This window comes from Prunus dulcis, chromosome 1, assembly GCF_902201215.1.
Source record: "Prunus dulcis chromosome 1, ALMONDv2, whole genome shotgun sequence".
Taxonomy (NCBI): Eukaryota; Viridiplantae; Streptophyta; class Magnoliopsida; order Rosales; family Rosaceae; genus Prunus; species Prunus dulcis.
Genome location: NC_047650.1, coordinates 8,148,436 through 8,199,102, shown reverse-complemented (window position 1 = coordinate 8,199,102; position 50,667 = coordinate 8,148,436). Strand labels below are relative to the sequence as shown.

At 37.0% G+C, this 50,667-nt stretch overlaps 7 protein-coding genes across 9 annotated transcripts; all 7 read right to left on the bottom strand.

Annotated features, from left to right (window-relative positions):
- Positions 1–3,231: 3,231 nt before the first annotated feature.
- LOC117614121 (cell division cycle protein 123 homolog) lies at positions 3,232–4,858 on the bottom strand. The gene has a single exon (XM_034342819.1). It carries the CDS (start codon positions 4,466–4,468, stop codon positions 3,425–3,427), a length of 1,044 nt encoding a protein of 347 aa, XP_034198710.1. The 5' UTR covers positions 4,469–4,858; the 3' UTR covers positions 3,232–3,424.
- A 1,375-nt stretch (positions 4,859–6,233) lies between these two features.
- Positions 6,234–8,231, bottom strand: LOC117614438 (cinnamoyl-CoA reductase-like SNL6). Of its 2 annotated transcripts, none has more exons than XM_034343250.1 (6): positions 7,940–8,231; positions 7,712–7,881; positions 7,434–7,622; positions 6,853–7,006; positions 6,541–6,733; positions 6,234–6,442 (listed from the first exon to the last, which is right to left on the bottom strand). In XM_034343250.1, the coding sequence occupies exons 1-6, from the start codon at positions 8,106–8,108 to the stop codon at positions 6,358–6,360; spliced, it is 960 nt and encodes a 319-aa protein (XP_034199141.1). In that variant the 5' UTR covers positions 8,109–8,231; the 3' UTR covers positions 6,234–6,357. The 2 variants fall into 2 exon arrangements, with proteins under 2 accessions (XP_034199141.1, XP_034199142.1); XM_034343251.1 differs by having other exon boundaries at positions 7,712–7,869; positions 7,940–8,230.
- Positions 8,232–11,404: 3,173 nt separating this feature from the next.
- LOC117614124 (5'-nucleotidase domain-containing protein DDB_G0275467) lies at positions 11,405–19,705 on the bottom strand. The gene is made up of 14 exons (XM_034342822.1): positions 19,459–19,705; positions 19,325–19,364; positions 18,859–19,056; positions 18,637–18,773; positions 18,385–18,534; positions 16,883–16,984; positions 15,813–15,977; positions 15,561–15,671; positions 15,229–15,326; positions 14,875–14,998; positions 14,694–14,783; positions 14,562–14,606; positions 13,838–14,158; positions 11,405–12,307 (listed from the first exon to the last, which is right to left on the bottom strand). Exons 1-14 carry the CDS (start codon positions 19,501–19,503, stop codon positions 12,278–12,280), a joined length of 1,656 nt encoding a protein of 551 aa, XP_034198713.1. The 5' UTR covers positions 19,504–19,705; the 3' UTR covers positions 11,405–12,277.
- A 2,195-nt stretch (positions 19,706–21,900) lies between these two features.
- On the bottom strand, positions 21,901–24,934 carry LOC117637391 (5'-deoxynucleotidase HDDC2). Of its 2 annotated transcripts, XM_034372273.1 has the most exons (8): positions 24,480–24,934; positions 24,255–24,379; positions 24,137–24,174; positions 23,686–23,796; positions 23,501–23,580; positions 22,825–22,861; positions 22,378–22,419; positions 21,920–22,109 (listed from the first exon to the last, which is right to left on the bottom strand). In XM_034372273.1, the coding sequence occupies exons 1-8, from the start codon at positions 24,711–24,713 to the stop codon at positions 22,039–22,041; spliced, it is 738 nt and encodes a 245-aa protein (XP_034228164.1). In that variant the 5' UTR covers positions 24,714–24,934; the 3' UTR covers positions 21,920–22,038. The 2 variants fall into 2 exon arrangements, with proteins under 2 accessions (XP_034228171.1, XP_034228164.1); XM_034372280.1 differs by lacking the exon at positions 22,825–22,861 and having other exon boundaries at positions 21,901–22,109; positions 24,480–24,844.
- A 1,169-nt stretch (positions 24,935–26,103) lies between these two features.
- On the bottom strand, positions 26,104–29,633 carry LOC117615357 (cell division cycle 20.2, cofactor of APC complex-like). Its single transcript, XM_034344427.1, has 8 exons — positions 29,509–29,633; positions 29,272–29,378; positions 28,452–28,724; positions 28,069–28,338; positions 27,369–27,950; positions 27,070–27,284; positions 26,723–26,982; positions 26,104–26,500 (listed from the first exon to the last, which is right to left on the bottom strand). Exons 2-6 carry the CDS (start codon positions 29,368–29,370, stop codon positions 27,144–27,146), a joined length of 1,365 nt encoding a protein of 454 aa, XP_034200318.1. The 5' UTR covers positions 29,371–29,378; positions 29,509–29,633; the 3' UTR covers positions 26,104–26,500; positions 26,723–26,982; positions 27,070–27,143.
- Positions 29,634–34,529: 4,896 nt separating this feature from the next.
- LOC117635705 (UDP-glucuronate 4-epimerase 1) lies at positions 34,530–36,373 on the bottom strand. Its single transcript, XM_034370063.1, has one exon. The coding sequence runs from the start codon at positions 36,171–36,173 to the stop codon at positions 34,875–34,877; it is 1,299 nt and encodes a 432-aa protein (XP_034225954.1). The 5' UTR covers positions 36,174–36,373; the 3' UTR covers positions 34,530–34,874.
- A 9,445-nt stretch (positions 36,374–45,818) lies between these two features.
- On the bottom strand, positions 45,819–46,501 carry LOC117614865 (P17/29C-like protein DDB_G0287399). Its single transcript, XM_034343787.1, has one exon. The coding sequence runs from the start codon at positions 46,418–46,420 to the stop codon at positions 46,079–46,081; it is 342 nt and encodes a 113-aa protein (XP_034199678.1). The 5' UTR covers positions 46,421–46,501; the 3' UTR covers positions 45,819–46,078.
- Positions 46,502–50,667: the final 4,166 nt, after the last annotated feature.

Here is a 50,667-nt window from a genome sequence, read left to right as displayed (position 1 = left end):
AAAAACGAAAGCCCCCAGCCCAAGAAAACCCAAAAAAAAGAAAGCTGTCATCTGGGCTTCGAAAGGATCAAACCCACGAATATTGTTTGGACTCAAACCCAAAAAAGAACTCAAAGCCCAAAAAGAAACTGAAAATACTCTCACGTGGCTACCTCAGCTTTGAAAAGTCAGCGTTTTCAACTAGAATTCTTTATATAGGAAGAGACGTCTCTGGAAAACTGCCAAAACAGAAGATCAAAGAGCCCATCTATATTCAAGAGATTTTTTCTCCAAAGCAACACACCATCTTCCAAAAGATTCACAGCGCACGTTCTTTCTCAGTTGGAGCGGGAAACAGGGAATTATTCAAAAATACAGAAGAAAACCAAACCGCCATAAAAAGCCCAACAAACGGTGGCGTTGGTTAAAACAAAAGCAGCCGCCCAGGAAACCAGGGAAGGGATTGCTATGGAAATGACTACTGGGAGCCTATCTGCCATAATTGATAAAATCTTTCCTGCTTTACGTTTTGGGAGATCTTTTGCCGCCCATTATTAAAAATCAAAATCTTATAAAAACAGAAGTAGGCAAAGAGAAGAGGACACATTTTTTTCAACACAAAAAAAAAAAGACAACAACAAGAAAAGCCAAGAGCTCACTTAAATCCCAAGAAAAGCTAGCCTTAGATTAAAATCCCAAAGTTCAGACTTAGAAAATAAGTCTTTCAAAACGAGATTTCTCGTTACAAATTTGGTTCAGCAAAAGCCAAGACAAGCAGAGTTTTGAGCTTTCACAGACGTGGAGACTTCAGCAAAAATTAATGAAGAGTTCTGTCCAAGCAGAACAACTCTCTCGTAGCGCGATCCCTAGCTTACCGGATCATCAAGAATAGCCAATTCTGCCCCTTTCAAACTGAGGAAGCTGCAGTTCTGCCTACTCAGAAGGCCTCACGGAGAGTGAAGCAAAGATAAAGCTCTGCCAAAATCCAACTTTGGTATCGATTTATAGGCCAGCCTAGCATTTGAAGCCACAAAGCAGTACGGACCGACCCAGAGACGTCCAGTCCGGCCCAGATTGGAACCTTCCATCCAAGCAGAAGTGGAGTTCCAGCCATCTTTTAGTCTCCTCAGAGTCAATATGTATATTTATTGTTTTGTAAAAGGCAGTTCTGCTTGAAACAGTCTCACTTCTATTAAACACTTCTGGCCAGAACAGCCGTTTGATACTGAGATAAATTGTGAAAGTCCTCACCAGTCTGAGGCAAGAAAAGAACTTACTTGGGAGATATTCCTCACCCAAATTCACAATCGTTTGATTTTTAGAAGTCAGTAACTTGGGGCGCAAGTTATCTATTCTAAAAGAAATCTGCTAGGATTCACGTCGCTAGCAGTGGCACGCTCGCACACCAAAGAAAGCTGACTTGTTGACCAACACATGGTCTCCAAGCCAGTGGGGAACTTCGCCCTTCCATCACAGGAGCAAACATAAAACGGGTGAACACGTACGCACTTATTTTTCATGTTTAATATACTTTATTTTTACAAATTTTCAATAATACACACAAAAATCACGTATTATACACATGTCATCATTCATATTATACAAAATTCGCAAAGAACATTCATGTATAGCCTTAGAGATAAACACACAAATTTCGCTATAAATCAAAGCCCTAGTACTAGGACTTTGATTTAGATAGTTGTATCTTGGTGGAGCAAATGCCTGCATAACTACAAGCAATGAGTATGGGTGAAATTATGTTTCAAGGACAATGCAATTTTGCAAGCCTCTATCTGCAAGAGTAGTCAGTTTTTAATTTACTGCCATATTTAATTTCATTATTCTATTTGTTGTTTAATTAAATTATTCAAATAATATTGATTGTTGTTCCTCCAACAAGTTTCACTTGAGAGAACGAGTTAGACCAAAGACAAACATTCCCACACAAAAAGAAGAAGAAAAAATTGAACTCTCACATTGATTTATTGTGAAATTTCTCTCTTTTCAATATCCACTTTGGATATGTTGAAACTAGCCAATTAATATCAATCGCACGTTCATGCAATAATCAGCTTACTCAATGGTTTAAGTTTACAACAGTTTCACAAAAGTGATTCGCCTAATTTATAATTTAGATTCAAAGTTTAACAAGAATAAACAACCATAACTCATGCGGATTGATCATTGATGATGGTATGAACAATGTAAGTATTCGATCAGCTTTGATGGTTGACATTTAGGGCTCGTTTAGGACTACTTCTCTAGGAAGCACTTTTGCTCATAAGTGCTTTTATTATAAATACGTTGAAGGTGCTTCCTATTTCTCTATAAAACACTTCTATGACCCAAAAGCACTTATAAGCTTTTCTGCCAAACGCAATCAGAAGCGCTTTTAACCGTTGTATTCTAAGCATACACACCGAATCTTCTTATATTCTGTAGGGCCTCCTCCGGCCATAGCCAGCCATAACCAAGTGGCTTGAAGGAACCTAGCCGAAAGCAAACAAATTTAGATATCTTCATTAACAATTTATCAAAGCAAACAAACTTAGATATTTGCATTAACAAGTTGATCAAGACTTGCTAATTATGATAAATATATAAAAAGGGGTAGTTAGATGAACAGTTTGAAGAATCTTTGGATATGTTCCATATTGTTGTGTCGGTGCGTAATACCAATCCTTGTGTTTAAATTACTGTTAAAACAAGGATTAAAAATGTCTTAGTTAGCGGAAAGCAAAGGACTCAGAGGATCATAATCTGCGAATGATTAAAAAACCATTGCTTTCACATTTTAATTTTACAAAAGGGAAGATAGAGATTAGAGAGGAATTGTTGACTGTGATGAGTCACAACGGATGGGAAGGGAAGCATGAACATATGCAAATTACTGTTGGGAAGCATGAACATATGCAAATCCTACCATTCCTTATTTTATGAACATTTCCAATCCAACTGCTGAAAATTTGTCCAAGCTCATCTAGTATGGCTGGTCTAATATCCATCTCAACATCTGCATTGCTGCCACAATCATTTAGGAGCATGTTCTTTCCTAACTGCTCAGCTCAGCATTTCAAACAGTAAGATTTGGCTAGATTAAAGAAAGTGAGGCCAGATAAAGGATCAAAGTTATTTGAAACTAATAAGAATCTGGGCTAACATGAGCAGGCGTTGCAGATCAGGAGAAGGCAGAGGAAGTAAGGAGCCATCAAAATACAATCGAAATTCAAAAGAAATTGACAGAATCCAGAGTGAAATTCAATTCTAGCTGTCGGCTTTTCTTTTTAACAAATCATAATCAGATATTGAAATGCAAAACTTTGTTTCTTCCTAGACATGGCCAAAGATGGAATATCCATGCTCCATTTCAACCTAACAAGTACAAGTGATAGGTGAAACAGTTACTTTCAAATTTCACCTCAAAATTTTTGAAACAATGATGACCTTAAGCACCTGCTTGAGCATTTCTAGTTTGATGCTGTAGCTCTTCATCGGCATTTCTCATAAACTGGTCCCAGCCGCTCCCGGGGCTAGTGTCCAAATAATCATATGGCACTGCAGTCTTCAGACCTGGCCTAACAGCACACTGACCCTCCACAATTCTTAAGTCCACACCATTATCTCCTAGTTCACTGCAATTCTGATCCAATTCCTCCCATGAAAACATGAGAGGCAGGGTAAATGCACCCCACGGGTTAAAATCCAAAACCTTAACCCGATTATCCTCTGTCACATAGACATCAAAGGTGTAGTTTTCCAATTCAAATCTCGACATCAAATTTTCCATGAAAAAATCTTCGATCAACACAGGAAGACTGTCTTTCTTTTCAAGCAGAGCAGGGTAAAAAGTAGTGACCTCACGTTGGGAAATTCCAACCAAATTCTGATTTCGTATGAAGCAACGCAACTCCATCTCTGGCTTAAGGGACTGGTACCATTTACGAAGTGCAAGGAAGAAACTCTTAGGTCTCGATGAGGTTTTGTCACAGCACGAATCATAGGCATGACACAAGTCATGGATCAATGAATCAGATGAGCGTAGCAAGAGGGCAATCTCACTGAACGAAGAGCATTTGAGTGTCCCAGTTGTGCTGATCCAAGCAGAGTCTTTTGGTGCACTCCAGTTGAGCTTAGGGAACACAGAACCTCCAAGTGATTCAATTGATTCCTTGACCTGCAACTCAAGCTCAGGGAAAGAAGGTGGCAATGGAGGCTGCTCTGACTCGTCATCATCAGACCCTTCTGATACTTGATAGTCATCTGCCTCCTCGGGATTATGAATTCTATTGGGAAAAGCATCTTCATTTGAGATTGAAACAGGGAGGACGAAGGGCCCCGAATCATCTAGCAGGTATTGGACAAAGGATTCTGGAAGTTCATGAATCCGAGTTTTGATGGACAAAGATTTGAATTTAGGATACCATTCCTGTATCTGGCATCGATTCACTTCTTCTTCCTTCATTTTGTTGCTCAGCGTATAATGCATCATAAATTCTCAAACACTTACATAATACTACGATTACCCAAACCAAGAAAAAGCCCTAATTCGCATTCAATCTCACAAAAACCCTAATTACTCAAAATTGAAGCGATTCATTACCAAATCAGCTTTAAAATAATTCAATTTTGAACCTCTGATGATCAAGAAAAACTCACGGATGTGTATATGTATGTTTTGTACCGTCTCTTCGGGTTTCACTTCTTTCTCCAAGTTAGTGCCCTTCAAAGTCTTGACAAAAACCTTCTTCTTCTTTGTTCATCTTACCCGATTCTCCGGCGAGTCTCCGATCTCCGGTAGCCCCCGGTCACCCTTTTCAGATGGAGAGAGAGCACGACGTAACTGTGATAACGGACGAAAAGCGGGAGCCTTTGCTCTCGTGTTTCTTGTCCAATCGTTTTATGCCACTTGTACAAATTGTGTTATATAAGGAAAATATTTGGGCAAGAGTTGTTTTTGAATATATTTGGGCTTCTTCATTTAGTAAACTCTTATTTTTAATTCGATTTTGCATTGGGCTAAAACCTTTGCCTTGATTGACAATCAATTATTATGTAACCGGGTAGCCCATGACCTATTTACGTGAATTAATTTTCCATTATTTTTTTAGAAACCGATACGAGGAATACTTTAATCAAAATCAAAATGGGGGACATATAGCCGAACCCTGATTATAAGCATTACTAATCATAAAATCGATTGCTTCTGCTCGGCAATCTCTATACACTACTAAGTTTGTAAGCATTTTCTAACACTTTCTAACTTTGGGTAATTAAACCATTTCAAGGCTCATTCTCTTTCAACGTAATTAATTAACTTTTTAATTAATTTTTTTCTTTAACCAATTAATCTAACTAATTGACTTAATCGTTGATTTCATCATCTTCCATTATTATTCAAATTACGAACTTATGGGTGTGCGATCTATTGGGTTCTAATTAGTGAGGCCGTGGGCGATCTTGAATTCTTTCTTATCGATTGTGAATTAAAATTTTCTTTTAATTATCGCTTTAATGAGGACTCAGTTACGAAATGTCCTTAAGGCTTCCACAAACCGTAAGTGATGTCTAATAACATGTCATAGCTACCCAAGCTAATATATAATATATTAGGAGAATCCATTTAGTTGGAATTACGTTATTGCAACTGAATAAATTTTGCTTGGCATGTAAGTAAAACTTCCATACAAGATTTCTAGTTTCATGGCGTTTAGTGAACTCAAAGGAGCACCTATGCACTTATCTCAGTGTCCATACACAAATGACTCTATACTAGTCATTCTCCTAGTCGAGCAGATATAGTGCGTACTGGTCTTTGCGATTCATCAATGCTCAGTTGAACGATCATATGACCAAGAACATTTTGGGTATGAGTTATAGGGAAAGGTCTCTTCGCATCTAACCTATTTAGACCACTTTCCTTATCTCATGAATCCATGGACTTGTCAAATAGGTTAACAATCACGTTTGAGCCGTTACCTAAGTCGACATACTTGCCCTTAAGTGTTAACCTAAATGGTTGGTTTAAACGAAGTTTTCTATGAAAGATTTCATCTAACAATTGGCTTTCAAGGCATACTTCCAACATCGAGTCCTAGCATCTATGTTGTGTGTGTGAATTTAGTGCATTATCGTCTCTCTTAATAAGAAATGTCTATAAAAAACAAAAAACAAAACAGAAAGAGAAAAAGAATTAGTTGCTATTTTGCCGTTAGGTTATGTCACGTGATAAAACAAACTTATGTTGGGTCTTATTGAAAAAAACACGTAATTTTAGACCCTTAATTTATTTTCAAATACTGTACACATCATAACATTCTGGCACAATTGTTGATCTTAAAAAGAAAATTACAAAGTTATGAAAGAATCTCTCATGTTGTACTAATAGGCAGCGCCCTCAGCCAACTTGCTCAACTTTTTGGCCCTCAATCGCTCGGTATGCACCTCACTCCCATGGTATTCGTACCTGCATGCAACAAAGGACACCAATCAACCTCAAAACGTTGTCATTTTGCCTCCATCAAAATTACTTATGTTCCTACTCCTACATGATAGTATTCATACCTTGGTGGCAATGATATCAAAGGGCTTAAGCTCTCGGCAAGCTTAACAGCTTCATCCTCAGTATTCACAATTCTATTAAAGCAGAAGTACCTCCCGCATGTGGACTGATCCTCCAGCGCTCGAATATGAATATCGGCTAGAAAGTTCACGTCGACGAATGCAAGCACCCCGTTTTCGTACATTTGAGCCGCTCCTATAACATTAAATCATGGTTCAAGAGAATTAAGAGGTTAAGATAAGCGTTGGTGCCTCTAGCATTATTGTGTTACAAAGTTACGAATACAACGGATGTGTTAATTATTAATTAATTACCATTAAGATAAGACATAGTTGTCCGAGGGTTCTGTTGAGCGACACTGGGCCCAAGGACAAGTCCAGAGTTTATGGAAACCATCTTCAGCATCCGGTCCATGGATAAAGCCCAAGCAGCCTGTTCAGAGAGTGTCTTTGCCAGGGCATGCCACAACTACAAACAAAAAGAAAATACACAATGTCAGTAAAATATAATTCTGAGAAAACTTGTATAATTTGCTAATTAATTGTTTTTTTCGTTAGAGGGAGAAATGTTGTTCACCCAATCTACATAATTTTAGCACTCATTTAATAATAATAATAATAATAATAATAACATATTGGTCATAACAATCCTTCAAATATTTCAAAAATACCAAAAATCCTAACCTATTGTATATATAATTATAGCCACCCAGTCATTTTCCTTACAAAAATTAAAAGGTGACCGAACTGGCTATTATTCAGTGATATTTCTCTTTTCAATATTAAAAGAAATCCATATTCGAATTCCTCTCCCATTAATATAAATAAATAAACAATCAAAATCAAAGTGATGTCTAGCCAGACAAAGAAATAAATGTGAAGATAGAGGCCAAAACCTTCAATTTCCTGCAAAATTCCTGATCACTCCATGATTTCTCATCCACATCCTTCTCAGAACAAATATCCTCTCTCCAAATTGCTGCTGTCAAAGAAGAAGTGAACACAATCTTCTCCAGAGTCTCTGTCTGAGCACATGCTTCCACAACATTAATTGCTCCTCTCACCTCCAAATCCACCATTTTTTCCTAACCAGTCCATAAAAATGGAGTTAGTATAATCAAAGTAAATTTAAAAAATACTTATAAATATGAGTTTCACCAAAATTACAACTCACATCATATCCATCTGAACTATCTAAACAGCAGAACATAGCAGAGCAACCCTTCAGAGCCAAAAGAATGCTATGGTAGTCCAAAACATCCACAACAAACACTTCCAATCTCTCTTCTACTTTCTCCATCTCCCTGATTCTCTTCTGAATTTCTGTTTCCCCTGCATCAAACCCTATATCAAAAAACTCAGATTCTCATATAACCTAAACCTCAAGAAAGAAAAAGCTTACCATTATTCTGGATGGCTGCGTGGACTGTGAAACCTCTACCGAGCAATCCTTTGAGAATCCAGAAGCCCACGTAGGTTGAAGCATCAAGAACACAAACGATGGGTTTTTCGTTGTCCATTCGCGCTCTTTCGGTTTTTGTTTTCGTTTCAAGTTGTGGCTTCCCTACCATCTCTGCTCTTATATAAGTTGTGAGAGGGATTCAAGGTGAGATAGGCATCAATGGAGGAAGAGGTTGGTGAACTATTTGTTACACGTTCCCATCTACTCACCATCTTATGTTGTCAAGACCCCTTTAGCTTTACCGCATGCTCCTTATTTTTATATTTTTCTTCCTTTGCTGCCTCATACCAATTCAATTCGAGTGAATTCAAATACCAATTATAATAATAGGGTAAATTACTCAAATGGTCCTCAAATTTATATCTGATTTACATTTTGTTCCCTCAATTAAATTATTCGTTCAAGTGGTCCATCAACTCTATATTAATTGCTCCGTTGATCCTACTGTTACATTATGTTAATGTTGCCGTCAAATGTAAGGGTAAAACCGTCCATAACTGTCCTAGGTTCCCCAAATAGGTGATAAAGTGGTGATACATAGGTGATACAATGGTGATACATAGGTGCTACAGTGGTGATACATAGGTGATACAGTGGTGATAAAAGGGTGATACCGTGATGATAAAAAGGTGATACATAGGTCAAAAGTCTTATTTACCCCCATAAATGTAGCATGTGCTGCTCATATGACTAAATTTAACAGAAAATGTAACGGTATGACCAAAGCGCCGATTAATAAAAAGTTGGTGGACCATTTGAACGAATAATTTAGTTTATTGACTAAAATGTAAATCGGATACAAATTTGAGGACCATTTGAGTAATTTACCCTTACAAATAATGTCATACGGACCAAAAAAAATTTATACAAACGATAACTTACTTTAATATAATCTAATTCATTGCATAATTTTGACCCAAAAAATAAAACTCATCGTCTAACTCATTGTATTAATTAACAACTTACCGTAATATTGATTGACTTTGTACCATATTAATTGATATAATAAGTACACATCATATGTTACCCAGGTGGTTAGTTAGTATGATTAATGATGTGTTTTGTTTACGAACAAGCTCTTTCTTCTCAATATTAGAAGAGATCCAAAGTTTAATTGTCCCCTCCTACAGTGATTAGAGAAGAGTAATTTGTATAGAAACCCTTTTTTGGGTTAGTCTAGGTGGTGAAAGATGGTAGAAAGATGGATTGATTTATGATAGGTTAAGGGTTTCATCAATTCTGATGTAATTATAAAAAAAACAGTCAACCACAATAGTTGGAGTGTATGAAGCGTGATTACTCTCTTTTAAAAATTGTTAAAAACAATCATAAAATTACAAATGTTACACCATAGTCCAACTATTTGTCTAACCTTTTCAAGTCAATTGTTCCCCTTTAACATAGCATTTGGAGGGCCGGCCAAATTTCCACTGATACGCATGAATTAACATGAGCCCTACCATATGAACAATATATAATTTATAGGAATCCTAAATTTCTAGCTATAAGGAGAGATGAAAAATCACCTATATAGTATCGTTTTGACATCCATAATCAGGGACAGACCTAGCATCCTTACCATGGACTATAACTCTAAGTGATTTTTTTTATTCGGCCCAAAATAACATACCCAACTCACCTGAGTTTCCCCGTTCATACCTCCCCCTTCGCGCATCACCCGGATACACATAACCCTTCTTTATAGTAGATTTGTACGTAAAGTAATTAGACGGACGAATGAGCCAATAATACAACTATTTGTAACTCTATAATTGCTTTTGCCAAATTTCTAAAGATAGGGACCACCGTTATAGGCCTCAAGCACCAGGATGCCAAAACATAACGGGAAAAAAAACAGTAATTCGCACCGTTTCCGTAATAAGGAAGACGGGTAGGTTTCACAAGTACCCAAAATCTCTCGCATGGGTGTGTTTAGTTGTTGTACAACTCCAATTCCTAACGCTACATATGCTTGCTTGTGTAATCCGATAATTAAGGGATGTGTTGGATCCCCAAAACTATCCAATGTAGGTGGACCACGTGGCATGCACAAAATTCGTTGGAGTTTTTTAGCTTGCTTCCGTTTTATCACCAACCAACCAAGGCAGGGCACGTCATATATGAGCACAAGGCTTAGGCAGGCATTGTGGGATTCGTAGGTTGAATTGAATGGCAAAGGTGCCATTTTTATTATTGAACAGCAGATTTGGCAGCTGCCAGTCAGTAGCAATTAGCTAGGGTAACCAAGGAAAAATACTCTTAAAAAAAGAGGAGAAAGAAAGACAAATGAAATATAATTCTTAAGAAGAATTTCCCCGAAAGAGCGACAAAGGTGGACAAGATTCATAATCATAATTAAATGTTTAATGGCCGAAAAACAACGTGATTGGATTATTTATAATCCTGCTAGGGCATGTAACGGCATAAGTTAAACCAGTCCTTTAATCACATATAAGAAGAAAAAAAATGCATAGAAAAATTAGTGTTATTCTTTCCAATCCAATTACCTAATAATTTAATTCAATCTCAATCATCAAACATGACATAATTATCGAAAGAGTCATTCTTACTTACGTGCAAATTACAGTTTGATACGTTAAAAAACTTAAATTTGTCTTAAAAGGAGAAATGACTCTTACTGGAAGGATCCAGCTATTATCCTGAAGCAGCCGTATTGACATTTACATTGAGGTATTGACCAATTAGTAAATTAATTATACATGCAAAGACTCTAATAAGAATTTTTTATGAATGACCTTTCAAACTGTCATGAATTCTCACATCACCAAAATTAACTGCTTGCAACAACAGGACTGATTCTATTCTATGTTTTCAAAGGGAACACGTACCAAAAGACTAGTTGTGTTATAAAATAGGGCACGTAACTCAACATTTTGGAAAGACAGTTGTGTAGTCGTTCAAGTTATCTAGAACCATGTAGAATAAAAAAAATAATAATAATAATATTAACAACAATAAGAAATAAATTGGTGAAAGGAATGTTAAGTTGGAGAAAAATAGTGCTATCCTCAAAAGTGTTAACACACATGTTATATCGTTATTGGCCGAGTATAGCACAACAGTGCTATTTCCGTTTCATAAAAGTCCTCATCAAGAAGAGCCTTCATGGAGCCATCAATTTCAAGCCAAGCAAACATGTGTGGAAACTTTCCTCACTAGGCAATATCTAGAAATCTGATTGATTAAGAAACCCAAAAATGGACAATAATGGTTTTACTTAAACAGAACAAGCATTTCGTCTTTTAAGTTTTGGTCACCGACAATCAACCAGTAAAAAAAAGGTCGTTTGTGCTGCTATTTGTTCATGTTATTAATAAAGCTGGATTTTAATTCTCGCCCCAACAACTCATTACCAACATATTACCAGACTTAATATGAGGTAAATTAAGGAAACCTGAAAGAAGCATACTATAATTTCAGAATTTGAATCATACTATAATTCCATGAAATTAAAAAGGTTAATTACAATTTTGGTCACTGGGATTTGGCTCGAAATCAATTTTAGTCACCGTGACTTCAATTTTCCCGATTTCGTTACTGTACTTGCAGTCGTTAACAAATCAAGTCCAAGCCTTCATTTCCGTCAGTTTGACAGGAGCTTTATTGTCCTTTTGTCCCAACCCACCATCAGAAGCTGTGTAAAAGCTCATTTCCTAGTCTAAAAGCTTAGAATCTGAGAGCAACAGTATGAGAGCAAATGCACAAAAAGGAACGTGTTCCATGTAAAATTTTATAAAAGCAATGCAAACAATTAGTCAAAAACCATTCCAGTAGCAGAATCACCAGAGGTAGGTTAATTGTATATAGAACAAAATTCATGCACTCCATTATAAACCTTACACAGCCCATTTGACAAAAATCGCAGCCAACAAAACCAAGCACATGACCAAAAGAGGGCTCCACCGGCCCCTCAAACCCCTCCGCTGGTCTGCAATCGCCATGATCATCCCTCAACTTCACATAAGCAGAATATATATTTTTTTTTTTTCTGCGTGGTTATTTTTATTAAATTTCTTTTATCTTTTACTAGTGACTAATTTTTTGGTTTCAGTATGCAGTTAAAAGAATGAACTTGCAGCTTGATATGCTTACAAGTTTCAAAGAATGTTCCTAAAAACTGTCTGAATTATAGTACCAGAGCATACTATGTTGACTTCTGATGAACATGAAACCTGCACTGGCCATGTTGGGAGATGAACACAGCAGAAACTGCACAATAAGTGATGACCCATCCATGACGATGTTGAGAGATAATATTTATTCATTTTTGAACAAGCTCGAAGAAACCTGAAAAAAGGAGGGTGCTGTCAGAACACACAGGATACAGTGGGCAGATATATCACAAGGTTTTAATCTAATAGCTTAGCACAATGGTGGCTTTAGAAACAATGATGGAATCATATCACATTTCATCGTCAAGTACATAACAAAACCTTGAAATTCACTACTCCATTGACCAGACTGGTTAAGAAAGCAAAATCGAAAAACTCAACCCACGCTCTTCGTCTTTTTCTGCTTCGTCTCCAGAAAAAAAATGTACGGACAAACTTCGAATTGGTGCATGATCTTCAAAAGGTGGACAAACAGGTACCCAAACTCAAATAAAACCTACACCCTTTCTTCATCCAGACCGTCAGTGTACAAAGAAACACATAAATACCAACAACCCACTACCAGTAATGAAACCCAAACAGCTTACAGAAATCAAACACTCAAACTCACCTAAGTCACTCCAACCAAACCCACCAAATCAAACACTCGTTTCCAGAACCAGAAATCGAATGCAAATCCTTTGAAGAAATCAAACCCAAATCACCCTTCCTACAAATTTCGCCTACTTCATTGCAGGATCAGAACCCTAAGCCTTCATACAAACTTGTTTGTCCATCTTCCGAAGATCACATACCAGTTTAAAATGTAGTGACCATCCCACTTTAATCTCAGACCAGCCCACTTTATATAACTGGAAGTATTGCCAGATATCTTAAGTTTAGGTGTCTTATGTGAGAACATACTTAGGATATGGAAACTGAAAAGTTCTATCACAGTATCCGTGACTACATCACAAGGAAATTGAGATTCTCAAGAGCTCCAACAGCAGGAGCTTCAAAAAGCATAGCCAGAGCAGCACATTATTTCCTACAATTGGAAATTGAAAAAGGGAAAAAAAACAGAATAGACATTGCAAACATAGGCAATGGGAAACAGGATGGTGGGTAATAAAATTTGAAAGAGGCATGCCTTTGAAAGTTCAGCAAGCATGTGTCATGCAAAGAGATTGCTATCTCTGGCACTTTATCAATATAAGCAAAGGTTCAACAAGAAACGAAGACAGATTCCCTCCCATCAGTCTTGAAACCACAATATTCAAATTTCCAATTGCTGTGGGTCCTACCACGAACAAATGTCAAAAATCTCATGTGCCAACAAAGGGGCATCATAACGATATACAAGTTCCATGATTAGCACAGATTGAATTGGCTTTGGTTGTTTTAAATGAATATAACTAAAAGGAAAACAAACACAAATGCTTGTACAGTGACTTTAAATTTTATCAATCCAACATAATATGGAATCAGTGGGTCCTTGGCCGATTTTTCTTTCTTTCCTTTCCTTTGATATTAAATCAATATGAGAAAAAATAAATAAAAACATTTGTTACGTGACTAAGGTACAAGAGCAATGACATAGGAAATTTTCAAGAATCAGATCTACTCAATTCTTACTACAGGCATCTCACACCAAGGAGCATGATTTTATAACAAATGCTGTAGTTTATTATCCACATATTATTTAAATAAGCAGAGTGAGACATACCTTCACATGATGTGGCATAATCTTAATATCAAAGGGAACATGAAGCCATGCTTCAGAAGGATAGAGCAAAAAATTCTCTGGCTTACTGGTATAGACATCTGCATATTGATGAATATGATACGCGAAAGCAGATTCTTGACCTCTGTCAGTAAGGAAGGTGGCTCCAAAAGACTTATTAAACATTCTCTTCATCTTATGACTTGACTTGTGCCTCCAGTCATTTAACTCCTCCAACAGTGATGTGTAGGCTTCACTTTTCTGGCTATTAGCTACAGTAGCATGCAATCTACCAAGCAATTCTTGTACTATATTAAATTTCGCCTGTGCCCAGAGAGAAGTTTCAGAATCATGAAAAAGACATCACAAATTTGAATAGTAGGAATTCAGTTATGCGCATGGAGAATTTTAACCATTGTGCTACGTAGGTTGAACCCATCACCTGAATCCACATTGTAATCCATGGTTAAAATCCACTATCCTCACAGGAGAATTCTCCTTTGAATTGATGTGTGAGAGAGACAGAGAGACTTCCAAGAAAGTTCTTATGTAAAAATTAACATAATTAAGAACTCTAGGCAAAAGTACTCTAAAGATGATAAGATAATGTATACAGTCATTAAGTAGTTTATGCATGCCAACATCAAGAAGAAATGAATTATAACAAAACCAACCAACAGAAAAAAATAAAAATAAAAATTAATATGATAACTTTGCATAATAATACCTGTTCCAATCGGTAAGCATCCTCATTTTGTATAAGTATTTCATCCTGCAAAACACAAAGGGCCTTTGAAGTAACCAAAAAGAAATACTCTGGAAGTATAATGCAACACTCAAAAGTATAACAAAGACATACTTCTAGTTCGTGGATTATAGCAGCAGTGCGCCAACCAGCTTTTGCAGGCCCCCTAAGGTCGCTAAATAGGTGATCTCCAAAGTATATCACCTATCAAAGGGGTGTAGGTGATCAATGACATGCAAAAGTGTATGAGCTATATGAAATAAATTTGAAAACAAATCATATGAAATTAAAGCACCTCTGGTCCCTTCCATTTGGTAATTTGAAGGAAGGATTTAAGGCATCCATGGTAATATATTTTATTAGGAAGAAATGCATCCACCTTCGTGAAAGCTAAAGTGTCCTTCTCTGCGTCATAGCAACTGCATGGAAGTTCCAGAAATCAAGGTGCAGGCCAAGATACCATACAAGATATTAGCCTATCTTTTTTCTTGGGTGATTAAGAGAATGAAACTTATTTAGGCAAAAAACAAAGACACCATTGAAAACAGTTTGAAGACAAGGAAACAACACAGAGCATCATGTCCATTGTTATCGCACATGTGAAAAATTAAGGAAAAGAAGAATAATTTTGCAAGTTGAAGATACAAACCGGAAGGGATGCTCAGATGTGTAGAAATCTGGCTTATTAGCTTTAGCAATCACAACATCAAAAAGTTCCCTCCAGGAGTCTCTGAAATCCGTGGAATCCTAAGAAAGTGTCACAATCAACTCAGGAAACTTAAAACCCAAACCATAAACTTAAGTCTAGATGAAAACAATAGCAAGTTAGCCAAAACATTCATGGACAGAAAACATCTCTTAATTTAGCATCCACTTTTTCACAAATAACAAAACCATTCCAATTGGTCTGAAAGGGGCTTCAGTTGTGAGACCAAAGCTGTTAAATGTAGTGATGGTAGAATTCACAGTTAGTTGGCCTACCTCCAACATAAACCTCATTCCTCCATCCACAAAGTAATATGGAGAGTTAGTCAACAGGAATAGTTTCTTTCCCTTCTCCCTGAGCATCTTGAGAAAGTGCAACAGCTGACCCTAATAAATATTAACCCAAATAAGGATGAGCCATCACCTCAAGAATAATAATGAGATCAAACTAGACAATTGGACTAGATGTACAGCCAGAAATATCAGTATAAGTTATAGAACATACTCAAAAAATGTGGCAGGACTTACATTTTTTACAAGATATTTATGGGGGTCAGAAAGAATTCCTCTATGAGCCACACCACTACGGTGAACATGCTGAATTGCACGATTTACATCTTGATAGATGTAGCAAGCATCAAATTCCAACTTAGCATCAACAAAATATTGCACGATATCTGCAATGAGGCATGCCTACATAGTAACAATTGAAACAAAACATTGATGGGTTAGAAGGGACAAACATATTCCTACAACTTCTGACAAAAGAATTGTTCTGAACTAAATTATGTGTAAAACGGAAGCTGAAAGTATAGACGGCTAGTTTCTTCACTGGCCTGTCACCTTAAAACTTAGGCACAAACTTCTCAGGAAGCTAATGTGTTGAAGGTAATTCCAAAGTTGTGCATTTCTTTCTTGTGGAAAAAAGTATTTAGCATTTTTGGAGGGGGGGAAAGAGCAAAACTGTTGTAGAACTGTTGTTTGATGGCCACTGCCTGGGTGGAAAGAAACAAAAGGATTTTCGAAAATTATGGGGAGTGAGGAAGTGCAGGGTTTGTAGGACAGAGTACAATTTTAGGACATCATTGTGGGGTTCAATTTCATCGGTATTTATGGTTAAGCCATTCTCTCTATCATACAAATAGAATGTGGTGGTATCTAAATTTTCATTCGCAATTGACTCAACTTCTATGTAATGTATTTCAGTTTTATGGGCAGGTTTTGTTGTCCTAGATGCGGTTTGGTTTAGGATTGAATATATGCCACAGGGGATAGCTTGCCCTCTAAGTTTCTACTTCTAATATCCATCTTTCTCACCAAAAAGGGGAAAAAACAGTAAGTGCCTTGTCCCAACTCCTTTCACAAGCCCATAACGATGTCCGTATCCCATAACGACCAAAAAAACACTAATATTTATACAGTTCACCCACATAACTTGCCCAATTTACAAAATTTATTTTATATTTTTCAAAACATGCCCATGCTAACATGTCTCTTATATAAATGTTCCAATGCACGAATGTTGAGATCAGCCCATACATGCATCAATTTCTTCTTCTATCACAAGTTTGGGGAAATGTGACAGTTAAATAACTAACCTCGCTAAAGCAAAAGAAATCCATCAATCCAACAAGTCTCCGGGCTTGATCACGACCAATATGCCGTGTGCCATATATCTCTTCTATTTCCTTCCTGCTAAGCTGCATTTCATTCAAAAGAGAGAATAACAAATCTATAAGTAAGAAAGAAAAGTTTGCCAAAATCTATTGAAGTCTTTTTAGTTCACAGAGCACTGCAAGTAATTTTTTTGTCAAATTGGGCAAAGCCTGCACTGTTACTTGTATGTTATAAAGAAAAATAACCAAAGTCCCATCATTCATGACTCATATAACATGTTGACTAAGTAGTTTCCATGTTTCGGAAGAAGAAAGGTATCATTATCTTTTAATTAAAGAAAATTAACTGCTACAGAGGAGGTAGGAGGCTGTGCATCATATCTTGGGGAGGGGGAGCTCAAAAAAATATTCAAAAGCAAAATATAGTCAATAAATTTGAAATTAAAATATACATGAGGGAATATTTTAAGTTAGGGAATCTTAAAAGGAGAAAAGACCAGTTTGGATGAAGAATGGTCTCATGAAAATTAGAGTCTGGACAAGCTTTCCATTTACAGTCTCTACTGAATTTCCTTCATGACTGCTTAAAAGTTTTACTCAAACAGTCTATGACTGCTTAGAAGTTTTACTCAAACAGTCTATATTGCCTATACAATCCATGACCTTTTTACCTGCAATTCATCCCTTTAAATATTTAGTCCTCCTCTGAGTACCCAAACAAGAGGATTTGGGCTTGTTTTTCCTTCCAATTACCTAAATTTTTCTAGGAATTATGAATCTCCTGGCCTTTTCTATTCATGGCATCCATGCTTTCCTGCTGAGCTAATATGAAACTCTAGATCCCTTGAAGCACCATGACAATCGGCTTAGACTCAGACCTAAAACGGTTAAAGCATGTGATCTCTCACAGAAGGTAAAAGGTCAAAGCTCATCTTCCATATTACTTCATTATCCCAGCAACATGCCCCATAGGATTCTGCATGACAACTGTAGTCACTTTCCTAAATATTGCCTTTTACTGCTTGTGGGGCAAAAATTAAATAAATGAATAAATTGCTTATTACTAAAATCTAACACAAAATACATGAATATACAAGTATCTTTTAAATACAAAAAATAATAATCATACCATCTAACTTTCTTGTGACCCAGTTCAAAACGCCAATCTTTCTAAATTGTCTCCCTCATAGCCCAAAGCTTCAAAAGCCATGATTTTTCTCCGTTTTATATGATGTGGATGCTTAGACATTGCATGATTTTCAGATTTACCGTGAAAGACTTGTTATTTCTTACCTTCCTCAAAATTCTCACATCTCAGCTCTTTTTCTTTTTATCTGGAACCAACAGACCTACATTTTAAGCTGTCTATAACCTAGGGCCTAGGCACAAGTATAAAGAAAATACCTCCATAAAACCTTTCAGTTCCAGAAAGCATTTGGCCATAATCAAAACATATAAGCCAAAAATGATTAGGTGTAAAGTACCTTACGACGACCATAGTAGCATCCGTCTGACTCAATTGATCCAAAAAAATCCAGCTTCAAGAGACACCCTTTTAGCTTATCATAGTACAATCCTCTGATTGGAAAAGTCGGATCGTACTTAAATTCCATGCAAATTTCAGGATAATGAAACTGAAACAACCACAAACGAATATATCAAATTACACAAGGCTTACATGTAAAGGATAGCCCCATGAAATTATATCAGCATCGCTTAAATGGGTGTAAACTAACCTCATTTACCATATGCTCCTTTGCAAGATCATATATCAAGCTCTGTAAATTGGATGAGTAATGAGCCAGTGTGTAGTCATAGTCAAATCCATAAACTTGAATACTGTCCAATCTCAGGTTTTTATTTACATATATCCCTAATTTCAATATAAGAAACTAATCAATATCACAATTATCATGACTAATGAAGCTTAACTGAGAACCAAGAATACACTGGCAAACCTTCCGGATTCATTTTAGGCATTGCTTTAAGTGCCTCTGGAACCCTGAGGAAACTCTGCTTCGCGGCATGAAATTCACGTCCAATTTGTGCTATCTCATCATCAAGAACTAAAGTATCAGCTCCAGCTCGAGTCTCTGCATCTTCCAATTTCAACAGAGTTTGCTCCGGCGAAGCAATTCCACCGTAGCTTCGAAAACCTAAATTTAAGTAAATAGAACAACTGTAATCGTCCATAATGATCAATACACACACTTACAACATATTAGATGCACTCCAATACAATTCTCATTATGTACACCACTAATTACGTATTTACCATTCCCAAATATAATATATATATATATATATATATATATATATATATATATTCAATACACATTGTTGCACATATTTGTAGCCCTACATTCAACACACCGAGAGACAGACAGACAGACAGAGACAGAGAGACAGAGAGAAGCAGAGAACCTTGTACAACTCCAGAACCAGAAGATGAAAAGGTCGTCCTCTGCAACAAATCAGAAACAAACATGATTAGAGAGGAAGAGCACACATATACATGCATATATCTGTGAGAGAGAGAGAGAGAGAGAGAGAGTTACGTTGATGGAAGAGCAGAGAGGAAGCAGCCTACGAAAGCAGGCCATGGGAAGGGAGGGATTTTAGCTCTGCATTCGAAGTTAGGGATTTTATTTTTTCATTCTGTTGTAGAAAATGGAATTGAAATGAAAGCCCAAGTGGGAAGGAGATTGCAAAGAAATGATGATGTCTTTCTTGCTATGCGAAAATCAAGGGCTGCCAGTACCTGGCGGCCGCCATTTTAACATTAGACCTTCAGCAAATCCAGCTCAAATTATTATTATTATTATTATTATTATTGTTATTTTTTTCATATATCGAGCTCAAATTGTTGAGCACAGGCTGGAAGGGATTTTCCCTTTTCAGAATAAAAAAGTTCTTTTCTTTTGTTGGATTACATTTTTGTCGCTTTTTTATTTCATCAAATAGAAACTTTCATTAGATAAACTTCAACATGCTAAAATCAAAACTATAACAGACAAAAGTCACGCTAAAACTACTAGTCCACATCACCATAATTAATCATAAGTCCAAACAAAGCTCATATACCCAACGTAACTAAAACCCTAAAACAACCCATGAGCCTAAACGACCAACACCGCATGGAGAAATTATACAATAGTACGGTACTACCACGTGGCACTTGCCAGGTGATGGTACGCACCTATAAGACAACGACACATGGACAACAACTCCAACAAAGATAATTAAGTAATTAACGTTTGAAAGCATCCGTTATCGCATCCGTAACAGATCTGGGGAAAACATAATTTCAGCGATCTACATGCGCATAAGTACGAATAAATAAACGAAAACAACAACTTTAACAAAGAACAATTGAGTGATTTGCAGCAACCTTTGTCGAAAACAATGTAGACCCAAGTTTAGAGAACATGGGCAATGTTAGAGAACGGGTTTTGGGAGAAGGATTTGTTTGAGAATGCATAAAAAAGGTAATGAGGAACTTCAATCTAAGAATGACTCAGAAAAAATCACCACAAAGGGGGTTTCTTATTCAAAATGCAACAATGTACTTATTCACTTACCTAAAAGAAAAACTCAAGGAGAAAGGAGGGGAGGAGGGGCAATGACGCTTCTTCATGCTTCCCCTCTATGGAGTTTTTCTTTGGCACTCACAAACGGAGAGAGTGGCTAGGGTTTTTTTTCTTTGTTCTAAATTTACATTTTTGTCACCTTAATTTGAGCAGTATCCTTTCATTCAAAAATACTTCCATCTTTTCCCCTATAAGTAGAAACTCCTACATTCTTGCCAAGGATAGTATGACATGTATGTAGAAGTTTTTATTTTTATTTTTGATGAATTTTTTTTGTACACGTGGTCAATTGTGATTTACAAGAAGGAGACAAGTAGTATCCTTTCTCATTTTAGTTCATAATTTTGAAAATTTTAATTATGGATTTTTGTAGAAATGTCACTTGAACTTATTCCTCAATTTCAATTTGTCACCTTAAAGAAAAATTTAAGAGAAATGTCACCTTAATTTTTCAAAATCCATGATTTGTCATCTGACTTTAACATCATCCAATTTTCCATCCATTTTTAAGGGTATTTTAAAAATGGAAAAATCATTATAAAAAAATTGTATATCTTTTAAACAAGAAAGGGGTTGGATTTTGAGTGGGAAGCGTAAGTAGTTTTAAATCATGTATTTGAAAATTTTAGACATGCTCAATGAACACCATAAAAAAAATTTATACATGTTTAGAGAAAGCGAGATAGAGACAGAGAGAAGTGGGGAAGGGGAGGGGTCTTGTGCGATGTGTTTTGAGGGTGAGTGGGGTTGGGGTGGGGGAGAAAGGGGGAGAGAGAGGTATCTTTTTTCTTTTTCTTTTTTTCTTTAGAAATAGAAAGACTAAAATACCCATAAAAATGAATGGAAAAATGAACTATGTTAGTCATACAAATCATGAATTTTGAAAAATTAAGGTGACATTTTTACAAAAATCTCAAAAGGAGTTGCTTTACTATATTAACGGGTAAACAAATGATTTTGAAAAATCAAGATTCAAGCAACTTTTTCCTTCTTTTATTCTTAAAACGGGTAAACAAATTATTTTGATGCAAATAATCATAAAGGAGTTGCTTTACTAACAGCAGATTTAACATTTGGTTGTTTATCTTTAAACAAGGGTTTGATTTTGGGACCAAATTTGCCAACAAACTGTTAATACTTTGTCGATATACAACTGAGGCAACTGGTTACGAATACAAGACCAAGATTACTCTTCCATGAATTAATTTTACCTTAACTCTTCCATGAATTAATTTTACCTTAACTATGTACAAAGATACAAATGACAAATCGAAATACAGGAACTGAGTTAGACAATGATCAAAACTACAAGGCCCAAAATTGTAATTTTGTCATGACCATCATAATTTCTTAAAAAATATTACGAGTTAACTGAATCATGTATTAAGAACTTCAAGTGAATCTTAAGAATTAAGGTAATCCTAGAAGCTACATTAAAATGTTTCGTCTTCTTATTAAACAAAATGAATTGACGATGTACACATGAAGAGCGGATTGAAAAGTAATTAAAGCTTTCTTCTTGCGCAACTGCAGAAAATTTAGTATAAATTAGCCTTGCTTTTTCCTTCTTGATGCTACCTCTGAAGCCCATGATTTGCCCAAATCAGTCTGAAACTTCCCTGCAGAAAAGAAAAGAAAATGAGGCTCATCTTAAGTCCATCGCACAAGAAAATACACATGCTTTAGTGTGAGATGATAAGAATCTCGTACTCCAAGGAATTCATTCTCCTTTGGAGGATTAATTTTTAATTAACACAAAAATGCACATGGCACTTCATCTCATGTAATGAACACAGAAATCCGTTCAAGAAATTTGAGGAAAACGAAAGCAAGGGAAAAGAATTTGCATCCTGATGCAACTTAGCTACAAAAGCCAGATGTATATACCAGCAGTTGACTGAAAAAACTCTTCTAAATCCTTTCCTTGATCTGCATAAATCCAAAGGTAAGCTCAGTCCAAAGTAAATTGTCAGAATACGAAGAATATCTTAGCCAGACATAGAATTCTGTCATTAGTGTACATGATAGATGACATGACTTTTTCTTCGGTCGTTACAGATAAAATGACTACACCCTTGTCATCTGTGTATTTATAGTTAAACAACATAGTGTCTTGACTCTGTAGTGAAGCGTGATTAAACAATTAGCAATATAATTGATACAGTAATTCAGAAATGATAAAATTAGGGTAGCGATTTTGACACTCCTCTTTTACCCATCTACACTCCAAATTGAATATTTTACAATTTTCTTCTGCAGCCACATATGTAGTGCATGAGGCTAAACATGGAATGTTAAAATCACTGGCCTAAAATGAATAGAGAAAATCCTCACCCTTTTCATATTCCAAGGCTTGAAGTATCATCTCGACCTGCATAGAAGGGAAAATTACAACAAACAATCCAATGAATACATCATGCACTAAGAAGAAAATTGCACAACACAAGTAGGGCGACGCTATGAGGATTGGAAAAAATTGAGGGGAAAATGGGGATCAAAGTTTTCTTTTATATATTTATTTTTTATTTCATGTTCTAAAGTTTTTTTATTTTTCATTTTTTCTTTGTCCACATACAAACCTAGTTGCCCGTGTGAGCAAATAATTGAGCCCACATGTTGAAAGAACGGTTAACGGATAACTAACAGTTGCAAGAACTGCAAACATTAGGGTCTACATTGCAATGTTTTGACAGTCAATTAACAAAGTGAACTGACCCCTATATTTCAAGGGGGTAAATTATGTACTCTTTTCTCTAAATGAACTTCGAAAATATATTCTTAATTTTACCATTCAAAGACTGAAAATTTAAGACGTTGGTAATTTTCAACATATTATCATTCATAATCCTTAATCCCAATACAGATAGTGCTGCATACATCTCTTCCAGACCACGTCAACAAAGATCATTGGCTGGCCAACTACACTTAATTTTACCATAATATGACTAGACACTAATTAAAAGTACACTCAAAGTTCATTCATTTAACAAGAGTAAAAAAAATTACATACCTTGTCAAGGTCCTTAACAATTTTAGCTTCTGGCGAGGAATTCCCCTCATACTCCATCCACAATTCACCTATCTCTTCTGCTGAAATACGAAAAGCAAATAAAGCAACCAAAATGTGAGAAATAATTACCGATTTCAGGTATAAGAATAACAAATGCACAATCCTGGGATGAACTAGTTTAAAACCTATTTTCCCTCCACCAAGTAATTTGCACATGTGGTCTAATGCCTCTTGCTCTCTTCGACTCTTCTCAGCCTTCGGAACCCCATCGGAGGGTGTTATGTCCCCAACAATGGCTATCCAAGAAATTATAAGGAAGCAAAAAATTACAACCTTAATAGCAATGATAAATCAGATTTCAAAAAACAATTGTTGTTTGAAAAATCAAGTTTCTGGGTTTTTTTTTTAGTACAATCCAGATAGTCCCTCTAGCATACTGTGGATGTTTTTAAAAAATAATCCACATGGACTCTTGTCTATGTGTACTTCTGATACCATTCTGTTAGCATAACATGCTTACTCTGTGTAAGAGATACTTCATTTCTACATACCATTTTTTGCTTACAATATTTCTACATTTTCATTTCCATTATCCAACTATCAAAGAAAAATGTACAGAGTTTAATTTTCGTTCACCTTCAGCAATATCATGAACAAGGGCGATTTTTATGCACCTGAAATTAAGTAAAAACAAATCTTAAAAAACACCCCGAGACCCATAAAAATAGAAATTGAAGTAATCGCAAAACTCAACTTGTCTCGATCGACACCGGGGATATCAGAAGCAATCAGAGCCATTAATCCCATTCGGTACATATGGTCAGCTATAGACTCTGGATCCTTTACATCTCTCTTCACCCATCCAGCTCGTTTCGTAGTCTAATTCCCAATAAGAACAAAAACACATTCAAAACCAAACAATCCAAAACCCATTCCCATAACCAAACACACAAAAAGAGCTATACACAAATTTGATTACCTTAAGGCGGTGACAGAGTGAGAGAAAATCAATGGCAGAGGAAGCGGGGGCAGACGAAGAAGAAGAGGTTGCTTCGCGGTCTGCATTGGATGACGGTGACGACGAAGCCTCGGTGGCCATACGATGAACCCTGGAAGTGGAAGACGGTGACGAAATGGACTTGAATGAGAATCTTATCGGAGCGGAAGCCAGAGAGGGAGTTAGGAGGAGCGATTTACAGAACAGCCGGCTCATTGTGGTTTTTTTTTTTTTTTTTTTCGATTTTATTATATTTTTTATGTTTTCCGGAATTTTGTGATCAATTTTTGTTCGGTCCTTTTGGCGATCCTAGAGATTCGGTATATCCTGGTGATGGTGATTAGAGTGTGGGAATGATCTCGGCCGTCCACGTCAGGAAAAAAAAGGAGTACATGTGGAAACATTCAATTTAAGGAGTATGGTTTTCTTAAGTGGATAAAGAGTAGTTATCCATGCACTAACATATGCTAACGAATCGGTTCGTAGTCGGGTATGGTAATATCATTTAGTCCCACTTCCATACCAGATAAAAAATTTCGGGCAAATGCGTTCCAAATCTCAATCACATTTAGTTTACCTATAAAATTAAATGCAATTACTCATAATCATCCCAATTTAATTTAACAAAACTAAGTAAATATTACATTTTTATATTATAACCATACATAGTTTATATTATTTGCATATTATTTAGAATTAAATATATCACTTATCAAGTTAGGTTCGGAGATGGTAATAATAGTACCATTTTGACCGGTACCCAACCAGGATTTATAAAATTTGGGGATCCCCGAACTCACTCCCGGTTTTTCCCCGAAATATCACCATCATTAGGGCAGGAGATTCTTGTCATCCCTACATGCACTTCCCCTTCCCTAACATCGCTGGTATTAAAAAAAAAGTGATTGATAGACCAATATACAAATTTAGAAAGTACGTGTGTCTTATTAAATGATATATATTGGAAATGTATGGTAGATTCTTATTTGTTTTGAAACAAAACTTTTAAAACTATTTTTCAGTGCTTAGGATTTTTGATATAATGAATCATGTGATCTTTACTCACACGAAAAATAGTTATAATAGTAATCGTGATTAGAGTTGAGAAATATGAGGATGAGAACTGTGATTTTGGGTTGGGAGAGGGCCACTTGAATTACGAGGTTTGACAAATAGTTTTTTTTTTTTTTTTCCTCTCTTAAAGCTTGGTTTTGTTTTTGGGGATTAAAAAAAAAAAAAACAAGCATACCACTGTTTTAGAGGACCCAACTCCAATGTTTGGAGTGTTTGGATATGATTTAAATTAATTTGAAGATTAGAAATGAAGTACTTGAAATCGAAGCAAGCTATGAGTTGATAGACTGGCCTAAAGTGTCCCAAATATTGTATTAACTTTTTAATTTTATTTTATTGTGAGACTCCTAACGTGTGCTATTTGCTAACAAGGAACCATGATTGGTAATTGGCACCAACTCTTAAAACTGATAAAAAAAACTTCATACCCTTTAGTTTAGACTATCACTTATACTAAAAAAAAACCCAAAAACCAAGCAGGCACGTGCACACACTTTAAGCAACCACACATGTTCGGACCCCAAAAAAGTACTTAAGAAAAATAGAAATATTTTAATTAATTAGTAGGTTCAAGGTTTATGCATACAAACGACCAGATCATTTAGTGTAATTAAGAAGATTAATAAACAGTTGAGACACTCTTTCCATAGCCTACTTGCAAACTCTTAGGATATGCCTTGGAAGCATTTTCTTTAAGGCGCGGATTTAGGAGCAGAAATTTCACCAATCCATTGTGACAATCATATCACTATGCACAAGTGTTCTGCAACAATTTCTGGTGAGAGACTTATGGCGGAACATACCGGCGAAGATCTCTTTAGCACACAGTGGCGTCATATGTTTGGTACATTCCGGCAAAAACTTGTAGCATCCTGGGTATGGCTCTGGTGGTACAAAAGGAAGTCAGTCTGCATCATCCACTCTATGTTCTGCAACAGGACTAATATATTAGTTGTCATAAGCATATGAAAACTCAGGTGATATTATTAGGGCTATATTTGTTAATAATTTCAGTTTCTTGATTTTCGCCTTTAATTATCATTGCCTTCAGTTAGACGGGAAAGTTTATGATCCGTTTCAGTTATAAGTACACCAACTAATTTATTTTGGTCTTTAACAATTTGTTGTGGCGACAAGAAAAAAAAGGTTACCAAATGCATCCTTGAATTTCATGTTCGGCCTGTTTTGAACACTGTGATGCCCCGTGTTTCTAGCAGGCTGTACTTTGGCTGGCTATTGTTACTTGCTGGTGTAAGTGAATGGCACTTTATTCGAACAGGTTGTTTGTTCGATCATATTGAATGTCGATATTTGCTTCGCTTAATTTGCGGGTGCTCTCAAATGTGAAGGAGCTCTAAAGCTTCAATGATCAGTTTTGGAAGAGTTTCCAATCCATCATCTTGAGCAGCCACTGCGTACGACCAAAAACAGGAAGTCATAAAAATAATTTTGTACTGAGAATAATCACAACAAATATGTACTGTTCAATTTAACTTGCCTTTCAAAGGAAGATTACTGCCGCAAAAAGGCTCCATATGAAATGAAAAGAAGAACACTTCCTCATGTTCTTGATCAGCGGATACGATTGAAATGAGCAAAAGGCTCAGGGTTAGATTTGGGAGCTGGTTTAGCCACCTCAGGAACCCCAAAAACATTCCAGAATCTGAGTGTTTCATCACCAGCTGCTGATGCCACTGTGCAACCATCTGGGCTCTGAAGATTTGCAACATAAGAGAATTTAGTATTTTGTCTAAGAGGGAACATGATTTATGACATTTATAAGGTTAAGGTTGTTACCTGAGCCATATAAAGAACTCTAGAAGTATGGCCAGTGAGTTCTGCAATTTTAGCCATTGAAGGGTACTTCCAAAGAGTAAGCTGATTTTGGGTAAATCCATGTGAACTAAGCAGCTCTCTTTCATTCTTGTTCCACAGCAAAGCACAAACATGAGAGCCCGTGTCAACCGAGTTCAGGCATGCACCTGTGTGGGTGTTCCAAAACTTTATGCACCGATCACCCCCACCTCCACCAGAAGCTAATAAGTTGCCCTGGAAAGGACACCAAGCAAGGGCTTTCACTGCAGCTGTATGGTCTTCAAGCCTGTGAAGCCACTGAGTCGGTGAATTTGAAGATGCTACTGATCTGTCCCATATATGGAGGAGGTTATCATTTCCTCCACTAGCTAATTGCTGGCCTGAGGCTGACCATTTAAGCGCACAAACCTCTTGTTCGTGTCCTCTGTATGTCTCAACAATGTGTGATCTAACTCTTACATCATTATTAACGATACAGCCATCCATTCCTCCAGTTGTAAGAATGTGATTGTTCCATGCAATAGAGCCTACTCGTGATCTGTGGCAACCTCTCAAAGTTCTCAGCTAAAGAAAGAAACATCACAATAACCAAAAAATGTTAGCAAAATCGGGCAGCAGGTAAAGTAAAACAGAAAGGGAGGAATATGAAAGGTACAAAGATAAAAGACAACAAAAAACCAACCTGCTTATTAGCAGTCGAATCCCACAACTGTACTTCAGAATTGTCCAGTCCAATTGCAATGTTGCGTCCATCAGGCGCCCAACTCACACTGGTGACAGGTCCGACTTCATCCTCAAATGTGGCGACCTCCGAAGTAGAACCATTGGTAGCATCCCACAAATAAACTGTGTTTGCAAGAGCTATCGCGATAACATTGCAGCTTCCCCAATCCAACAAATTCAGGTAGTAATCATCCACAAGATCGGGAGCATCCAATGTCCTCTCTGAAGTCTGCATATATGATCAAATCGTAAGTAGTCAGTTACACAACTACTTTCAAAATAACCAATTACGTTCAAGCAAATATAATCCAATCATGAGATCAAAATCAAATATACACTCACTTGAGGAATGTGCCTTCGGGGCTTTGCCAGTTTGTCCTGTGGTAATGAAGAGAACTTGCGTGGGAAGAGCTCTACAGGGGCCGGAGGCTTGTTCTTGAAAGCTAGGATTCGAGTCCTGTTCATGTTCATGGACTCTGCCAACTGCTTCCGATAGGCCTCATTGGATGGGGAAGATACCATAGCTGGGTTTTTCTTAACTTTCCTACCTTCAGTCAGCATAAAGTGTGCAAAATCAAAATCCATCGCTGATCTGTTGGGGATGAACCTGTCCAGCTAATAGTCACATAACGCAAGCACATAAGAATATCAGTCTATTAAAGATTAAAACCCACCTTTTAATCATATTTCTAACTGTTTTTCAAATTCAATTTAACATCAGATCCCAAAATAGATTAACAGAAAACCATATACATACATGCACATGTAAGGGGAACAAGATTCAGAAATAAAAAGTCCAATGAATAGAGAAAATCCAATTCAAAGTAAAACAGAACCCCTAAAATCAATCAGCAATCAAACAGACTGAACCCTAATAAAGATAAACTTCATATAAAGAACTTGATATAGATCGAAAATCCAATTCAAAGAACAACAGAACACCTGATTTCAGTGGTCATATAGATCGAACCCTAATAAAGATCAATTTGGTATTTTGAAAAAAAAAAAACTTACATCAGATCCCAAACTAGATGAACCCCAAACGCTATGATAAAAAGATTCAAAACTGAAAAGTCCAATCAATAAAGAAAATCCAATTCAATCAATAATGGATTGGACACTAATAAAGATCAACGTGTAAGATTTAAAAAAAAAAACTTACATTTTCCCTAGAATTCCTTTCCTGAAGAAGTTGTTGTCGAAGAGGCCAGCTTGACTCTGACTTCAACTTAGACGAAGAACTCATTGATCCTGCATCCATTATGTTTACTGCGCACAAAAGAATATATATATGACTACGCAAGAAAACAGTATGAAATAGCAGAGAGATCAAAATGAAAATTCCTGCGAAAAGAATGTCAGATTCAGAGAAAAGAAACCCAAAAAGAATGTTGCATATGACTACGAAATAAAAGAAAATCGGAGGCCGCTTTATTAATTGCGTATTCAGAGAAGAGAGCGAGAGACAGACAGAGAGACAGAGAGCGCGCGCAAGTGATTTATTGAGAAGTTGAAATGATGAGATGAAGGGGATGATTTGGATGATGTAATTTTGTGTGACGACGACAGGACACCCACATCTTGGGGTACTATAGTAAAAGCTCATTTACCACATTGGTCAAAAATTGGAGAGTCAAAATGAAAAGATTGATTTTTTAATTTTTTTTCAAAACAAACAAGAAAAAAAAATCCATTTTTCTGGACATGCCTGGAGAAAATTGGCGAGTTTGTTAATGCAATTTATAGGGGAAGGAAAAGGCACAGGTGAGGTTGGTGAGCAATTTATAGTTTTGTACTGATTTTTCCACTCATTTTTTATCCACAGCAAATTTAACAGCGATTATTTTTATAGCACAGCAATATCAAACTGGCCCTTACACTCCATTTTATTAAAATTGTATGTTCTCACTCTTTTGTTCATTTACACTCCATTTTATCTTTAAAAGTATTTTAAAAAAATAAAATAAAATGTAAGTGGATAAAAAAGGAGTGAGAAAATCACCACCCTTGTGTTTATTTGTAATTTTATATGAAAAGTATCAAGGCCTCCCCCAAGCAATATGCCTGAGAAGGGCTGTATTTATAAAGAAGGACGTATACATATGTATTTTGTAGTGGTTGGACAATAATGCCTTTACTTATTTTTTAGATTGCTTGAAGAGGCTTTTTCTGCTTTTCATATGATGCCAAAGAAGTTTCCTGCTTTCCATATAGCGCCAGAAACAAAGATTTTCTTCTTTTTTTTCTTTTTTTTCTTTTTGTCGAAAGGAAGTTGATGCTGCTTCTTTTATCATGAGGTCTTCACATGCCTTCATGTTGCTGTTGTGGCTTCATTATGGCTGCTTGTGTTTGTTGGGAGATTCATGCTTTCATCATGTTTTCTATGTTGTGTATCTCTTCTTCTCCCAAGCTGTTTCAATATACATTGTCATTATCTTCTGTTTCTAATTTATCTACTATATTGTTGTCCAATTCATCAAAAACTTGCTCTTGTATCTTGATTATCTTGAACCCGCATGTTTCATCTAGTCTCTTGGATGTAGTATCATAATCAGTCTTTATAATGACTGATGAAGGAGGTTCATATGACCATGATTAAACAATTGTTGTTCTGTCAATGTTGCTCCTTTGTATTTTTTTTATGGCTTGCTTAGTTGGTTTAGACTCTGGAGGACTAAGCATGCTCAGCTAAAAATCCTACTATTTTGTTTAGGGGCGGTCCTACAAGGGCAAGGTAGGCAGCCGCCTACTCCATTTTTTTTCAACAAAAAAAATCCCTCTATGTAATCATACCTATTCCTACCTAGCCTATGTGATGATGTGAAACATACAAAGCCCTTGCCTACCCAAACACATAAATAAAAAAAAAGCTTATTATCACAAAACGTCATAAGGTTTATGAAACTATCAGATTGCATCCTTAATATATAAATTTTTTTTTTTTTGTCATTCGTGGTCTTCAAGATTAGTATGCATGATCACAAATGGTTAATGTCATTAGGTTCCGTCAAAAACTCTATTAGTTTACTGACGTGGCATATATGTATATCACAAAACATCCTTGAGATTCACACACCTATCACAAACAGTCCTTATGAAATTTTTTAATTTTTTAAATTTAAAATTCATAACATTTTTGTTTTCTTTTTAAAATTTTATGAATTATAATTATTTTAAAATATATAATAAATTTTAAATACATGTGACACTATATTATTATAGATGTTGGTTCCATGTATTATGCCACATCAACAAACTAATGAAGTTTTTAAAAAATAATTTTAAATTCATAAAATTTAAAAATGAAAAAAATAAAGATTTAGGGTTCATAAATGGTCCTTAAGATTAAAATCCTTCTATAAATGATTTTTTCATTCATAAATAATTTTTAAAAAAAACCAAAATATTATGAATTTTAAAATTTTTTAAAAAAAATAATTCATATGGACCATTTGTGATAAGTATGTAAACTTCAGGGATGTTTTGTGATATATATATATATATATATATATATGTCATGTCAATAAACTAATAGAGTTTTTGATAGAACCTAACGGTAGAGACCATTTGTGATTGCACATACTAACCTTGAGGACCATAAGTGACACAAAAAAAATTAAAGATTGCATCTGATAGTTTCGTAAACCTTAGAGATGTTTTGTTATAATAAGCCTAAAAACAAACCACAAATCAAAGCCCAGTCCACTCAAACTTTTGTAAATAATTTTTTTTTAAAGAAAAATAAATATAAGCAGCCAGCCCTTTCGGCTGTGCATAGGCATAGCTGATCCAGATAGGGACAAAAGGGGTCAATTGACCCATGCAAGCCTGGAATCCACAATTGGAGGAGAAGATGTTGACCCCTGCAAATCCACAAACTTCTTAATGAAATGCTCCAGAGTCCGAAGGACTTTCCTGTTGTCAAAACGACGACGTTGTACATATTACCTTATTTCCATTTTCATCATTGAAGTAAATGTCTTTGCCCTTTTACTTTCATTTATTTTTATACTACTTCATTTACTTAAGTTCACAATGTAAATAAGGAAGTATCCCCCATTTGGATTCAAATAAACATACTAGAAAATCACAATCCCACCAAATCAAAATATGAAAAATTGGGTTTAGTGCAAAATACGATTTAGACAAAAAAATGATGGCTCATTAAGTCAATATATACTTCATACAATCCCATAAAATCAAGTTTTTTTATTTGATGTGTAAGGAATAAAAACCGCCAAAAATTATCTTGAGAAAATGATTATTCCGAAAAACCAGTTTTCATACTTATCCAATATTTTTACATAAAACAATTTTTCATGTATGATATGAATGCATGAAGGGACTTAAGGTCAATCTAGGTAAAAAAATCTTAGATGTTCAATCCACAAAGAGTTTACAAGAATAACCTAACTCTTATGTATTGAAGAAATATTTGCTTGAATAAGCTCCCCCCTAAGACAGTACTTATAAAGGTCCAAAGTTTGAGAGCCAGAGCCCAAAAGAAATATAGATAAAGCCCAAAATCAAAATGACGACGGACCTAAAAAATTATGTAAATGCCCTAAAATGAGCATGATTACACTAATATATGTAAGCTCTTACGTCGAATAAGAGATGGTACTGATTTCTTGTTATGTTTTTAGACACTTCTACTTTTCTTCTGGGATAATTAATTACTTATGGTGATTTTAATAACTCTTCTAGATTCTTGATTTCTACTTAGTATGGAACTTTTTGTTTTTTAAGTTGTTGTAATCTTTCTCTGATTTTAATAGGTGTCCACCAAGGTCCAAATATACAAAGAAACTGATTTAAGTGCTTAACTAGTGATTAACAAATTTTAACACGTTCGGTTTTTATCACTGTGTTGGGTGACTTTTATCCTCAAGGTACTTTATTGAGTTTGAGGAGATAGGTTTAAATTGAGAAAAAAAAAGATGGCAAGGAAGAAAATTGGCGAGATTTGCGTTTTCTGAATTGTATTTTTTTCTCCCCTTATTTCCTTTTATAGATGTCCATTATGACACCCGTTTTTGATTTTTTCGGCGTTCCACGAGCTCCACACCCATAATTTCTGGCTTTCTGCCTCGGTGATTTCCGCTCAGTGTTATTAAACAAGTCATAAGGGGTTGACTCAAAAATTACCCAATTATTAATTGTACGGGTTCGAGTCGTGTTTTTTCCTTACGGATTTCGAGTCGTATAACGGGTTGTATTGAAAATTGCTACCCTTAACAATATACAATATGGTGATACTAGATCACTCTATAATTTCTCTTTGCGTTTGGTAAGTACTAGGAGGGATGCAAGGTAGCTCACGTGCTGTGCACACACCACACGTCTAGGATAACCGCAAAGATTGACGACATAAGTTAATTTATCAAAATTATTTTCGACCCTAATATTTTTTACTAAACTTGTCCAAGAGCCAAGTTCACTAAAAAAAATGTAAATAAGAAAAAGAAATAAATGAATAAAAATTGTCAACCTTACGCGGAAAGCGGCACTCCACCGGGCCTACAAGTTTTATTTGTATACTCTACCTCAGACCCAAAGACAGCACAACACATGGCTTCTTGAAAAGCATATTGATCTTACCATCTCAGTCAACAGCCAAAGCAACGCACATGTTCATCCATAGAACATGGACGCACTAATTCTCTCCCAGAAAAAAAAGAAAAAAGAAAAAAAAAGACCTACCATAGTCGGTGGAAAATATGTCCCCGACATGTTGTTTTACGTGCCAAAGCAAATGACATATAGTTTAATATAATGCTACGATCAATAGTCAAAATCACATATCATTCATCAATAATTGAGATTAAGAATCATCTAATTTATTTAGGCCCGATATCCTGTTTAAGGAGATGTCAAATATTATTTACGTGAACATTTTACATTCGATTTTTCCAATTCTCGTCTACGGCGATACATGTTAGTCATTTCAACATAAAATGATTAAACGACAACCAAAAGATGAGCTTAATAATTGTTGGTGTCCAAAAGAAGAAGTTAATCATTGTTAATTACCGAAATACCCCTCCGAGTCCGAGGTCGGCAAGCAAAGCCAAAGCTGTGCATTTTTCTTGAGTACGAGTACGAGCAGAGTTTAGTTTACACAGACACCTTACAGCTGGATATTGTGTGTGTGTATTGTGGAATCGTGTACGAGCTCGAAGTGGGACCCGACACAGCCTTATGTCACGGTTGTACCAGCTGTCTCCTTCCTTCTTATCTTTTTTTGGGCAAAAGCTGTTTCCTATTAATAATCATGCTTTTATTTTATTTTATCCAATTAAGTTGAATTTTTATGGGATATTATTATACCCACAAAAATTGGAAAGATGAATTCTAAGCTTTTATCATTATTCCAAAATAACTCCATCCATTCAATACTCAAATTTTGGACAATTCAAAAAAGGCCAAGAAAATCTCTACTTTATTTTATGCTTCGCTTTCCCGAGAAAATAGAATGCCGGAAAATTGAACCTTTCCCTCAGACTCTCCTCTTTTCAAACGATTCTTAGGATACCCACAAGAAAGGCATATTGAAATATTTCCTTTACAAAAAAGAAAAGAAAAAAATTATAACAACTTCACAGCTCTCCCAAGTAAAGAATGTATCTCGGATTTTTTTTTTCTTTTTTTGCCATAGGATTCTTTTTCCACAGGTTTTTTTTTTCCTTTTGGTTGGGGAAAAAAATCCTAGAAAATTTAAAGTAAGATTTAAAAAAAAAAAAAGGAAATAAAGGAAAAGAAATATTAATTTACAGGCTTGCCATGATTGTAGCCGTAATAAGAAAGATACCACCTAACAAACTTCTTCAACCCGGTCTGCAAATCGGTTGTGGGCTTGTACCCGAATTCCCTCCGGGCCAAGCTTATATTCGCGTGCGTGAACGGAACGTCGCCGTTTCCAGGCATATCCACGAAATTCTTCTTCGCCTTCATCTTCAAATGCCGCTCCAGGATGCTGACAAGGGTCGGCACGGTCACCGGTGACGTGTTCCCCAGATTAAAGATTCGGTACGGTGCGGGGCCCCGTTTCTTTCCGCCCGACCCGGTGCTCTTCCCGGACGTATCCAAAGACCCCAAACAACCCTTCACAATATCGTCAATGTATGTGAAATCGCGGGCCAAGTCGACCCGGTTCTTGCCCCTGTAAATAGTGATGGGCTTGCCTTGGAGGATGTTGCGGGTAAAAGAGAAATACGCCATGTCGGGTCGGCCCCACGGCCCGTAAACGGTAAAAAATCTCAACCCGGTAACTGACAGGCCGTAAATATGGTTGTAAGTGTGGGTAATTTCCTCGCCGGCTTTCTTTGTGGCGGCGTAGAGGCTAGCGGGCTGGTCGGTGCGGTCAGATTCGGAGAATGGAACGTTGTCGTTTAGGCCGTAGACGGAGCTGGACGAGGCCCAGACGATCGACGGCTGGGGATTGGCCGTTTTGCAGACCTCGAGAAGCGTGACGAGGCCGGCGATGTTGCTGTGGACGTACGAGTGGGGGTTCTCCATGGCGTACCTGACGCCGGCTTGAGCCGCCAAATGCATCACGTGCGTAAATGCCACGGTGTCGAAGAGCTTGTCGAGGAGACGATTGTCGTTTATGTCGCCTTCCACGATGAAGACGCCGTGGCTCTTGAGCAGCGAGCGGCGGGCCTTTTTCAACGACGGGTCGTAGTAGCTGTTGAAGTTGTCGATCCCGACGACGCCGTCTCCGCGCTTCTTGAGTGCCAGCGAGACGTGGGTCCCAACGAAACCGGCGGCGCCGGTGACCAGTACGGACATGCCGCCCGATCGGTGGATCTGGGCGGAGTTGCGGACCTGCTTCTCCCACTGGATGCCGCCCCAGGAGGCGGAGAAGTACCGGCTACCGGAGTCGACGAAGCTCTGGAAACTCAAATACGACGCCGTCAAGGCGATCAGGAACAGGGCCCACAGGAACATGGTGCTGGTGGAGGCGAAGCACCGGTGGAACTGGCGGTTCATCCCGTGGCTCCGCTCGATCTTGAACTTGCCTGGCGTCGATGGAAACAGCTCATCTTCCAATGCGGACGGCATTCTCTGGTCTCTCTCTTTCTTTGTTTTCTCTAACCAAAATTGAAATCTCTTCTTTTTTCTTTACAAAATCTAGGGTTTTTAGATTTGCAGAGAAAGAGAGGGGTAGAGAAGAAAATTGAAGAAGAAGAAGAATACAAGTGCAGAGAAAAAGAAAATTTATTTTTGGGTGATTAAATTTTCTGCACCTGCTAATTGATTGAAGATGATGAAGGGTTATATATAGTGGTCACCCACATTGATACTCGACAAAGGCAAACGCGTGAACGCGTTTATGGACCGGGACGGCCAGTTAGAAAGTGATAGAGAAAAGAGAGAAACAAGAAAACAAAAAACAAAAACAAAACAAAAAGGGTATTTTCGTCACATAAAAATATCAATATACTAATGCAGTTGAAATTGTTGAATCAACTTTTTGTTTTTTCAGAATTCCATGTTTTTAAACACTCAACTGTGAAAGGTAGAAATACTGTCCTCGCCAACCGACTTAACAAATGTTAAATAATATTAAATTGGAAGATTCTTTTTGTTTCCTTAATTGACTAATTAAACTAAAGGAGTGGATTAGTGCTGGCAATAGTAATTATAGGTGCTTTTAATTTTTATTGGGTACTTGGGAATCTGGGGCAAGGTTATACGACACAACATAGCAATGTTGCTTGATGATTTGTAATTAATTTTAATTAACAAATATGATTTACAGTACTATAAAGCGATAATGGAGATTTTTTTTAATACAAACAATATTAGAAGAAGAAAAAATTAAAACTAGATCCTCAATGCATACTCTTGGTCGCTTGAGCTACGAGGCCCTTGTGATAGGGGAAGAGTAGGCTTTGTGTACTGCAGTCTAGGGAGTGGTATTGGTGACTCAATCAATCAAGTGGGCGTTTTGATAATTTGGAGAACATGGGCGCCACATCATTGGGCTGTTTGGTGATAGTGAAAATCTGGGTGCAATAGAATATTACTCAAATCCCAAAAACGAATATTTTATTATTCGTTTAAAAAAAAAAATAAAAAATCAAGAATAAAATAGTTGAGAGAGTAAATAGTTGTTTAGCTTAGTCTTAGACCGGTCACCGGAAGAAGCGGTCATGACTGAGCAAGAAGATAAAAGAATTGAAGGGGAATTGAGAAAAAGGGATAAATCGGGAGAAACGGGCAGAAGCCGCGTGGCCGGTAGAAGGAACGAATTATTCTAATTTTTAATTTTTAAAAGACGTTATTGGGATCGCGGGCGGTGCTCCTTCAATTTGATTTCTGTTTTACAAGTAGAATTTGTACCTTCTGTATGACTCACACACTCTCCCTACCAAACTTTTGCCAGTTCAGCACACTGCGGTGCTGGGGCCCACCAAGTAACAACTAAAGTTCAATTTATTCATTTAAATTGTTTGTTATAATTTAAGTGAAATCGTTTTTCACAGAGAAACTTATATGAAATAAAGATAGCACCATTTTGGTATCTTGAGCCAGTCATGTAGTGTCAAGTAAAAAAATTATCACGCGTGATATAATATAATTAATTAAAAATAACAAAATAATACTATTTCTATTTCACGTAAGTGTTTCTCTGTTTGTGAGGAGACTAAGATGAGGTATTTATAGGATGTGGATTTGCTGGCAGATGATGAGATAGAGAACATGATTCCTGAAAAGTCCAAGACTGTGGACTTTGTGCATGGTTGTCTTGTCTCCACGTCCACTTCTGTGGAACTTTCCTTGAATGTTCATGTATACTTAAATTACCCCAATTTTCTTTTTCAATGTATTTTCCTTTTTTGTAGTTTTCGTCAACTCCTCCACTTTGTATAAAATATTGCCAAAAACCAGAAGAAAATTCCTCCTCTTGGATTAGATTGCTCCATTGATTTTAGCACCCAACTAATGGTTTAGTATCTTATGATTAGCAAGATCAATTTCCTTGTTCTTTCTTTGAACTAAAGAACTTCAGATACATAATCCATAATAATAATTTAATAGCACCCAGTATCATAAGTTTCTACTTCAAATTTTAAACGAGTAATTAGGTAATAATAATTTAAAATATGTAAGCAAACCGCATGCTTTTTTTTTTCTTTAAAAAAAAAATTGATAATACCTAAAGTATATTTGATTTTCTTCTAATAACATGGCATGTGCCTTATTAAACTACTTAATAGTATATGCATATGTAGATTTGTGTGTTTGTGCCTTTTTTTTTTTTTAAGGCTTATTTACTGTTTTACTCTCTGAAACGGATGCTCGGTCTTATTTTATCCCGTTAAACTGAAATTTTCTCACTTAACTCTATGAATCTCTACAAATTCATGAAATTTTTTCACTTTACCAGTTTCGTCTATTTCCATCCACAAAACCGTTAAGTGTGCTAACGTGGCATGAGCATTCTAGTAATTTTAGCTCCTTATCTACTTTCTCTTCTCTCTCTCTCTCTCTCTCTCTCTCTCTCTCTCTCTCTCTCTCTCTCTCCTCCACTCTATCTTATCTCCCCTCCCAGACCCAAGCTCCATCACACCCCACCCCATCCCCACCCCATCCCCTCCCCCTCCCCCTTCTCCCTCCTCCCTCCTCCTTCAAGATCGACTATAAAATATAATTATAAAATCTTTTTAAGAAAGAAAAGTCCACTCACAGTTGGTCCGAGCTAGCTGGACCCTTCGAAGGTCCCTCCTGTGGATTAGCTGGACTCCTGGTGCCTCACTCGAAAGATTTTGTGGCGAAATGAGGGAGAACGATTGAGTGGAAGTTTGGATGAAAATCCGGCGGAAACCACCAGTTTCCGGTCAAATCCCGGCGAGCTGGGATCGGCGACGGCCAAGGGAGGAAGGTGGCGACGAGCTGGTCCGGTTGGCACCGACGGCGAGGGTCGCCGTGCCCTGTGGCAGCGACGGGCGTGATCTGAAACGGGGAAGGGGGCTGCGGGTCGCACGCGGGGAGGAGAGAGAGAGAGAGAGAGGAGAGAGAACTGAGGAGAGAGAAGGGAGAGAGGGAGATAAAAATCTGACTTTTCCAAATTACCGTTTTGCCCTTCGCGATATTTTGATCGTATTTTCTTCGTTAGAACTCCGATTTGGGTCTACTCCGTGTCTACGGACTCGTTTCGCCGTGCTCTACGCAACGGCGCAAACGGAATTCTCAAATTCTTTTCCGATCAAAAAGTCAAATTTTTCCCCTTTAAAATATGCGAGGGCAAAATCGTTTTTTGGCTAGAATAAAGAAATCTTAATTTTTAGATATTTTGGTTTGGGTCTTACATAAAAAGTAGGATTAATATCTTTGAGCGAAAAAACAATTTTGCCATCGCATTATTTAATAGGGGAAAAATTGAATTTTTGATCGAGAAAGAATTTGGTAGTTCCGCTTGCGCCGTTGCGTAGAGCACGGCGAAACGAGTTCGTAGACATGGAGTAGACCCGAATCGGAGTTCTAACGAAGAAAATACGATCAAAATACCGTGAAGGGCAAAATGGTAATTTGGACAAAAAGTCAGATTTTTATCCCTTTCTCTCTCTCCTCCCGTCAGCTTTCTCTTTCTTCCCTCTCTCTCTCCCGCGCGACGCAGCAACCGTTCCTCTTCCTTCTAGCCGCTCCCGTCACCACCACAGGCCGGCTCGATCTCCGGCGAGGGCACCGTCAGCTCCGCCTCGGTCTCGCCGATCTTCCCCAACCTGTCGCCGACCGTGGGACGCCTGGAACTGGTCGAAAACTGGAGATTTCCGACCGGTGTTCACTCGAACTTCTCTCCTCTCGATCTCCTTCGGTTCTCCACCAAATCATTCGAGTGAGGCACCAGAGGTCCAGTCGACCTGCAGGAGGGACCTTCGAAGGGTCCAATTAGCTCGGACCATCTGTGAGTGGACTTTCTTTCATGAATGATTTTATATAAATGAGTTATATAAATGATTTATATAAATAAGTTTACTTAAATGATTTTACATTAATTTTATATAAATAAGCTTTTATAAATGAGTTTATTTGACTAAGTTTTATGAACTGTTCTTTCGAACATGTTTTGTACTGTTAAGTACTTTGATCTACGTGATGCTTAGTTACTGAAGCCCCAGTAATATAAAAAGTTGAGTTTGAGAACTTTACTAGAGGAGATAACAGTTAAGTTTCAGATTTACTGAGATCCAGTGAGTTATTAGATTTTTCTCAAAATAGTTTATTTTAAAACCACCATGTACCCACCCTTTATTTGGTGATTACCCAGAGTTGGACCGATGTCTACGGACATCCAGTCCGATTTCAGTTTACGTCAGTGCACTTGACTTTGCCTCACGAGTTACGGGGACGCTCGGACCGTGAGTGCCAGGATTTGCTGCTCGGCAGACTTGGTGTCCCGAGACCTGCCAGGATTGCGGCTCGGCTGACTCTGTGTCCCCGAGACCTGTCAAGATAGCGGATCGGGCTGACTACGGTCCCCTGTATCCTACCTGAGCGACTCGAGCTGACTTGGTGTCATCGAGGACCTGTCGACGGATCAAGCTGATCATAGTCCCCCTGATTTCGCCAGTTTGCGGCTCGGGTAGCCTGTGTGACGCCCGAGACCTGCCAGGGAATTGACGGTTATGACAGGGGTACAAATAGGTGGTATTTTCAAAGGATTTTGAGTTTTCTCTTATTTAATTATGACTTTCAATTATTTTATACCAGCTTCTCTGATTTCTCAGGCATTGATATCTTTATATTTGATCAGTTATGCAAGTATATTCATCAGCATACTTATTCATGCTTATTGAATTTCTTATATTGGAATATAGTTAAATTATCGATTTATATCCTTAGCTATTTCAAAACGGGGGTTATTATGTTCTAACTTGTTTCTAAGAACTGTATTTTTGTCCACTCACAATTTTAAACTTGTTTTTCGCCCCCAGGCCGTAGATGAGCGCAGACACCCACCACCGGGCCATCCCTAGCTTCCGCGCCACCAAATAAGGTAAAGTTTTGCGTAAAAATCCCTGAAACTTTGTGAACCTTAGAAAATGCTCTGATATCTAGTTTTAGTGGAAAACTGGAGTTGAGACCTGTAATTTGAGATATTCTGGCAGTTGGTGTGGATTTATTTGATTGTTTGACAGATGGAAAAATGTGGGTTTGGTCAAAATACAGGGGAGACTCTGCCGAATTTTCGGCAGAAGTCTAAGGGAAAATTAGAAAAAAGAATTTGAAACAAGAAGGGTAAAAAGGTCCTTTGTGCCCGACATTCGCCAGGTGTCGGACACGCACAGGACTTGGCTCGAATTCCAAAGTGGAAATTGGGTCGGGTCCTGTCACATACATTCTACTACTATGTATTGTTTAATTTAATTAAACTACTATTTAGAGACAATATTCCAGAACCAATTTTTTTGAGAAAAACTATGGTATAACACTCATATCTGTAACAGTCATAATCAAAATTATATATTAAAAAATGAATTTAAATACATTTAAAATGTTAAAAGGAAAAAAGAAGAAGAAAGTAACGGCTAGCTAACATCAACGTGCGCCTTTAATATTAGCATTTGGATATTGTTTCCCTATTTTCGGCCGAGGTGGCCGATGGAAGGAATTTTTGGTCCTCCTCCTTTTTTGAGTACAGGGCATGCCACCACCAAGCCACGAATTTGGCTTGAATGGAATGTGAGTGTATGTTGTTTCTAAGATCTTACTTTACTCAGACGATTGTTCGGCTGAGGAAGGAACTTCCTTATGGCCTAGGTTCTTTCACTACCTCAGGGTCAAGGCTTTATGTGAGCAATCGAATGATGTGGAGTGGGTGGAGATGAAGATTGAAGTTGAAACGTAATGAAATGAAGAACAAGTGCGTAAAGTAAAAGTGCTTAAACTTAAATATAATTTAAAGATAAATGCGTAAAGTAAAGTGCGTAAAATAAATAACGTAAAGACTAGAATTAAAGTGCGATAAAATAGATCAAAGCGATAAATAAACAAGAACGATAAGAACGGTAAACTAAAATTAAACTTGAATTTAAATTTAATGAAAATTCAATAATAATAAAAAAGAAAGCGATTGAAATAAACTTCAATTTAAATGACAAGTTAATGTAAATTGCAAGAATTTAAACTTACACTAAGGAAAAGAAGAACTTGCTACACTAGGTGGTTGAAAAGTAAAATCCTAAGTCTAGGAAAGCAAAGTGCAAGAAGAAAAATAGGTTTGTGTGTTTGATGATGTATGTCTTCTGCCTTCGTTTGGTGAGGTTTATATAGGGCATCTGTTGGCCCATGAGCTGGCCATTGAATGGCCAAATGTCCAATCTTTTAAAATTCTTTCCTTTGGAGGCCCTATAAATATGTGAGACTACATTGGTGAATATATTATGATTGCTTGATTCTATTTTGTTTTGGAATATTCTGAACTATCACCAATCTCCTTGATTTCTTTCTTTGTGAGGCCACCGCCACGCTCATACACTCTTCCGAAAATCATGGGCATGAATCCGTGGCTTGGGCTTGGACCTCCGAGATTTCAACTTGACATCTGGTGGAACCTTGTGGCCTTTGAGTTTTTAGAATTCTAGAGTTGGCTGACCATCTGCCAAGGTGGGTGGTATGGGAACTCCAAATATTTGGATGTTGGGCTTGGCCTCACGTTGGACTATCTTTGAGTTCTCAAAATATTCGAATATTGGGAACTCGACAGACATCCCTCCCACCGAACTTCAACTCCTTCGGCCTAACTTTGCTTGCCTAAGTGTTACGAGGAGGGCGCTCGGGTGCGCAAGGAGAAAATCAGCCCCGGCCCAGGTTTTTGTAGGAGGAGTGGCCGACCAAGACATTTAAGGAGTGCCCAGCCCAACTTTTTGAGAAATGTCAGGCCACTTTTGCAAAAGAAAGCATTCGGCCAATTTTATAAGGATACGCCCGGCCACTTTTGCAAGGATACGCCCAACCACTTTTGCAAAGGGAAGCGACCGACCATTTTTGCAAAGGGAAGCGCTCGGCCATATTTTTGAGAATGCACCACGGCCTTTGAAGAAAACACCTCGACAGTTAGGAATCCTCGGCTAGGAATTCCGCCTCTAGGAATTCTTTGGCCATTAGGAATTCTCGTCCGCTAGGAATTCTAGGCCACTAAGAATTCCTCCTTGGCGGATTGGGTGAATTTTGACCACGCCTAAATAGATATGTAATTGTACAAGATGTTCCGTGGTCACGTCCATGCATGATACTTTCTCTTCTCGGGCAAAACATGTGTTGGGCCCACAAAAAAATTTGGCCAGGGCTATAGCTGGACTACAAGTGGTCTGGTTGGAGGGCTAAAATGCTAAATGTGGCTCTCCAAATTTGGCCAAAATTTTTTATAGCCCATAAATGGAGATGAATTTTATATTATTTTAGAGCTACATTTGGCTTATGGCCATGACTGAAGATAACATTTATATTACTGTCACAGTAAGTGGTTAAAATCAATTTGGTTACCATACAAATTAAGGTTAATTGTTTTATTAGTCCCTAAATTTAGACCCGATTTGCATTTGAGTGCTTCAATTTTCAAAATGGTTCCTGTGGTCCGTCAACTTCAGTTTCGTTAGGACCAATGGTCCTACCGTCAATTTTGTTAACTTTTCTGTTAAATGTAGGGGCAAAATGATATTTTTATATAAAAAAATGAATAAAAAAATTAACAAACTAAAAAATTAAAATTAAACTCTCACGAGACCCTTCTATCCCAATAAACTTGATTTATCTTTTTGTTTTTTTTTGTTTTTTTTTTGATTTTCTTTTATTGTTATTTTAAAGATATGATTATTTATTTATTTTTTTTGGTTTCAGCATAAAAATATCATTTTGCCCCTGCATTTTATAGAAAAAATTAATAAAATTGGCGGCAGAACTATTTGTACTAATGAAAGTAAAGTTAAAGAACCATGAGAATTATTTGAAAAATTGAAGTACTCAAATACAAATCAAATCTAAATTTAGAAATTAATAAAACGATTAACCTACAAATTAAATAACAATGCCTTTTCGCATTTGACAAGTTTTGTGTCGGTTGTATTATTGTATATAGAAAGCCGCTACTTTTGACCACACCTCATACACAACAGGCACTATAGCCCGTGCTAAATTGCTGTCATCTAAATTGAAAGATAGACCTATGAGTCTATCACTATGGTTAACTTTAATGAGTAGATAGACCAATCTGTTTCTTTGGTTGGCTCTGGAAACTAACCCCAATGGTTTTTTGCCGATTAAAGCATCTCTCACTTCACTCTCGACTCAAAAACTCAAAGCTCTCTCTCCTCTCCTCATCTCTTGTATCTCGTCAATCTGTCTGTCTCTCACCATCACCACCACTGCGACACGCCATCTTTGTGTTTGAAACCTTCTCTTTGGGATGATGAGCTTAATAAAGCACGATGACCAAAAAATGAAAGAGGGGTTTTGGGCGGTGGGTGGGGGAGGGCTCTGGGGTGGTGGGTAAGGGAGGGAGTGTGAGAGGATGTGGTTCAGATCAGAGAAGGGGGTTTTGGGATCGGTGAGAGAGAGAGAGGGGATGGGGAGGAGGATGGGCAGTGGGGTTGGGTTTTTCAACTCCCTTTTTTTAATGAATCTTTTGCTTTTGTCTGGTTTTTTTTAAAAACTTTTTTAATTAATTAGAATGTTCATAAAAGATGTATCTGTATTTTTGTTTTGATTTTCATAGTTTTTATTTTCTATAATTGTTTTCCAATTAAGTCATACATTCTTTGTCTAGGTTTTTTTTACATTAGAATTTTATTATTGTTTTAATTATTTTTTTAAAACAGACATTAGCACAAATACACTTGAAAAATAGTTCACATTTTATTATTCTCAATTTTTATTTTTTGAATATGATTTCTAATTAATCTACTAGACACATTCTCGAATCTTAAAAATACAAATTTATTTTTTTATTTTTAATTTTAAAAATATTCTTCAAAAATGTTACCAGAAGACCCCTAATATTTAGCTGTTTTGGAGCCATTACCTCGGGAGAGGCTTGCCTAATTTTCTATAACATAGTCCGATTTTTTTTAAATACTTTTTTTCCCCTCAATCAATACAACAGTATCGCCCTTTGAATAAAAAGGTGGGTGTACCAGAGAACAACTCAGGCTTGAGCATATTGTGTGAACAACGTGTCTTTGAAGAGGATACATATATAATCAGCCAACAAAGGATTTATTTTCATTACTTTGGGAAATTGCTTGTATTATAGATGGAGTTGAGAAATTATGGGCCTGTTTGGTATTCAACTTGGATTCAATTTTTTAAATTCAAAAACAGAATTCCAAAACAAAGAAAACTGTTTGGTAACCCTATTTTTAAAAACTCAAATTCAAGAACAATTAAAAAATACCCCAATTATTAAAAACAAAAAAAACAAAATATGTTTTTTCAATTTTTTTTCTTATAACACAATTTCTCAAATTTTTAAGATTTGAAAATGTTTTCAAGTTGCATACCAAACAAGTTTTTGAATCATAAAAATAGATTTAAGAACTCTTTATTTTTTTTAAAAATGAAGATTTTCGAGTTTTCTATTTAAATAAAATACCAAACTCCCCTATATTATTATTTAGGCTGACAAAGAGATAGTTGGCAGATCATATAAAATGACACATGCATATGTAATAATCGATGGATAAAGTTTAACCAATAAACGTCACCAGAAAAGAACATGATAGGGATAGTTAATGGAAGAAATATGCAAAGACATGGCCAATTCTTTTATTGACACACACTCTAAGAAAGGTACAACATATTACAGACAATCACACTCACCACCACCTTCTTTTTTGATAGCACCATCTACTTCATTATTTATTGAAATTCATAATTTCATACATTTTTAGCTGAATAAGGTGAAACTTGTCACTAATCTCATGCCACGAGCTACAGTTCCATGCATGCATGGCTAGAGCCTCTTATCCACGCCCTCGGTTTCCTGAGCCTGACCCAGCCCTAGACCCGGCATATGAACCAGCAGACGAACCTGCTTCGGAAGAGCCCGACCCATTGGATCTCGACGAAGAAGATGAGCTTGAGCTAGAGCTGGAGCTAGAGCTAGACCCGGACCCCGATCCAGCACCTGAGCCAGCTCCACTCCCACCGAGCCCAATCCCTAATCCAGCTCCCACTCCAACCCCAATCCCACCAAGGTCTATCCCCAGGTCCTTTCTTGCCACCCGGCTTTCGGACAGGACAACACTTGAAACAAGCAAAGCAAAAAGGGTTAAAGACTTCAAACTGAAACTAAAACTACCCATTGCTAATGAACTTGAGACTTCAATAGTCCTCCGATGGATCTAAAACAGTACAGGCTGAAATGTCAAATATGAGCGGGACGTGGATAAATAAATGAGCTATTTATAGTTGTAGATGATAGTGGAATTGGAGGCAGAAGCGTGTAAACTAAGGCATATGATGAGGAAGTGGAGGACCATGTTACAGGTGCGATGTGGGATAATTTTTATGAGTCTGATTGAGCGAAGTTTGTGGCTAGAAATGGAGGTGAGTTTGAGTGGGGCATTCTTCATTTTTTTTGTAACGTAGGTTGGTGGCTATCATTAGGGTGGTGCCAACCCACTCCTGTCACAAAACCCACTCAGAATAGTGCGTGCTGCTGATAGTGGAGTGGAGTATGACTGGCTCCTACCTAGAAATTTTATTTCTAGAAAGTATGATATATTTTTGCTAAATTAATATGGAGAAAAGAGATACATATGATACAAAATTATTTTTTTTTGTCAAAATTAGGAAGAGATGGAGTTTCTCACGCACACTACTATTTTGAATATGAGATCATTGATATGCAAGTCAACATTATTTTTCAGTAGACTAAACCTCATTGACTACATATGATACAATTCGTTTCACTCTTTTGGTACGTGAAATTAGTCCACAAAACTAAACTCAACCAATTCAGAGGACATATAATTATGTATTTATAATTAACATTTGCGAATACAAGGTTTCCTCATGAGGATGAGATGAAGAAATCCCTCTACAAGAATTATTTCAACAAAAAGTTATTAAAATAAAAATCTGCTAAGGCCGAAAGATTTTTTTATTTATACATTTATAATTAACATTTCTCTTCAAGAATCCTCCAAAAATTAGCAAAACGAGAATATGATTTTATGAGAGATAACTAATGATTTTATTTATTTATTTTTTGTTTCATTGATATTTTGTTGGTATGAAAACTAACTGCAGTAACACACTAACCGAAGAGTGCAGTTTACATTTTTCACAAGTTTGTGGACGTATACAATTAAACTTTCCTTTATATATACTAGCATCTTCACAAGCGTTGGTTTTTTTTTTTTTTATAAAAACATTAAATTTATTTTAGAATTAAAAAAGATAATGGGTAATTCTGTTCTATAAAAATAGGATTTATTATCTGATTTTAATTTTAATTTTTTTATATATGAAAAAGTGTGAATTTATCACATTATCCTCATTTAATTAATATTTTTAATTTTTAATATTTGGATTAACCAAAGACATTTTCTGGTGTTTTAAATGTTTCACTTTATATATATAGATAAGCACTAACCTTCCTCAAGAATTTGTGGCAATGTACTTGGAAAAATGTCTCAAAGAGGCAACTAAGTTTCAGAAGGGAGAATTCAATGAATTAATCATCACCCACATTCGAAATGCCCGATTATCAAACTACATTAGAAGATTAAGTACACATTTTTCATATAGCGTCGCCCAGATTCTCAGTTTAGTAAGAAATGTTCTCTTGTTATACTATATTAATACCCAGTTTCGATTTCTTGGACCACAGGAGTCTAAGAGATTGTGATCACCCACCGTTGGATATTAATTAATCCAATGATTTTAAAAAGTTTCTTAAAAGGAATGCAAGAGTGAGTGAACCGTTGAATTTACATCCAACGGTGAGTGACCATAAATCTCTTGGACCCCTGTAGTCCAAGAGAGAATGGAACTGTATTAATACCAAACCGTTAATATAAGCCGTTAATCAAACTATTATGCTTTGAATAAACTTGCTCAAATTAGTTCTTTTTCTATCCTATGAAGGAATAGACTTGGCAATTAATCTAGTGCAATAAGGAACAAGGATTGGATTGAATTAGCCAAAATTACAAATCCCAAAAAAAGAAGAAGAAGGGATTAAACTAGTTGCTTCTAACTAGTAGGCTAATCAAATCTCTCATAAGTTTTCAACTGGATATCTCCGGAATCTATATTCAAATATGTTTGTAATGAAGTTTTGGAATCAATGTGATCAATTGTGACAATCTTTGTGGTGAAGATTACTTAGCTTGCACATGACTTGTAACAAGTTATTAATTCCTATTCAAACCTGTTCACCCGTTTTCGCGTTTTACTCCTGTGATGGAAGGGCGAAGTTCCCCACTGGCTTGGAGACCATGTGTTGGTCAACAAGTCAGCTTTCTTTGGTGTGCGAGCGTGCCACTGCTAAAAATGTAAATTCTAGCAGACTTCTTTTGGGAATAGATAACTTGCGCCCCAAGTTACTGACCTCTAAAACAAACGATTGTGAATTTGGGTGAGGAATATCTCCCAAGTAAGTTCTTTTCTTGCCTCAGACTGGTAAGGACTTTCATAATTTATCTCAGTATCAAACGGCTGTTCTGGCCAGAAATATTTGATAGAAGTTGGGCTGTTTCAGGCAGAACTGCCTTTTACAAAATAATAAATATGCATATCGACTCTAGGAAGGTTAAAAGATGGCCGGAACTTCGTTTCTGCTTGGATGGGAGGTTCTAGTTTGGGCTGGACTGGACGTGCCTGGGACGGTCCGTACTGCTTCGTGACTTCAGACGTTAGGCTGACCTATGAATCGATACCAAAGTTTGATTTTGGCAGAGCTTTATGTTTACTTCACGCTTCGTGAGGCCTTTGAGTGGGCAGAACTGCAGCTTCTTCAGTTTGAAGGGGGCAGAAGTGGCTGTTCTCGATGGTTTGATGGGCTAGGGATTGCATTACGAGCGTTGTTCTGCTTGAGCAGGACTCTTCATGAGTTCGCTGAGGTCTCCACGTTTGTGAAAACTCAAACTCTGCTTACCTTGGCTTTCGCTGAACCAAATTTGTAATGAGAGATCTCGTTTTAGAAGACTTATTTTCTAAGTCTGAACTTTGGAATTCTGATCTAAAGCTGGTTTCTCTTGGAATCCAAGTGAGCTTTTGGTTGTTTTCTTCTTGTTGTTTTTTTTGATTGATTGATGAATTGAGTGTCCGTCTCTTTCTTGCCTACTTCTGTTTTTATAAGAGACCTTCTTGGGGAGGTGGTTTTAATTTTAATAATGGGCGGCAAAAAGATCTCCTAAAATGAAAAGTAGAAAGGATTTTTATCAATCATGGCAGATAGGCTCTCAGTAGTCACCTCCTAAAGCAATCCCTTCCCTGGTTTCCTGGGTGGCAGCTTTCTATTTCAATGCCATCGTCTGTGTGGGCTGATTTTATGGCTGTTTGGTTTTTCTTTTGTATTTTCTGAACAACTCCCTGTTTCTTGCTTTTGAAAGCGTGACCCGTGAATTCCTTGGAAGATGGTGTATTGCTTTGGAGCAAAATCTCTGAATACAGATGGGCTTTTGATCTTCTCTTGGCAGTGTTTCAGAGACGTCTCTTCTCATATAAAAACTTTAGTTGGAATTGCTGACTTTTCAAAGCTGAGGTAGCCACGTGGGTGTGTTTTTAATCTCTTGGGTTTGAGCCCAATCAAAAATTGTGGGCTGATCCTTGAAGCCTTAATGACAGCTTCCATGTTTGGTCTTTCTTGGGCTGGGCAAGTAACTTCACCATGGGCCTGTTTTTTTTGAACTTTTTTGGCGTGCTAAATTTAGGCCCAAACAATGCCCCCTAAGTCTGAATCATTTTGGAACGGTTTCAGACTTAATATTTTTGCTATGAATTTACGCGCCAGTCTTTTCCGCTTCTTACCCTGCGTCTGTCACGTCCGCCTACAATGATCTAGAGTTCGTGGGAAAAAAATGGCTATTTATTAGCTAGTTACTAGCTAATAATCATCAGGTGTTGTCCCATCTTCTTCTTCCCACGTCTTTGAGCTTTCCTTTAAAAGAAACTCAGCCCCACTGTTTCTAATCCTTCCGACTAAGAACTTTTCTTTGGGATTTCCATTGTTTCCTTCGAACCTCCCTTTTCTTTCATTCTCTCTCTGTTTCTTCCTTTGAATCGGAAATGTCTTCCCCAAGATCTCGTGCTCAGTCTTCTTCAGTTCCAGTTCCTCCTGATTACATTACTGGGACCGGGATCGATGCTCACGCGATAGAAGTCAGGAGCAAGCTTCACCTCTTTGCTCAAAAGAATCTGGACGAGAATATCCTTCATCTGTTTGAGAACACCCTGGTGTTAGGGCCTCATTGGTTTGGTCCTGTTCCCGCTGAAATGGCGGAATTGCTTAAAAAGGATGCGGAGGCTCCTTTGTGTTTTGAGAGCACTTCTGCCCTAGCTTCTTATTCTTGGGTTAGCAAGAATTTGGGTCGGTCTTTCC

What these genes read in the sequence shown, in the direction of transcription:
- LOC117614121 (XM_034342819.1), bottom strand. Translation starts at nt 4,468, where the DNA reads ATGATGCATTATACGCTGAGCAACAAAATGAAGGAAGAAGAAGTGAAT.
- LOC117614438 (XM_034343250.1), bottom strand. Translation starts at nt 8,108, where the DNA reads ATGGTAGGGAAGCCACAACTTGAAACGAAAACAAAAACCGAAAGAGCG. An exon ending in ATAGTTCAGATGGATATGAT is followed by an intron (nt 7,623 to 7,711) that starts GTGAGTTGTAAT and finishes TGGACTGGTTAG; the next exon opens with GAAAAAATGGTGGATTTGGA. An exon ending in AATTTTGCAGGAAATTGAAG is followed by an intron (nt 7,007 to 7,433) that starts GTTTTGGCCTCT and finishes TTTTGTTTGTAG; the next exon opens with TTGTGGCATGCCCTGGCAAA.
- LOC117614124 (XM_034342822.1), bottom strand. Translation starts at nt 19,503, where the DNA reads ATGGCCTGCTTTCGTAGGCTGCTTCCTCTCTGCTCTTCCATCAAC. An exon ending in CTCTCTGCTCTTCCATCAAC is followed by an intron (nt 19,365 to 19,458) that starts GTAACTCTCTCT and finishes GATTTGTTGCAG; the next exon opens with AGGACGACCTTTTCATCTTC. An exon ending in TGGTTCTGGAGTTGTACAAG is followed by an intron (nt 19,057 to 19,324) that starts GTTCTCTGCTTC and finishes ACTTAAATTTAG; the next exon opens with GTTTTCGAAGCTACGGTGGA.
- LOC117637391 (XM_034372273.1), bottom strand. Translation starts at nt 24,713, where the DNA reads ATGAGCCGGCTGTTCTGTAAATCGCTCCTCCTAACTCCCTCTCTGGCT. An exon ending in TGTTCATGATATTGCTGAAG is followed by an intron (nt 23,797 to 24,136) that starts GTGAACGAAAAT and finishes TTTCTTGGATAG; the next exon opens with CCATTGTTGGGGACATAACA. An exon ending in AGCCTTGGAATATGAAAAGG is followed by an intron (nt 22,420 to 22,824) that starts GTGAGGATTTTC and finishes GGATTTATGCAG; the next exon opens with ATCAAGGAAAGGATTTAGAA.
- LOC117615357 (XM_034344427.1), bottom strand. Translation starts at nt 29,370, where the DNA reads ATGGATGCAGGATCAATGAGTTCTTCGTCTAAGTTGAAGTCAGAGTCA. An exon ending in AAAGGAATTCTAGGGAAAAT is followed by an intron (nt 28,725 to 29,271) that starts GTAAGTTTTTTT and finishes TGTGACTATTAG; the next exon opens with CTGGACAGGTTCATCCCCAA. An exon ending in ATTCGACTGCTAATAAGCAG is followed by an intron (nt 27,951 to 28,068) that starts GTTGGTTTTTTG and finishes TTCTTTCTTTAG; the next exon opens with CTGAGAACTTTGAGAGGTTG.
- LOC117635705 (XM_034370063.1), bottom strand. Translation starts at nt 36,173, where the DNA reads ATGCCGTCCGCATTGGAAGATGAGCTGTTTCCATCGACGCCAGGCAAG.
- LOC117614865 (XM_034343787.1), bottom strand. Translation starts at nt 46,420, where the DNA reads ATGGGTAGTTTTAGTTTCAGTTTGAAGTCTTTAACCCTTTTTGCTTTG.